The 65524-nt window shown below is 42.2% G+C and overlaps 3 pseudogenes; 2 read left to right on the forward strand and 1 right to left on the reverse strand.

Annotated features, from left to right (window-relative positions):
- The first annotated feature begins 4576 nt into the window (after positions 1-4576).
- On the forward strand, positions 4577-4781 carry LOC137285358 (U2 spliceosomal RNA; annotated as a pseudogene).
- Positions 4782-14637: 9856 nt separating this feature from the next.
- LOC137285359 (U2 spliceosomal RNA) lies at positions 14638-14842 on the forward strand (annotated as a pseudogene).
- Positions 14843-27545: 12703 nt separating this feature from the next.
- Positions 27546-28834, reverse strand: LOC137283359 (lengsin-like; annotated as a pseudogene).
- Between the last annotated feature and the right edge of the window lie 36690 nt (positions 28835-65524).

The raw sequence follows: 65524 nt of genomic DNA on the forward strand, positions 1-65524 counted from the left end.
ATTTGATACCAAGTGCACTAGATCCTGATCTGAATAACGTGAAAAGACGTTTAGATTTATTACTTATGTTCAATGATAGATATTTTTCACAGGTCAGCAGCGATTTATGTGATTTGTAAAACGACAGCGAAGGAGCATCTAGGGAAAGATGCCACTCTTGCATGGAGCAGTTGTTAATTCTTTCGGTAAACATATATAGAAACATTTTTGTATCGCCAACATCTTGGGAAATCCAAGCAGTACCAAAACCATAATGAAATAACAAATCACTGACGTGACGAGCCCATGTTGCACGTTTCCTGAATTCAACAGATAATAGGAATTGATAACATTGATATGGATATCTACTTGGATGCATTCTTAATAATCTCAGCCAGTATTTAATACATTTGACATAATAAACATTGCTTAAGGGTGTCCTCCCACATTCCCCATATGCAACAACATTAGATGATCTGTAACTAATCTGAAGTAAGAATTTGCAAAATTTTCGATGGATAATTTCAATACTTTCTCTCTTTTTAAAACCCCATATCTCGGCACCATATGTTAGAATTGGTACAATTTTTTTATCAAAGATGTACCATTCTTCTGAGGGTGACATGTCGTATCGTCTTATAAATGACTTGATCGGCCACAGTGCCTTATTAGCTTGATCGGATAATGTTTTACATGCCCTAGTCCAAATCAGTTTTGGAGTTATCATAAGTCCTAAATACTTATAAATATTGACAGTTTCCATCTGGGTACCATTATAAAACCATTTTTCATGTTTGGACAATGGGCCACCCATTTTAAAGACAATAATTTTACTTTTATCAGTATTAATATCCATACCCCATTGATGTGAATATATATGTAAGACGTCAAGGCGACGCTGTAATCTTACGACAGTATCGGCAATCAGAACCAGATCATCTGCAAATAAGAGAGCAATGATATTCAACATATTTTCAGAGATAAATATACCATCATCAAACTTGGTTTCTAATATCGATACAAGTTCATTGATATATAAAGAGAATAGTACAGGACTAAGGACACAGCCTTGCCGAACCCCACAGGCGCTACCAAAATATTCAGTTAATTTCTTACCGTACTCACAGATTACAGTGGCCTTGACATTAGTATACATATTTTCAATCAACTTGAAAAATTTACCGTGGATCCCATTGTGCAAAAGAACATACAATAGTTTAAACCTATTCACCATATCAAAGGCCTTACGAAAATCTATGAATGCAACGTATATCTTCCCATTTTTGCGTGTTAAATATTTCTGAATGATTGTCTGGAGAATAAAGATACTGTCCACAGTCGAATGGTCAGTCTTAAATCCACCCTGATATTCTCCAATTATCTCATGAAGTTCCAAGAAGTACTCCAACCGTTTGTTTAGAACCGAAACAAAAATTTTGCTCATTACATTTAGAAGAGAGATTCCCCTATAGTTATTCGGGTCAGATCTACTACCTTTCTTATATAGTGGGATGATAATACCAGCTGACCAGGAATTTGGCCAAACACCGGATGAAAGAATTTTGTTGAACAGTAATACTAAGTAAGGAACAATTATATGTTCAGAATATTTGAAAAACTCTGCGGGTATACCATCATCGCCTGGGGATTTGTTATCTTTCAGATGTCTGATAGCATCTAGTACATCTTGAACTGTAAAGTCACATGATAGAATATCATCGTCATTAATACAGTCAACACATGTATTGAAGTCATGTTTATCAATGTATGATTCGACATCTTCTGAAAAGTTGCCATCTTCTGGCAACGTCGGGTTCAGCAAGTCCTTAAAGTATGCAGCCCATGTTGATGGCGTTACACGTTCTTCCATAGCACGATTTGTGGTATATTTTTTCACAAGTCTCCAAAATGCTGAGCAGTCTCTAGAACAAGCTGCATCATGTATTTTGTTTGTAATCGAACGATTATAGCTATCTTTTTTGGTTTTACAGGTCTGTTTGAACTTGGATCTAATGTCTTTAATTTGTATCTATTCAAATTGTCTAATGTTGTTGTTTTTCTAAACATATTAAGTAATTTGTACTTTTCGCGTTTAAGAGTCTGACACTGTTGATCAAACCATTCTGACTGTTGATTAGAGTCAATGGTTTTGGCATGTCTACATTCCATATCTTGCCCACAGCTTTGCAGAATGCGCAGCAATATGTTAACTGCTTTATCAGTGTTGACATGTAGACTGTTCATAAAGTCCTGGAACAAATTGCTTATATCAGCATTTTGCAGGTTATCAAGATATGATTGTGATTTCTCCATTATTCCATTTAAATTTACATCTATTACTACAAAGAAAATACTTATCATCGGCTGGCCTGCCAACATCGAACAGGGATCAGATTATAGTTGTGAGTGGGAGATGATCTGACTCCGTGCGAGAGATACTCTTGAAGTCCTCCACATAACGGTACAACGATGCTGACACTGCAATGTAGTCTGGTGTGCTACAACCAGTGGGGCCAACATATGTATAGTCCCCCTCGTCTGAGAATCTGCCATTCAACAGGTACCATCCAAACGTTTTGCATAAGTCTAGCAATTCTCTACCATAGTTATTTACAACCAGATCTTTGTTTTTACGATTTGGGTACACAGGTGGGGCATCAAATTCCTCGTATGTGTCTTCGTCCAAGGGTAAAAAGTCCACACTATCATCAACGATATAGTCTAGTTCAGTGCCAGTTCTGCTATTAAAGTCGCCACAAATAATGAGGTCAGTGTCTGGGAATTCGTTTTTTATTACCGCAACATAACTTTCCAATCGCTCAACCCCATCGCTACTGTTGGGTTTTTCAGGAGTTATGTAGACACAGCCCAGTATGAGCTTTTTGCCTGACCTTATACACCGACTAGATACAAGAAACACGGCGTCTACCCACTCCTCGTGTACACGATGGAAAAAGGATGAAATATTGTCACGTATAAATATAGCGACACCACCGCTGAACCGACCGATGTTGTTTACCTTGGGGCGAACTGATTGAAATGCACAGTGACAGGCGATTAAGTTACTGAAGTCATTAGAACATTTAGCCCAGGTTTCGGTCAAACATATGGTGTCATATTTAGAGATAAATTTACAAAAGTCTGGATGAATGACTTTACTATACAAGCCGTTTACGTTCCAACACAACAAGCTTATTAGTTGCAGAGAATGTGATGCATCTGGGGTGCACGTGGAGCACGAGCTTTCTGATCGGGTGTCAATATCAATGTCGATATCAGTCACAGGGTCAAGGCCACTCTGCTATAAAGCACTGTGATTTAGGTCATCATGACCTGGTGAATGTAATCCGTGTATATCTCCGGCAAATCGGACTAGAGCCCCGGAACTATCTGGCATGAACTTGACAGCATCTATAACTAGAAGTTCGCCTCTGATATAGGCTGTTTTGCCCTGGTCCCTGGCTTGTTTAAGGTGGGGTATGAGTTGTTTTCTTCTGAGTCTCGTTTTTTGGAGAGAAGTCTTCAGATACTCTGAAAGTGGTGTTACCTTTCAGTTCTGCCTTAGCTTTGGTAAGGACACTGAGTTTGTCGTCTCTGGAGACGAACTTCATCATGATAGGCGGATTTCCCCCCTGTTCACGCTTTGGGCCCAACCTGTGAACAGTGTCGAAAAGAATATCGTCCCCGTTTTGTAGACACAATGTATCCTTCAAAAATTAATAAACTTTTCTTTTAGATTCACTCGATTCTTCATACCGTCCTTCCATTTCCATTCCAAACAAAATCAAATTATTTCTTCTGGAGTAGTTTTCACTTTTATCAAGTTTAGCCTCTAAAGCAGTGATAGTGTTTGCCTGACACATTACAATCTTCCTAAGATCTTTATTTTCGTTTTGAATTTTTGTTCCAACTGATTATTAAGTTTTGCACTGTTTTGGTCCACTGTATTTTTCAGGGTCGTTAGCATTTCACTCATGGACGCTATTGTCTTATTCAATGCATCAAATTGGCCAGTTAGTGTTTTCATAGACTCACTCATACTGGTCTCCGCCTCGGTGTCCGGCTGGGATCCCCTCCCCCTTGTGCTGGGTCCGGGTCCCGGGTTGGGCTCGATGTCACCCGACAACAGAAGCTGCCATCTTGCGTCAAATGTAAACATTGTAGAATCCGTGCAACTCCTGTCACACGTGCGCACGTTTGAAATTTCTTGACAATAATTAAAATTGTTTGTGCTGAGCAAATGAGAGAAAATATGTCTGAGATTCACACTATGTATCATTATACTGTGACTCATCAACATGATGACAGTTAAAGTGACACCAACTGCGTACAGCCTGTAGGCGACGTCCATACCTGGGGTCCATATTGTCTCCGCCATGTACTTGCTAACATGTTCAATTTGTCTGTGACCCATGGGCATCTTAAAACACCCAATTCTGCACCTCCAACTGTCCACGTCGATCCCCATTCTTCATTTAACGTGTTGTGCCCAAGAAAAAGGCACTACAAAGACTTGACTAAGAAAGAAGAGCGTATTTTCCTCTCCCGCGATGTCGTCGCCGTGTCTACCTTCTCAGGGGCGGGTAACCAGTCCCTAATCGCTTCTCGGCCTTTTGGCTAAGATCAAAGTGTAGTATCTGTTCTAAACATAAACAATACATATTAATCTTTTCTCACTTTCTTTCGTGCCTTCAGGCTATTAAAAACCTATCATGTAAACATCCACTTTTAATAGAAATTATTGAACTTCATAATTATCTTGCAACTGGCCATACGATATCGTCTTCTGTTGGGTACCCAGCCATGTTGGAATCTCTGGTAACACTTTGGCAGACCTTGCTGCTAAGGCAGCGCTCAACAAATCTGTGACACCACTTCTTATTCCCTATACTGATTACAAAGCTACCATTAGATCTTACATCCGTGATTTGATGCAGAAGAAGTGGGACACTCAAATATGTATCAATAAATTACATGCAATAAAACCATATGTTTTATACCTACTTGGGTCGTCGGTCCAGATTTGAAGAGGTCATTATACGACGATGTCGTATTGGCCACACCAGGTATACGCATGAATATCTTTTGAAAGGTGAGGATCCTCCCTTTTGCATCCCTTGTGATGAAATAAACACGGTCAAGCATGTCTTGCTTGACTGTGTTGAATATTCCATCACAAGGGACAATTGTTTCAAAACAAGAACTATGAAGGACCATTTTAGTAAGTTCTCATTTACTTATTGCATTTTTAAAAGATTTGAATTTATTGACTGACATGTAAATAAATAAGTATTTTATGATTGGAAGATGAATTAGTAACTGAGATTGTTAGTGGCTGTATCCTCGAGGGGGTTGAAGTACCGTAAAATTATTGTCCTCCTGAGAGGGTACGTAAGTCCCAAAACATTTGAAGTCAATTTTAGTCTTCCATTTCTTTAGCCGTAGTACTTCTGTCATTTTAATTTGCGGCTAATCTTGCATACAATCGCCATCAGCTGAAGGGATGGTATAAATCCAGCTAGGGACCATGCAGGTAGCAGAAGTTCTATAAGTCCCCATGGCCTCTAGTATGGTGATCTACCTTCAGTTGTTGGTGGTCTATAGCCTGCTTTTATATTGTACTGTCCGAATAGTGAAACTGGTTTTAACTTTTCACGCTAGTTTTAATTTTTATTGTGATACTCTAGTTGTTTTACTGTCCTTCGTTGACAGGTTTTTACCATATGCATAAATTCCTTTTTCCAAGAATGTCCTCGTCACGATATGGCTGCAATATTGCCGATGTTAAATTTTAACTCACTCACTCCTGTTGCTCAACACACCCCTTTGGCCCTGAATTCACCTAGACGTGTGGTAGAACTGGCTCGATACTATCTATCGGCTGGTCAGGCCTGTGCATAGAAACTAGTTTTGCCCATTCATCTTTTTTGGCCTTGGCTATTTGTATTATCAATTTCAATTTATAAATTATTGACATATCTCCTTGCCTAGAGTCCTATGTCAGAGGGCGGTGGCTCATGGGACAATCATGGTGATGTTGACCTCCAAATTCAATATGTGTCCGATTTCTTGTGTTGGAAAGAACCATCCTGACATTTAATTGGTATACAGATATCGCGTCATATTCATTGGAGTATAGCATCCCTGTCCCTTAGAGCCTGTATTTTGGAGATCCGGTGCATAATGGCACTGTCCTTGTTGACGCTCCATGGTGGGTGGTGAGCAGGGGCATCTTCCTTCTATCATGGCACTTCGACTCAATGGTTCATCTAGAAATGAAAAAAGAGACGTCTAGAGGATTTAGATCCCTGAACTAGTAGTATGTCTTCCAGCAGTGACTCCTGGGCTAGATTTTTGGTAATTGAAGCTGCAGACCTTCTTCCAAACAACTTCAATCCGTTCGCCATTTCAAAGGCTATCACCGGCATTTGTGGAGAGGTAAAAACGGTTACTCGTCTCCGTAGTGGCTCGCTTCTTGAGGAGTGTGCACGGAGACAGGAATCTCTCAATCTGCTGTCAGATAACACTTTTGCCAATGCACAGGACACTAAACTCCTGGTGTGGTGTTATCCGAGATAAAGCTCGTTGTCTCTCTGACATGTCAGAGGAGGATATTGCAGCAGAGCTAGAAGATCAAGGAGTGTCAGCTGTGAAACGTTCCATGATATGAAAAATAGAGAATTCTGACGAAAACTTATTTGTTGACTTTTGCTCGCCCGTCTCTCTCGCAGTCACTTAGATCAGGCTATTTTAACATCGGGGTGGATGTGTATGTCCCCAATCCTCTTCGGTGTTATAAATGCCGACAGTTTGGTCATGGTTCCTACTCATGCTGTAATCCTGCAGTATGTCACCTGCAGTATGCCACCTGCAGTATGTCATGGGTTGCTGAAGGCCCATTCTACCCCGGGACTTTCACGGGTCGAACTTTGCGAGGGCTGACTGGTCATTATATAAAACATTGTCTAATGATCGCTTAAAACCCGGTGTTTTTGTGAACAGCGAACATCCGATACAGGTGTTTTTCGATTTATTGAATGACAATGCTGACCTGACTATACCCAAGTCTTCTGCTGTTCCACAAATCCGTAAGCCATGGTTCAACAATGAATGTAAACAGGCCAGGAAGTGTAGGAAGAAAGCTGCAATGTTTTTTCGTCGACACCTTACCGTACATAATCTGGACAAAGTTAAAATTTTAAATGTCAAGACTAGACGTGCTTTTAAACAAAATAAGCGTCGGTCTTGTCGAAATGTATGTTTCTAAAATCAATTCGCGCACGCCTGTGTCAAAGGTGTGGAACATGACTCAAAGAATAAAGAGCAAAGGTTCTAAATTTACTGTTCACCATCTGAAGGATCGTGATAATTTATTAACTAATAAATCTGACATTGCCAATAAACTCTCGCCACACATTCATCTTCGTCAAATTATGTCCCTGACTTTCAAAAGTTTCAGAGTGAGAGAGACCCGTGAAGGTCCCGGGGTAGAATAGACCTTCAGCAACCCATGCTTGCCATAAAAGGCGACTATGCTTGTCGTAAGAGGTGACTAACGGGATCGGGTGGTCAGGCTCGATGGTTCCCACTCAGAGTGAGAGAGTTTAGTTTTACACCGCACTGAGCAATGTTCCAGCTATATGGCGGCCGTCTGTAAATAATCGAGTCTGGATCAGACAATCCAGTGATCAACAACATGAGCATCGATCTGCGCAATTGGGAACCAATGACATGTGTCAACCATTCAGCGATCCTGACCACCCGATCCCGTAAGTCGCCTCTTACGACAAGCACAGTCACCTTTTATGGCAAGCATGGGTTGCTGAAGGCCTATTCTACCCCGGGACCTTCACCTTGTTCATCAGGAATCGCCTCAAATGAGGGTTTTCTGAGGAATAACTCTTGTCATTGAATCATTACTTGTTTTGAAGATTGATAAACCTGTGTCTTGCTATCAAATCATTGAAATCACATTACTGAAAACTTCCAATTCATAGTGCTACTAACTGGTTTCGAACCTGCAGAGAGATGCGGCTGTGAGTCGCATACCAAATATTAACATTAAATCTGAAGCACATTTTCGTTCTGCTCATAAGTTTGATCAAAACCTCAAAATTGGTTTTTTTTGAAAAAGTAATTCCTTGACCTCCGTAAATCACGTCTGCCCTATCGGCATTTCCCAATTTCCCTCTGCCGTGATTTGTCGATTTTGATCTTTTACAAAACAACGTCCTTCCTTCAAAGGGTTAACCGCCAATACGTTGACTGATGGTTCAGTGTTGCCTAGCCAAATTACTTTCAAAAGAAAGGTGGACTTCATGCAAATAGTGTGCTATCTTGGGTGACCAATGCGACTGTACACCAGTGTGAACAACCTGGAACAGTCACCAGTTGAGAAGCTGGTACGACAAACAGGTGCAGTGTTAAGACGTTACGGTGCAATAAATGATCATGAGCAACTGAGGAAAATCACCAGTGCGTTTTCAACCTACATGGACCCTACTTGGACTTATACCATCTCTTCCGCCGCTGGCGGCTGTAGGAGAATTTAGCAATAACCTTGAATAACAAAAATACTACGTTTACAAAATTTGTAGGTTTGAATTTACATTGCAAGTTAGAAGACTCACGTACCCTTTCAGAAGGACAATAATTTTTCTTCAATACCTAACCCCATTGAAGATACAGACACTAACATTCGCAGTTCATGATTTATACTACAACGTATTAAAAATTCTAAATTGTTTCGACAATAAAATTCATACCTGATCTCATCATGGTTGATCCGGAGAGACCATACAGCAAGTCGTGAACCCAAGGCGCTAATGAATATTTTGTTATGCAAGATTTCCACAACCCGCTGGAAACGTCAGTCCTTCAGCACCAAGAATGCTCCACAACAGAATCTCCCATCCAGACCTTCTGATACAAGTATTAGTAGAGATTGGCAAGAAGCAAGTCCCATTTATGCAGTCCTCGAAGGCTACAGGTCCGGCACTTTTACCAACATCACCATTCGTACCAGGAAAGACATCGACACCACAATCAGCGATGTGAAGGTTACAGCCAACAACACCGCAATCCTCAGTGCAATAGCAGAAGTTTCAAGGTCAGGATGCTGAAGAGACAAAGGCTGTTTGTCCTAAATACTTGCACAGTGTGTAAGTGGAAAAAGCATCCTGGTCACGTCAGTGAGTCTTGCACCGGCTGTCAGGATAGGATAAGGCACCTGTGACGTCTGGGTAGCGAAGTACTTAAAGGTATGTTTCTCTTCCCCTAACCCAATTTCATTTGCTAAGTTGTCTTGTTTCCTACTATCTACACTCCAATAATTCGATACGCATTGAATAATGTGCGGCACGGACATGAACAATATTAATATGAGGTGTTTAGTGAGAATATACGAGAGCACCTAAAACTTCAGAGTAATGTATATACCTTTGAAGTGTCTTAATGTGTTTTAGCGTTTTAATGAAGAAGAATGAATCCAAGTGTAATAGTGTTCGTATGCAATATACTACATAACTATAGAAATTCATTAACTCTGATCTTTCGCCGCATTGCAAATTTTACATTTCAAGGTAAGCAGAACGAATGGCTCTAGAATTTAACCTTAAATGATTAGTTAAAATATTTGACTTCTGTCTAATTAAATTTGAAATTGAGCTTCTTCAATGGTATTTTTGCAAACCAACCGATGTGTTTATGACCACCAATCACGAATGTAAGAAAATACGCCATTATAAGAAGAAGAAGGGTTTATTTGTATAAAGGCCATACGACCCATAGAACAAGATGGTACAATAGTGATTTTGGTTACCAGTTTCATGAAACAACGCTAACAGGAGCAGAATAAACATGTTCTAAGTACTTGACAAAGTTATTTATGATATTAATGTCTGATGATGTACATATGCTATGGAGGGAATAATAGTATCCATGGACCGTTTTTGGAATGTAACGCCGACGCATATCCTCATAGCGTTTACAAATATAAACAATATGAATTTCATCTTCGATACTTTTATAGTGTTTACATAACACAATGTCGTCATTGGAAGAGGCAATACTTCGTCTAGTATATTTGATACCAAGTGCACTAGATCCTGATCTGAATAACGTGAAAAGACGTTTAGATTTATTACTTATGTTCAATGATAGATATTTTTCACAGGTCAGCAGCGATTTATGTGATTTGTAAAACGACAGCGAAGGAGCATCTAGGGAAAGATGCCACTCTTGCATGGAGCAGTTGTTAATTCTTTCGGTAAACATATATAGAAACATTTTTGTATCGCCAACATCTTGGGAAATCCAAGCAGTACCAAAACCATAATGAAATAACAAATCACTGACGTGACGAGCCCATGTTGCACGTTTCCTGAATTCAACAGATAATAGGAATTGATAACATTGATATGGATATCTACTTGGATGCATTCTTAATAATCTCAGCCAGTATTTAATACATTTGACATAATAAACATTGCTTAAGGGTGTCCTCCCACATTCCCCATATGCAACAACATTAGATGATCTGTAACTAATCTGAAGTAAGAATTTGCAAAATTTTCGATGGATAATTTCAATACTTTCTCTCTTTTTAAAACCCCATATCTCGGCACCATATGTTAGAATTGGTACAATTTTTTTATCAAAGATGTACCATTCTTCTGAGGGTGACATGTCGTATCGTCTTATAAATGACTTGATCGGCCACAGTGCCTTATTAGCTTGATCGGATAATGTTTTACATGCCCTAGTCCAAATCAGTTTTGGAGTTATCATAAGTCCTAAATACTTATAAATATTGACAGTTTCCATCTGGGTACCATTATAAAACCATTTTTCATGTTTGGACAATGGGCCACCCATTTTAAAGACAATAATTTTACTTTTATCAGTATTAATATCCATACCCCATTGATGTGAATATATATGTAAGACGTCAAGGCGACGCTGTAATCTTACGACAGTATCGGCAATCAGAACCAGATCATCTGCAAATAAGAGAGCAATGATATTCAACATATTTTCAGAGATAAATATACCATCATCAAACTTGGTTTCTAATATCGATACAAGTTCATTGATATATAAAGAGAATAGTACAGGACTAAGGACACAGCCTTGCCGAACCCCACAGGCGCTACCAAAATATTCAGTTAATTTCTTACCGTACTCACAGATTACAGTGGCCTTGACATTAGTATACATATTTTCAATCAACTTGAAAAATTTACCGTGGATCCCATTGTGCAAAAGAACATACAATAGTTTAAACCTATTCACCATATCAAAGGCCTTACGAAAATCTATGAATGCAACGTATATCTTCCCATTTTTGCGTGTTAAATATTTCTGAATGATTGTCTGGAGAATAAAGATACTGTCCACAGTCGAATGGTCAGTCTTAAATCCACCCTGATATTCTCCAATTATCTCATGAAGTTCCAAGAAGTACTCCAACCGTTTGTTTAGAACCGAAACAAAAATTTTGCTCATTACATTTAGAAGAGAGATTCCCCTATAGTTATTCGGGTCAGATCTACTACCTTTCTTATATAGTGGGATGATAATACCAGCTGACCAGGAATTTGGCCAAACACCGGATGAAAGAATTTTGTTGAACAGTAATACTAAGTAAGGAACAATTATATGTTCAGAATATTTGAAAAACTCTGCGGGTATACCATCATCGCCTGGGGATTTGTTATCTTTCAGATGTCTGATAGCATCTAGTACATCTTGAACTGTAAAGTCACATGATAGAATATCATCGTCATTAATACAGTCAACACATGTATTGAAGTCATGTTTATCAATGTATGATTCGACATCTTCTGAAAAGTTGCCATCTTCTGGCAACGTCGGGTTCAGCAAGTCCTTAAAGTATGCAGCCCATGTTGATGGCGTTACACGTTCTTCCATAGCACGATTTGTGGTATATTTTTTCACAAGTCTCCAAAATGCTGAGCAGTCTCTAGAACAAGCTGCATCATGTATTTTGTTTGTAATCGAACGATTATAGCTATCTTTTTTGGTTTTACAGGTCTGTTTGAACTTGGATCTAATGTCTTTAATTTGTATCTATTCAAATTGTCTAATGTTGTTGTTTTTCTAAACATATTAAGTAATTTGTACTTTTCGCGTTTAAGAGTCTGACACTGTTGATCAAACCATTCTGACTGTTGATTAGAGTCAATGGTTTTGGCATGTCTACATTCCATATCTTGCCCACAGCTTTGCAGAATGCGCAGCAATATGTTAACTGCTTTATCAGTGTTGACATGTAGACTGTTCATAAAGTCCTGGAACAAATTGCTTATATCAGCATTTTGCAGGTTATCAAGATATGATTGTGATTTCTCCATTATTCCATTTAAATTTACATCTATTACTACAAAGAAAATACTTATCATCGGCTGGCCTGCCAACATCGAACAGGGATCAGATTATAGTTGTGAGTGGGAGATGATCTGACTCCGTGCGAGAGATACTCTTGAAGTCCTCCACATAACGGTACAACGATGCTGACACTGCAATGTAGTCTGGTGTGCTACAACCAGTGGGGCCAACATATGTATAGTCCCCCTCGTCTGAGAATCTGCCATTCAACAGGTACCATCCAAACGTTTTGCATAAGTCTAGCAATTCTCTACCATAGTTATTTACAACCAGATCTTTGTTTTTACGATTTGGGTACACAGGTGGGGCATCAAATTCCTCGTATGTGTCTTCGTCCAAGGGTAAAAAGTCCACACTATCATCAACGATATAGTCTAGTTCAGTGCCAGTTCTGCTATTAAAGTCGCCACAAATAATGAGGTCAGTGTCTGGGAATTCGTTTTTTATTACCGCAACATAACTTTCCAATCGCTCAACCCCATCGCTACTGTTGGGTTTTTCAGGAGTTATGTAGACACAGCCCAGTATGAGCTTTTTGCCTGACCTTATACACCGACTAGATACAAGAAACACGGCGTCTACCCACTCCTCGTGTACACGATGGAAAAAGGATGAAATATTGTCACGTATAAATATAGCGACACCACCGCTGAACCGACCGATGTTGTTTACCTTGGGGCGAACTGATTGAAATGCACAGTGACAGGCGATTAAGTTACTGAAGTCATTAGAACATTTAGCCCAGGTTTCGGTCAAACATATGGTGTCATATTTAGAGATAAATTTACAAAAGTCTGGATGAATGACTTTACTATACAAGCCGTTTACGTTCCAACACAACAAGCTTATTAGTTGCAGAGAATGTGATGCATCTGGGGTGCACGTGGAGCACGAGCTTTCTGATCGGGTGTCAATATCAATGTCGATATCAGTCACAGGGTCAAGGCCACTCTGCTATAAAGCACTGTGATTTAGGTCATCATGACCTGGTGAATGTAATCCGTGTATATCTCCGGCAAATCGGACTAGAGCCCCGGAACTATCTGGCATGAACTTGACAGCATCTATAACTAGAAGTTCGCCTCTGATATAGGCTGTTTTGCCCTGGTCCCTGGCTTGTTTAAGGTGGGGTATGAGTTGTTTTCTTCTGAGTCTCGTTTTTTGGAGAGAAGTCTTCAGATACTCTGAAAGTGGTGTTACCTTTCAGTTCTGCCTTAGCTTTGGTAAGGACACTGAGTTTGTCGTCTCTGGAGACGAACTTCATCATGATAGGCGGATTTCCCCCCTGTTCACGCTTTGGGCCCAACCTGTGAACAGTGTCGAAAAGAATATCGTCCCCGTTTTGTAGACACAATGTATCCTTCAAAAATTAATAAACTTTTCTTTTAGATTCACTCGATTCTTCATACCGTCCTTCCATTTCCATTCCAAACAAAATCAAATTATTTCTTCTGGAGTAGTTTTCACTTTTATCAAGTTTAGCCTCTAAAGCAGTGATAGTGTTTGCCTGACACATTACAATCTTCCTAAGATCTTTATTTTCGTTTTGAATTTTTGTTCCAACTGATTATTAAGTTTTGCACTGTTTTGGTCCACTGTATTTTTCAGGGTCGTTAGCATTTCACTCATGGACGCTATTGTCTTATTCAATGCATCAAATTGGCCAGTTAGTGTTTTCATAGACTCACTCATACTGGTCTCCGCCTCGGTGTCCGGCTGGGATCCCCTCCCCCTTGTGCTGGGTCCGGGTCCCGGGTTGGGCTCGATGTCACCCGACAACAGAAGCTGCCATCTTGCGTCAAATGTAAACATTGTAGAATCCGTGCAACTCCTGTCACACGTGCGCACGTTTGAAATTTCTTGACAATAATTAAAATTGTTTGTGCTGAGCAAATGAGAGAAAATATGTCTGAGATTCACACTATGTATCATTATACTGTGACTCATCAACATGATGACAGTTAAAGTGACACCAACTGCGTACAGCCTGTAGGCGACGTCCATACCTGGGGTCCATATTGTCTCCGCCATGTACTTGCTAACATGTTCAATTTGTCTGTGACCCATGGGCATCTTAAAACACCCAATTCTGCACCTCCAACTGTCCACGTCGATCCCCATTCTTCATTTAACGTGTTGTGCCCAAGAAAAAGGCACTACAAAGACTTGACTAAGAAAGAAGAGCGTATTTTCCTCTCCCGCGATGTCGTCGCCGTGTCTACCTTCTCAGGGGCGGGTAACCAGTCCCTAATCGCTTCTCGGCCTTTTGGCTAAGATCAAAGTGTAGTATCTGTTCTAAACATAAACAATACATATTAATCTTTTCTCACTTTCTTTCGTGCCTTCAGGCTATTAAAAACCTATCATGTAAACATCCACTTTTAATAGAAATTATTGAACTTCATAATTATCTTGCAACTGGCCATACGATATCGTCTTCTGTTGGGTACCCAGCCATGTTGGAATCTCTGGTAACACTTTGGCAGACCTTGCTGCTAAGGCAGCGCTCAACAAATCTGTGACACCACTTCTTATTCCCTATACTGATTACAAAGCTACCATTAGATCTTACATCCGTGATTTGATGCAGAAGAAGTGGGACACTCAAATATGTATCAATAAATTACATGCAATAAAACCATATGTTTTATACCTACTTGGGTCGTCGGTCCAGATTTGAAGAGGTCATTATACGACGATGTCGTATTGGCCACACCAGGTATACGCATGAATATCTTTTGAAAGGTGAGGATCCTCCCTTTTGCATCCCTTGTGATGAAATAAACACGGTCAAGCATGTCTTGCTTGACTGTGTTGAATATTCCATCACAAGGGACAATTGTTTCAAAACAAGAACTATGAAGGACCATTTTAGTAAGTTCTCATTTACTTATTGCATTTTTAAAAGATTTGAATTTATTGACTGACATGTAAATAAATAAGTATTTTATGATTGGAAGATGAATTAGTAACTGAGATTGTTAGTGGCTGTATCCTCGAGGGGGTTGAAGTACCGTAAAATTATTGTCCTCCTGAGAGGGTACGTAAGTCCCAAAACATTTGAAGTCAATTTTAGTCTTCCATTTCTTTAGCCGTAGTACTTCTGTCATTTTAATTTGCGGCTAATCTTGCATACAATCGCCATCAGCTGAAGGGATGGTATAAATCCAGCTAGGGACCATGCAGGTAGCAGAAGTTCTATAAGTCCCCATGGCCTCTAGTATGGTGATCTACCTTCAGTTGTTGGTGGTCTATAGCCTGCTTTTATATTGTACTGTCCGAATAGTGAAACTGGTTTTAACTTTTCACGCTAGTTTTAATTTTTATTGTGATACTCTAGTTGTTTTACTGTCCTTCGTTGACAGGTTTTTACCATATGCATAAATTCCTTTTTCCAAGAATGTCCTCGTCACGATATGGCTGCAATATTGCCGATGTTAAATTTTAACTCACTCACTCCTGTTGCTCAACACACCCCTTTGGCCCTGAATTCACCTAGACGTGTGGTAGAACTGGCTCGATACTATCTATCGGCTGGTCAGGCCTGTGCATAGAAACTAGTTTTGCCCATTCATCTTTTTTGGCCTTGGCTATTTGTATTATCAATTTCAATTTATAAATTATTGACATATCTCCTTGCCTAGAGTCCTATGTCAGAGGGCGGTGGCTCATGGGACAATCATGGTGATGTTGACCTCCAAATTCAATATGTGTCCGATTTCTTGTGTTGGAAAGAACCATCCTGACATTTAATTGGTATACAGATATCGCGTCATATTCATTGGAGTATAGCATCCCTGTCCCTTAGAGCCTGTATTTTGGAGATCCGGTGCATAATGGCACTGTCCTTGTTGACGCTCCATGGTGGGTGGTGAGCAGGGGCATCTTCCTTCTATCATGGCACTTCGACTCAATGGTTCATCTAGAAATGAAAAAAGAGACGTCTAGAGGATTTAGATCCCTGAACTAGTAGTATGTCTTCCAGCAGTGACTCCTGGGCTAGATTTTTGGTAATTGAAGCTGCAGACCTTCTTCCAAACAACTTCAATCCGTTCGCCATTTCAAAGGCTATCACCGGCATTTGTGGAGAGGTAAAAACGGTTACTCGTCTCCGTAGTGGCTCGCTTCTTGAGGAGTGTGCACGGAGACAGGAATCTCTCAATCTGCTGTCAGATAACACTTTTGCCAATGCACAGGACACTAAACTCCTGGTGTGGTGTTATCCGAGATAAAGCTCGTTGTCTCTCTGACATGTCAGAGGAGGATATTGCAGCAGAGCTAGAAGATCAAGGAGTGTCAGCTGTGAAACGTTCCATGATATGAAAAATAGAGAATTCTGACGAAAACTTATTTGTTGACTTTTGCTCGCCCGTCTCTCTCGCAGTCACTTAGATCAGGCTATTTTAACATCGGGGTGGATGTGTATGTCCCCAATCCTCTTCGGTGTTATAAATGCCGACAGTTTGGTCATGGTTCCTACTCATGCTGTAATCCTGCAGTATGTCACCTGCAGTATGCCACCTGCAGTATGTCATGGGTTGCTGAAGGCCCATTCTACCCCGGGACTTTCACGGGTCGAACTTTGCGAGGGCTGACTGGTCATTATATAAAACATTGTCTAATGATCGCTTAAAACCCGGTGTTTTTGTGAACAGCGAACATCCGATACAGGTGTTTTTCGATTTATTGAATGACAATGCTGACCTGACTATACCCAAGTCTTCTGCTGTTCCACAAATCCGTAAGCCATGGTTCAACAATGAATGTAAACAGGCCAGGAAGTGTAGGAAGAAAGCTGCAATGTTTTTTCGTCGACACCTTACCGTACATAATCTGGACAAAGTTAAAATTTTAAATGTCAAGACTAGACGTGCTTTTAAACAAAATAAGCGTCGGTCTTGTCGAAATGTATGTTTCTAAAATCAATTCGCGCACGCCTGTGTCAAAGGTGTGGAACATGACTCAAAGAATAAAGAGCAAAGGTTCTAAATTTACTGTTCACCATCTGAAGGATCGTGATAATTTATTAACTAATAAATCTGACATTGCCAATAAACTCTCGCCACACATTCATCTTCGTCAAATTATGTCCCTGACTTTCAAAAGTTTCAGAGTGAGAGAGACCCGTGAAGGTCCCGGGGTAGAATAGACCTTCAGCAACCCATGCTTGCCATAAAAGGCGACTATGCTTGTCGTAAGAGGTGACTAACGGGATCGGGTGGTCAGGCTCGATGGTTCCCACTCAGAGTGAGAGAGTTTAGTTTTACACCGCACTGAGCAATGTTCCAGCTATATGGCGGCCGTCTGTAAATAATCGAGTCTGGATCAGACAATCCAGTGATCAACAACATGAGCATCGATCTGCGCAATTGGGAACCAATGACATGTGTCAACCATTCAGCGATCCTGACCACCCGATCCCGTAAGTCGCCTCTTACGACAAGCACAGTCACCTTTTATGGCAAGCATGGGTTGCTGAAGGCCTATTCTACCCCGGGACCTTCACCTTGTTCATCAGGAATCGCCTCAAATGAGGGTTTTCTGAGGAATAACTCTTGTCATTGAATCATTACTTGTTTTGAAGATTGATAAACCTGTGTCTTGCTATCAAATCATTGAAATCACATTACTGAAAACTTCCAATTCATAGTGCTACTAACTGGTTTCGAACCTGCAGAGAGATGCGGCTGTGAGTCGCATACCAAATATTAACATTAAATCTGAAGCACATTTTCGTTCTGCTCATAAGTTTGATCAAAACCTCAAAATTGGTTTTTTTTGAAAAAGTAATTCCTTGACCTCCGTAAATCACGTCTGCCCTATCGGCATTTCCCAATTTCCCTCTGCCGTGATTTGTCGATTTTGATCTTTTACAAAACAACGTCCTTCCTTCAAAGGGTTAACCGCCAATACGTTGACTGATGGTTCAGTGTTGCCTAGCCAAATTACTTTCAAAAGAAAGGTGGACTTCATGCAAATAGTGTGCTATCTTGGGTGACCAATGCGACTGTACACCAGTGTGAACAACCTGGAACAGTCACCAGTTGAGAAGCTGGTACGACAAACAGGTGCAGTGTTAAGACGTTACGGTGCAATAAATGATCATGAGCAACTGAGGAAAATCACCAGTGCGTTTTCAACCTACATGGACCCTACTTGGACTTATACCATCTCTTCCGCCGCTGGCGGCTGTAGGAGAATTTAGCAATAACCTTGAATAACAAAAATACTACGTTTACAAAATTTGTAGGTTTGAATTTACATTGCAAGTTAGAAGACTCACGTACCCTTTCAGAAGGACAATAATTTTTCTTCAATACCTAACCCCATTGAAGATACAGACACTAACATTCGCAGTTCATGATTTATACTACAACGTATTAAAAATTCTAAATTGTTTCGACAATAAAATTCATACCTGATCTCATCATGGTTGATCCGGAGAGACCATACAGCAAGTCGTGAACCCAAGGCGCTAATGAATATTTTGTTATGCAAGATTTCCACAACCCGCTGGAAACGTCAGTCCTTCAGCACCAAGAATGCTCCACAACAGAATCTCCCATCCAGACCTTCTGATACAAGTATTAGTAGAGATTGGCAAGAAGCAAGTCCCATTTATGCAGTCCTCGAAGGCTACAGGTCCGGCACTTTTACCAACATCACCATTCGTACCAGGAAAGACATCGACACCACAATCAGCGATGTGAAGGTTACAGCCAACAACACCGCAATCCTCAGTGCAATAGCAGAAGTTTCAAGGTCAGGATGCTGAAGAGACAAAGGCTGTTTGTCCTAAATACTTGCACAGTGTGTAAGTGGAAAAAGCATCCTGGTCACGTCAGTGAGTCTTGCACCGGCTGTCAGGATAGGATAAGGCACCTGTGACGTCTGGGTAGCGAAGTACTTAAAGGTATGTTTCTCTTCCCCTAACCCAATTTCATTTGCTAAGTTGTCTTGTTTCCTACTATCTACACTCCAATAATTCGATACGCATTGAATAATGTGCGGCACGGACATGAACAATATTAATATGAGGTGTTTAGTGAGAATATACGAGAGCACCTAAAACTTCAGAGTAATGTATATACCTTTGAAGTGTCTTAATGTGTTTTAGCGTTTTAATGAAGAAGAATGAATCCAAGTGTAATAGTGTTCGTATGCAATATACTACATAACTATAGAAATTCATTAACTCTGATCTTTCGCCGCATTGCAAATTTTACATTTCAAGGTAAGCAGAACGAATGGCTCTAGAATTTAACCTTAAATGATTAGTTAAAATATTTGACTTCTGTCTAATTAAATTTGAAATTGAGCTTCTTCAATGGTATTTTTGCAAACCAACCGATGTGTTTATGACCACCAATCACGAATGTAAGAAAATACGCCATTATAAGAAGAAGAAGGGTTTATTTGTATAAAGGCCATACGACCCATAGAACAAGATGGTACAATAGTGATTTTGGTTACCAGTTTCATGAAACAACGCTAACAGGAGCAGAATAAACATGTTCTTAGTACTTGACAAAGTTATTTATGATATTAATGTCTGATGATGTACATATGCTATGGAGGGAATAATAGTATCCATGGACCGTTTTTGGAATGTAACGCCGACGCATATCCTCATAGCGTTTACAAATATAAACAATATGAATTTCATCTTCGATACTTTTACAGTGTTTACATAACACAATGTCGTCATTGGAAGAGGCAATACTTCGTCTAGTATATTTGATACCAAGTGCACTAGATCCTGATCTGAATAACGTGAAAAGACGTTTAGATTTATTACTTATGTTCAATGATAGATATTTTTCACAGGTCAGCAGCGATTTATGTGATTTGTAAAACGACAGCGAAGGAGCATCTAGGGAAAGATGCCACTCTTGCATGGAGCAGTTGTTAATTCTTTCGGTAAACATATACAGAAACATTTTTGTATCGCCAACATCTTGGGAAATCCAAGCAGTACCAAAACCATAATGAAATAACAAATCACTGACGTGACGAGCCCATGTTGCACGTTTCCTGAATTCAACAGATAATAGGAATTGATAACATTGATATGGATATCTACTTGGATGCATTCTTAATAATCTCAGCCAGTATTTAATACATTTGACATAATAAACATTGCTTAAGGGTGTCCTCCCACATTCCCCATATGCAACAACATTAGATGATCTGTAACTAATCTGAAGTAAGAATTTGCAAAATTTTCGATGGATAATTTCAATACTTTCTCTCTTTTTAAAACCCCATATCTCGGCACCATATGTTAGAATTGGTACAAGTTTTTTTTATCAAAGATGTACAATCCTTCTGAGGGTGACATGTCGTATCGTCTTATAAATGACTTGATCGGCCACAGTGCCTTATTAGCTTGATCGGATAATGTTTTACATGCCCTAGTCCAAATCAGTTTTGGAGTTATCATAAGTCCTAAATACTTATAAATATTGACAGTTTCCATCTGGGTACCATTATAAAACCATTTTTCATGTTTGGACAATGGGCCACCCATTTTAAAGACAATAATTTTACTTTTATCAGTATTAATATCCATGCCCCATTGATGTGAATATATATGTAAGGCGTCAAGGCGACGCTGTAATCTTACGACAGTATCGGCAATCAGAACCAGATCATCTGCAAATAAGAGAGCAATGATATTCAACATATTTTCAGAGATAAATATACCATCATCAAACTTGGTTTCTAATATCGATACAAGTTCATTGATATATAAAGAGAATAGTACAGGACTAAGGACACAGCCTTGCCGAACCCCACAGGCGCTACCAAAATATTCAGTTAATTTCTTACCGTACTCACAGATTACAGTGGCCTTGACATTAGTATACATATTTTCAATCAACTTGAAAAATTTACCGTGGATCCCATTGTGCAAAAGAACATACAATAGTTTAAACCTATTCACCATATCAAAGGCCTTACGAAAATCTATGAATGCAACGTATATCTTCCCATTTTTGCGTGTTAAATATTTCTGAATGATTGTCTGGAGAATAAAGATACTGTCCACAGTCGAATGGTCAGTCTTAAATCCACCCTGATATTCTCCAATTATCTCATGAAGTTCCAAGAAATACTCCAACCGTTTGTTTAGAACCGAAACAAAAATTTTGCTCATTACATTTAGAAGAGAAATTCCCCTATAGTTATTCGGGTCAGATCTACTACCTTTCTTATATAGTGGGATGATAATACCAGCTGACCAGGAATTTGGCCAAACACCGGATGAAAGAATTTTGTTGAACAGTAATACTAAGTAAGGAACAATTATATGTTCAGAATATTTGAAAAACTCTGCGGGTATACCATCATCGCCTGGGGATTTGTTATCTTTCAGATGTCTGATAGCATCTAGTACATCTTGAACTGTAAAGTCACATGATAGAATATCATCGTCATTAATACAGTCAACACATGTATTGGAGTCATGTTTATCAATGTATGATTTGACATCTTCTGAAAAGTTGCCATCTTCTGGCAACGTCGGGCATGTCAAAACATTGATTACAGAACAGTCTCGTTTCCTGTTTACTTGGTTCTGTCCTACTGCGCAGCTTAATGCGATAACCAGCCCAGTATTTTTAGACTATGTCATTTAACTGGATGCATAAATATTACTCAGTGTGATTTAAAAAGTCTACACAGTTGTATATTGCAACACTAAGCTCCTTCTAGTCCTAGTAAATACGTCGTACGGCGTGCTGTGTCGTACAGCGAACTCTGATAAACAGAAACCTGGAAATTGTGGAAATATCAAAACGAGGCTCTGCCGCTAGAAAAGTTTAGCCGTCTCTGACGGAACTGATATTACATCAACCTCATTGTTCGTTACAGAACTACTCTCAATAAGCGCAAAACAACATATAACAGGATTAACCAGTAAGCCAGATGCATTGTAAATCGTTTTACGACCTCATCAGACAGGGGCAATCTGTGATTCCATAGTTAAGGTATGCTGCCTCAACCTCGACATAAAGTAGAGAATGACGGTGCAATTAAAGTTTAAAATTGAAATTCATTTGTAAATACCATTTTCTTATGAAACATGGAATTGGAATTCAGTTTAACCAGAGATGTTTGTGGTGTCAATTTACATTTTCACACGAGAAAATTCGGATCATCTGAAAAGTAGGTCATTGTCTGAATAGGTTAATGAGACTTATGTTTCGGTATGTTCAGCAAGTCCTTAAAGTATGCAGCCCATGTTGATGGCGTTACACGTTCTTCCATGGCACAGTTTGTGGTATATTTTTTCACAAGTCTCCAAAATGCTGAGCAGTCTCTAGAACAAGCTGCATCATGTATTTTGTTTGTAATCGAACGATTATAGCTATCTTTTTTGGTTTTACAGGTCTGTTTGAACTTGGATCTAATGTCTTTGTATCTATTCAAATTGTCAAATGTTGTTGTTTTTCTAAACATATTAAGTAATTTGTACTTTTCACGTTTAAGAGTCTGACACTGTTGATCAAACCATTCTGACTGTTGATTAGAGTCAATGGTTTTGGCATGTCTACATTCCATATCTTGCCCACAGCTTTGCAGAATGCGCAGCAATATGTTTACTGCTTTATCAGTGTTGACATGTAGACTGTTCATAAAGTCCTGGAACAAATTACTTATATCAGCATTTTGCAGGTTATCAAGATATGATTGTGATTTTTCCATTATTCCATTTAAATTTACATCTATTACTACAAAGAAAATACTTATCATCGGCTGGCCTGCCAACATCGAACAGGGATCAGATTATAGTTGTGAGTGGGAGATGATCTGACTCCGTGCGAGAGACACTCTTGAAGTCCTCCACATAACGGTACAACGATGCTGACACTGCAATGTAGTCTGGTGTGCTACAACCAGTGGGGCCAACATATGTATAGTCCCCCTCGTCTGAGAATCTGCCATTCAACAGGTACCATCCAAACGTTTTGCATAAGTCTAGCAATTCTCTACTATAGTTATTTACAACCAGATCTTTGTTTTTACGATTTGGGTACACAGGTGGGGCATCAAATTCCTCGTATGTGTCTTCGTCCAAGGGTAAAAGGTCTACACTATCATCAACGATATAGTCTAGTTCAGTGCCAGTTCTGCTATTAAAGTCGCCAGAAATAATGAGGTCAGTGTCTGGGAATTCGTTTTGTATTACCGCAACATAACTTTCCAATCGCTCAACCCCATCGCTACTGTTGGGTTTTTCAGGAGTTATGTAGACACAGCCCAGTATGAGCTTTTTGCCTGACCTTATACACCGACTAGATACAAGAAACACGGCGTCTACCCACTCCTCGTGTACACGATGGAAAAAGGATGAAATATTGTCACGTATAAATATAGCGACACCACCGCTGAACCGACCAATGTTGTTTACCTTGGGGCGAACTGATTGAAATGCACAGTGACAGGCGATTAAGTTACTGAAGTCATTAGAACATTTAGCCCAGGTTTCGGTCAAACATATGATGTCATATTTAGAGATAAATTTACAAAAGTCTGGATGAATGACTTTACTATACAAGCCGTTTACGTTCCAACACAACAAGCTTATTAGTTGCAGAGAATGTGATGCATCTGGGGTGCACGTGGAGCACGAGCTTTCTGATCGGGTGTCAATATCAATGTCGATATCAGTCACAGGGTCAAGGCCACTCTGCTATAAAGCACTGTGATTTAGGTCATCATGACCTGGTGAATGTAATCCGTGTATATCTCCGGCAAATCGGACTAGAGCCCCGGAACTATCTGGCATGAACTTGACAGCATCTATAACTAGAAGTTCGCCTCTGATATAGGCTGTTTTGCCCTGGTCCCTGGCTTGTTTAAGGTGGGGTATGAGTTGTTTTCTTCTGAGTCTCGTTTTTTGGAGAGAAGTCTTCAGATACTCTGAAAGTGGTGTTACCTTTCAGTTCTGCCTTAGCTTTGGTAAGGACACTGAGTTTGTCGTCTCTGGAGACGAACTTCATCATGATAGGCGGATTTCCCCCCTGTTCACGCTTTGGGCCCAACCTGTGAACAGTGTCGAAAAGAATATCGTCCCCGTTTTGTAGACACAATGTATCCTTCAAAAATTAATAAAATACCGTCCTTCCATTTCCATTCCAAACAAAATCAAATTATTTCTTCTGGAGTAGTTTTCACTTTTATCAAGTTTAGCCTCTAAAGCAGTGATAGTGTTTGCCTGACACATTACAATCTTCCTAAGATCTTTATTTTCGTTTTGCACTGTTTTGGTCCACTGTATTTTTCAGGGTCGTTAGCATTTCACTCATGGACGCTATTGTCTTATTCAATGCATCAAATTGGCCAGTTAGTGTTTTCATAGACTCACTCATACTGGTCTCCGCCTCGGTGTCCGGCTGGGATCCCCTCCCCCTTGTGCTGGGTCCGGGTCCCGGGTTGGGCTCGATGTCACCCGACAACAGAAGCTGCCATCTTGCTTCAAATGTAAACATTGTAGAATCCGTGCAACTCCTGTCACACGTGCGCACGTTTGAAATTTCTTGACAATAATTAAAATTGTTTGTGCTGAGCAAATGAGAGAAAATATGTCTGAGATTCACACTATGTATCATTATACTGTGACTCATCAACATAATGACAGTTAAAGTGACACCAACTGCGTACAGCCTGTAGGCGACGTCCATGCCTGGGGTCCATGTTGTCTCCGCCATGTACTTGCTAACATGTTCAATTTGTCTGTGACCCATGGGCATCTTAAAACACCCAATTCTGCATCTCCAACTGTCCACGTCGATCCCCAGTCTTCATTTAACGTGTTGTGCCCAAGACAAAGGCACTGCAAAGACTTGACTAAGAAAGAAGAGCGTATTTTCCTCTCCCGCGATGTCGTCGCCGTGTCTACCTTCTCAGGGGCAGGTAACCACCATTATTATATATCTCTATTTATAAATTCATTATTTAATGGGCATTCTAGGAGTTGTGAGTAATAACAAAGTATACGACTTTATTGATATAAACTTTTTCTTTATTGCATAAAGCGGTTTAGATTCATATGCCAATTTTCAAACTAAAAGTGACAACAAACAAATGTTGAGACGTATTCATGGAAGATAGAAGATACTTAGAATCTTGTGACAAACTGGATTAAGAATGTCATGTAATTTAAAGTTTTACATAATGGGACGAGGCCAGCTGTGGACTAGCCAAGAATCAGTGGGGATTACAAAGTACAAGGCAGTGGAAACACGGCAATATGAGGCTAACTGATAAACAAGGTAGAGGACGCTAACTGATAAACAAGGTAATATGAGGCTAACTGATAAAAAGGTATAGGAGACTAACTGATAAACAAGGTAATAGGAGGCTAACTGATATAGCATATAGCCTGATTAGTTCTTCGAAAACCGAGAGCACATCAGCTCTCTCAGACCTCCCATGAAAATTCTATAAAAAAAATAAAAAGTTATTTAATTCAGTTTGACAATGTTGAAATCCTATCCACCAAGAATAAGGACTTTGGGAAAAGAAATCTTACAACAACATAGAATACATAGTGGTATAACTGCGACAAAGACTAAGGGGAAATAACTCTCTTTCACGTTTACAACAAATCACGTGTGACCGAGCCTATGCGCCGGAACAAGGCCTGTCAAGTTCACTATATACAGATTGGCATATTGCAATTTCCTAAAAAGTTCTAATCTTAGATTCATAAAAAGTAAATCCTTTTCCACATAATGGGATTAAAGCAGTAAAGCTTTTACAAAACTGGACGCCCTGTTTCAGTAAATCTATTATTTCCACCCTATCCTCAGTGTGTAAAATAATGGTTACAAGTTCTGAACATATGTGAGACTCTCCAAAGGTTTTCTTGTGGTGCCGTCAAGTGAAATTAAACATTTATATATACATCCTTTATGATACTGTACAATGTGATGTTTGAGGACTTATCCAACACTGTAAATATCATTAAACGTTGCTCGGACTACATATTTCACATCAGTAGGGTTGGTGAAAATCTGATGTGGTCCCCGTTTTTCGTTGTTTATTCTGCTGACGCTTGTTTACAATGAATTTGGAATTTTTCAAAAAGTAACACCAAGGTATTTATATGTATTTTTTCTAAACATCACGAATAATATTGAAATTATATATATATATATATGTTTATAGATATTTTCTTCCATTTAGTCATTAAGTATCACTATATTAGTTCTGGTAAACATTTGTATTAACCTTTAATGGGAAAAAAGATTATGAACATTATAATTTCGTTAACATAAATCTTCAGTGCGTGACACGTGCCTCACATAATGTGTAAAATCATAACCTTTGGGGGATAAAACTACTACATTACCCTACAAAGTTTACGGGAATATTTGTAATGGTTACAATTGGCTTGACATTGGTGCGAGACAGTAAGGTTAATGAGCAATGAACACTGTTGATTTAATTTGCCTATGTGCAAACCGATATAGCCAGATATATCGTATTAAGCGATATTGTAATAATTAGTAGCATTACATTAAACTGTACAGGTTTTAAATAAACGAGAGACTAACGTGTCAGTGGTTTACACTTTGTAGTTCAATACAAGTGAAGCCTGAAAAAGATCTTGTAAATTTCATCAAGGTGTCTTGTAATGATCATTTGTTTTATTAAAGACAAATTTGAAAATTACATATTTACAAGTCGAGCAGGTTTAAATCTTGTGCCGCTAACAACACTGTATAGTGTGAGAACATCGATTACTGAAATATGCTTTTACTGACCTTTACTTCCAAAGGTCCGTCACAAAATCTTCCACAACCACCACCAAAGACGATTCGATTTTCAGCAATAACACTCGTGTACATGTCATATCTACATTACACATGAGATTCATTATCTGTCAGCATAATACACACAAACCAATCAATAAATTCTTTCCCCAGCCTGTTTACCGTGTCCATATCTTTCTGAAGTTCATTTAAAGCCTCTGACAAAGTGCTTGGGTGGGCGTCAGAGGGTCGTTGGCCACGGGAGGACATTCCATTTTCTGGTCAAACCCATCCAGACCTGCAGCAATGGTGGCTGCCAGAATGGTGTAGGGGTTGCTAATTAAACTCGGGATGCGATTTTCCAGGTATGTACCAGTTTTCGAAGTCTTGACTTTAAAGCAAGCAGCGCCCCCTCAATACCATTTCAATAGAACTTCCTGCATACTCAGAATGAAAAGAATGGATATCAATACCGGGTGGATACATGTGCTTATCAATACAAAGAGGAAATCACGGTGTTCGTTGATAAACCTTTGACTTATATAGTCTTTTTGCACATATAATGGTTTGTCACCCTTTGGTAGTGTGAACTCAAGTTCGAATAAAGAAAGGAGACTAAATCCAGTATTGGCCAACAGTTCTAGCTGCTGTCGAGCAACGTAACGAGGATTGCTAGCTGTTCCGATCCATCCTTTAACCAATAGCTCTCGCAGATGACGTCGACCACCATTATTTTTCCCAGACCAGGACACGCTGTACAATGTACTGAGATCAGGATGCGCACGGACTTTTGGCCTTTCGCCTTCTTTGACCAAGGTTGACGAAGTGATGTCTTAGAAAGCCAGTGATAAAGCACCTGCAACAGGCAAGTTTGTAATCTGAACCCCTGACTAACAGACGGATGTGGAACTGTTGGAGCAACCACCACGCGTGTTCCTTATTTTATTACAGTGAAAGTAAGAATGACTTTGTAACGACATTTAAGGATGACAGGTATGGTGGCAAACTGACAAACGATGACGAACGAAAGGTGCAATTTGGAATGTAGCTGAATTTAGCCGACCCATTGAACTATTTTGCATATTGTAAGCACACTGTCGCTTCTGAATGTCCCAATATCTGGCATCCAATCCCAAAGTGACGCATCATCCAAGATATATTTGTGTTCCTTTTCTATATGAGACATCTTTACATATCAGTAAAGCGGTGGCAGAGAAATTACTGGAAAGCTGGAAAGAACATTCACAAAATTTCAAAAGTTCGCCAAGAGTTGGCAAGGCGTGAACTTCTATAGTAGTGTCACTAGGTGTCCGGCCTGACAGGTATCGCAGTGGACTGGATACCTAATTTTAATGAGATGCATTCATGATGTGTGTAAAATGTCATGTGTCCAAAATCAGTAGACAAGTGATAAAACTCAATAGCATTTACGTTCCAGTGTTAGATCACTTATAATGAGTTGACCTTCACACCAGTTTCATACTTCTTGATAGCCATTTAATCAGCATATGGTCAATGATACCAGCATTTTGTTAAAATAACCATTACTGCCATGCAAAAAAAGTGACCCCCGTCCTCAGGTGCCCGTTAACATATCGTGCAGGAACAGCTCTTCCTCTTGATCTTCCATGTATATCAGCCACAGAGAAGCGGACGTAGTCGTACTTGTTGATGTCAGACATTGTGGTGATCTATTGCTTGTTGGTGACTGTTCGCGTCAGCTGTCGTTTACACATCGATTGTGTATCAAATGCTTGACTGACTGAATGTCACGTGACAGTGCAGGACAATTGTACACTGGCGAATCTAAGCATTTATTTACTCGCTGATATGAACTCAAGTATGTGTGAATGAGTTAAACTTTTGACGTCACATCGACTATATCTCAGCTACATCGTGACACGAATTTGAATAGGAATACTAAATATATACTGCTTTCAAAATGTTAAGCAACACAAACTTTATAGTCTGTAGTAAATGGAATAAAGTGAAATTAAGATTACGATTCCTCATAATTTTACCTTGCCAACTGAACATTTAAATCTCAGAATTTTATTCAGCTTATGATAAAAGTTGTTAAACAAACGACCATAGTTTCAAATCACTTTATGTATTTGTATTACAAGGGGGTATGCACATTAAATGGCGCATCGAGAACAAGTCGGAACAAGTTCAATCGCTCCATGTACTGCACGTTCACTTTGTTCACTGTTCCAACAACTGCGCTTACCCCCTTGTAATACAAGTCAATAATAGCGATTTGAATCTATGATCCTATGTTAATCAACTCTTATCCTAAGTTGAAAAAGTATCTGCGATGTAAATCTTCAATAGGCAAGATAAAATTATAAAGACTAACAACCTTAATTTCACTTTATTTAGTTTAGTTTTTTGTTTAGAGTGATTTTTTTCGCTGCAGACTAAAGTCTCATTACATTTTCATTTACTGAATTTGCAAATCGTTGAACGATGCAGTAGAAACGTAACACACATCCACACACGATTGAAAATATGAAATGAAATGGTATTGAGCAATTATAGGCTTACATATCATCAGAAGCATGTACCCGCGAAACAGTCGTGCAGAAGTACTGCATTGATGCAGCAAAATATTAACATTAAAGTTTAAGTCAGTTTTGGACAGCGAAGCAGTGTTCAGTAACGTAGATGACATCATGAGCACGAATGCAAGCTTCTACACGTCTTTGCATTGACTTCTTCTGCTCTGCCATTCTCTGTCAAGCCTGTTCAAAGTTAGCAAGAGAATGGTTGTGAACACTGAGACCGTAAACATGACTTCCTATAATGTCTCAAGTATCTTCAGTGGGATTATTATCAGGTGATCTTGCCGATCTAAATAACATCATGTACAACTCTTTCTCGTGCATTATCGTCCATGGACGGGCATTTTCACCCTTAAACCTGGACCTTCACGCGTGGTATTGTTCTGAACAGTCACATTTTATGACTTACGTACTTTGATCATCTGCTTATTTCACGGTCCCTTGTTTACGTAAAACTGAACATAACCTTTTCAAGTCACAATATGGCTGAAATACTGCCTTTCTGTAGCTTAAATTAACTTTCTCATTCTTGAAATGTTATTACACAAAGAGACAGCGATCATATTACTCAAAAGCTGTTGGTACTTTCATCTGCATATATAAGACATCATAAATTGCAATCATTTACACATGCATCATACATGACTCAAGGGAGGCTGAGTAAATAGGTGAGGCAACAAGATGCCTTAACAATGAGGTACATTGAATATTTTAGTGCCAAAAAATACGTTCAGAATGTAAAGAATCTTTATCAATATTGGAACAAAATAATCAGCAAATATCAAGGACACTCATCATATGGTGGCTCACTGTATGTTTTGCACGTTTTATTTTTTCAAAAAAAAATGTTCGGAAAAAAGGAATACACTACCAATGTTACCACTCGGAGGAGAAATAGAGCTTTGATATACAGAGGATACTAAACGATCACTCTCCAACAAAATTTGATAGAAATTGCAGCGACATTGCCCATTACTCTTAGCTTTCTGGAAGTCAAGTAAGGTCTAACACCATTGTGAATGAGGTATTAGCACTGTGGCGTCATCGTTGTAAACCAGTATGACGTCATACGTCTAGCGGTATTTCACTAGCTAGTGTAATATTGCCGTAAAATGTTACACTGCAGTATCTTCCACGGGCGAGTAATAAATCAGGTATATATACGGCAATATTACACTAGCGTAATAACCCTAGACCATTATGGCGTAGCGATGCTTATGCCTATATCTCAGAGGCCTGGTTTGACACGCCTGAAGCTGGGTCATCACACTGTAGGCCATTTCGTCCATGTTTCAATTATACTGGAGAGTAATGAAGAGAATACAAAACTCGCTTCCGTGAAATACTATTTTTATTAAACTCGTGAAAGATTTAGTATCAATCTCGCTTTCACTCGTTTGATACCGAATCATTAACCCGTATAATAAAACTGATATTACACGGAAGGTTACTATCCTCTATTTATCTCTGTTTTTGGAGGTGATCCCATTCTAGATGTTGATAGCCAATTTCGTCGCAGAAACAATTACACTATCTTCATCAATATTGTTCTAACTGGTGTATGGACACTAATACTGAAAAGTCAATATAATTTTGTTTCGAAACGAAGGACCTGTATTCAGATTTGAGAAATAGAACTGATACTCAAGTAGTTGACAAATACCTTGGATCAATGACAGCACAAAACCTGGTTTCCAATAAAACATCTACAGTTCTGAATCATAAGAAAATAAATCTTTATGTCGTTACTTCTATTTATAACAAATTGTAATCGTCTAAAAGAACAAAATGTTAGAAAAGTTTTCTGAAATGCTGAAAACAATGATGCTAAATCTCCCTTATGTAAATGTATTGGAAGATGAGAAACATGTATTCATCAATGTCCTTTATATAATGGTTACCGTATGAGATTAACTGTTGTCTCTTAACAATGTAATATGCGTCCGGATAACTTTAAACATTTGCTGAATTCAACTGATACAAATATTTTGTTTATATTAGGTAAATACTTATATAATATCTTTAAGATCCACAATTGCAACACGCATATATGTATGTCTTTCTGTATGTATTTGTATGAATGCTGGATCATTTGGCCTTGGAAACAAGAAAGATGATGATGATGTGAGGTGGTTTAGCAATTTGAGCATGACGTAACATCTGCGTAGAACTGATGGTGTTCTCAAGGAACACAAGCTCAAGAGAAACTTTATGACTTGAATAAAAGCTCATTGATAGGAAGACATCAGACATTTTGTTGCAAATGCACCAACATTTCAATGACTCCACATGACTAGCATGAACATTTCGTTGTGAAATGTAAACGCCAAGAACTGGAGCTGTTGGGCGTAAATATTGTCATACAGTCGTATTGAGAGTTTGTAACCCTGAACTTCATGCGTAGATCTAAATATGAAACAGTTGAGGCGGTCTCACTTGATTCCTTATATTTCAAGTTCAAGTGGAAAATTTGCATAGAAACGCATAGATGATGCATGTAGAAACATGTATAACTCGTCCACAAATAGACTTAAGTACATGAACCTTTCCACAAATTTAGAAGACGGTAATGTTTATACAAACTAGTTTATACTTTTAGATAACGGAGACACTGAGCGCGATGGTGACGACATAGCACGACCCCGACGTCGGTATCCCTGGCTCTCACACCAATATCCTTCAACCTGTTCCGTAGAGTGTGAAGTCCAGGCACCCTGGCTGCTTTGCTCTCACCCGTGGCAATACGATCAAGCAACTGTAACATGTACCGATCTTGGGCTGCATTGGTAACTCGAGGTCTGCCTATACCAGGGCGGTCATTTGCTATACCTGTTTGGTTACGAATAGTTGCAAGCCACGATACGTTGCTAAGACTAACATTCAGACGTCTGGCAACAGAAGATTGGTAATCCCCAGCATGCATTCGTTCAATGGCGATATCCCTGTCTCAGAGTCAAGTGATTTGACCATGAAAGTCCTTCAAAATGTCAATTTCCGAAAGTAATCTGGATTCTTATTGGCAGACAATTGCAATGAATGTCTTCGCTGCACAATTTCAACTGGAAGGTGAGTTTTGTTGCGTTGTGGTGATGACTTTCTAATCCTTGTGAGAAATGTCATCAAAATCAACATTTTCAGGTAAAATCGAGTTTTTTGGTGCAGTTGTGTAAAATGATGTTACAACACCTTTGTTACATATTTGACGATTGTGTGAACACAATAGGTGATTAATAGATTTTAATACAATTTTGGGGGTGTTATATATATACCCAAACAGATCAACGAGGAGGGGACAACAGTTAGTGTCCACGTGAATGTCTACTTCATGTCTGATGTTTTGTGTCCGCATTCATATATTGTACCCGTAGAGTGAGTGGGGGCAGTGATTAGCTATGTTTAGACTACGGGTGTATTGCCGATTGCTGAAATGTACAAGAACCCTCCTCCCATGCAGAGAATAGAAAAACTAATGATTTTCTATGAAAATTACGCCCATGAAATTAAGTACACACTTGCTGACAAGAATGACTCAAGACAATGTCTTCCCTTTCGATAACCCTTTAATCATGCTCTATATATGTCATTATCACAGACCCGTGAAGGTCCCGTAGTAGAACAGGCCATCAGCAACCCATGCTTACCATATAGGCGACTGTGCTTGTCGTAAGAGGCGACTAACGGGATCGGGTGGTCAGAGTCGCTGACTTGGTTGACACATGTTCATGCTCATGTTGTTGATCACATGATTGTTTGGTCCGATGAACGGCATGATCTCAGTGCTTTAGGGAGACTTTGGTTTAGGGGACTAATGAAACATGCCAAAGCACTGACTGCCCTCTGCTGCCCAACCACTAACTGTTACAGTCGTCCAGGGCTTATCTACTGAACCACTGACAGAGGCGCAGCTTGCGATAAAGTCAAGACTTCGAAAACTGGTAGATATCCGGAACATCGCATCCAAAGTTCGTTTAACAAGCCCTACATCACTTTGGCAGCCATCATTGCTGCAGGTCTGAACGGTATTGAAACTGAAATGCCCAGCAGTAGATCAAGGGAGGAGAGGAATTTTGTTCTACGTCACACTCAGCAATATTCGAGCTATATGGCGGCGGTCTGTATATAATCGAGTATGGACAAGACAATCCTGTGATCAACAACATGAGCATCAATCTGAACGATTGGGAACCGATGACATGTGTCAACCAAGTCAGCGAGTCTGACCACCCGATCCCGTTAGTCGTCTCTTACGACAAGCACAGTCGCCTTTTATGGCAAGCATGGGTTGCTGATGGCCTATACAGAAGTCTGTTTGAATACCGTATGTCAGCAAGATTGAATCCCTCAACCTGCAAAAGGAAGCAGAACAGTTATAAAGGTATTGGGGATTTTTTTCGAGGAAAAGAACATCATCAAATATAGCATTTACAATCTTTTTAAGGCTCTAGAATTGTATATGTACACTAACAGGATGTATGAAAGGCATATTTTCATAAATTTGTCTGACAACAGTGTGTGTGTGTGTGTGGTGTGTGTGTGTGTCTGTGTGTGTCTGTGTGTGTCTGTGTGTGTCCATTTGTTCCTTAATGAAGCGGACGTACAAATTCATTATTTCCACACCACCTTCAAGGAAAAGTACCTAAGCGTATACAGGGCTATATTTCGTAAGGAGATTTTATGTCAACTACAGAATGGACTCCTAGACTCTGTGGTCGTCACTGTCGCTTTGAATTTTAACAGGAGTTTACCAGAATTATTTATTGTTCTTCGAAGCATAGTATCATCTCTATGTTATCTAAAGTAAGTCAACACTTTCGACATGCCACCGGCCAGTCGTCCACGTCAATATGAAAACTTTATGCATCCACGAAATCGATGCCAAATTCCCACATGAACACATGGGAAAACTAGAAACAACATAAGACCCATATCGCGCCTGTCCCTCTGAACATTCGACCCTGATGTTAAGTGACACGCCCAAATATATTTCCAAATCAGCGCCAGGCACGCCTAGCGTACGATTCACAGGACGCGACATGGTATATGATGATGGTCGCTCAACGGTTAATAGGCGTCCAAGAAAATGTTTTCAGAGAATGTCACCGACATTAGGTGCATGGTGCTTTGTATACAGCTCAGGTCAGAAACCAGTTGAAATTAAACAACGTTTGGCGTAGAGTCGTTGGACTGGGGACCATGCCGCTTCACAACGACGTACACGTAACACAAAAAGTCTCACCTCAGGCAAGTAAGGTTGTTAAAAATGCCTCTGGGTAAACGGGAAAAGAAATCGTGAAACTATTAATCTTCTAGCGCCTAACAGGCAGATTGGGTTGCAGATTATGGGTAGTAATGATCACATTGTTCGCTTTGAGTAAGATATCTAGCCTTAAAAAAGCTCGTTATTAATATCCTCATTAACATACTATCTATAAACGAAAACTATGGGAACAAAGTTAGGGATTGGGGTGGAAGGTCAGGGGATTAAAGCTCTATCCTCACCCCTTGAAAATTCCGTCCTGGATCAGCCTACCGTTTCTATCTAGTTATGAAGTGTGTAGATCTGCTCTCTTTTGCATGGCAGTTCATTAAAATACATACTGAATTATGTGTGAAATGCTGCAGAATTGACATGTTCCATGATACATGTCATTAGGCTGGGATTTCTACATGTTGAATAAATAAATTAGTGGAATGAAGATATTCTGCATGTTTAAACAGGGTGCCTCCGTCATCCGCATTCATTCTCTGTCTTCGTATGTCATGGTGGCAGTTACTGGATTGTTTGGACCACACTCGTCTGTTTACAAACAACATCGTACAGTTATAATACTGCATACTCTTGATATAGCCATTTACTGGACATTTCTTATGGATGTGGTAACGGTTTTCTCGCTTCTGTTTCACCTTTGTCCGTGTTCTTGAAAAGGAACCTATAAATTCAGGAAAACCACCCCCTAAAATGTAGTTAGACAAACAATCTGTACCATCTCTAATACTGATGTTATATATGTCCTACAGATACCATAATGCTGCTGTTGAAGATAAAGTGCACTTGGCTCAGAACCCAGGTGTTGAGTTTCTTGAACATGACGAAGGCATTTTCTCATATTGCAAATCACAAGCTTCGATGCAAGTTTGAAGCTTGTATGAAACGGCACAGGTGCATGTGTCATGAGGAGATAAAGAGAAAAAACTCACTGCATGTAGATAATCCCAATTAAAAGACGTTTATTTGTTTGTGTGTTTTAAAATTATTATAATTATACTTTCCATCAAAAGTTTAGATGCACTAGAGTAAATGTAGCCACTTACTTCAGGCAAATGTTCCAAACTATATTTTGCATAATATTCCATATTGTTTAAAGGTACGTATATACATGAACTCACGTTTGGTAAAAAAAATTAAAACGTTGAAAAGATTACTGTCATGAGATCAATAAATGATAAAATTAAGTGGGAATTGGCGAATTCTTAAACAGCTTTACAGCAAAACGCTGCTGTTCACATGCACGATATTGTCACATGTCTTTCAGCAATCCGATGCCTGGTCGTCGTGCGATAACAAACCGAGGCACCAAACCAAGAACAGCGGGGAGCGTGACGACAGCGTACTTGTGATTCAAACATGATATTTCAAAGGCGAGGTCCGCATATTTAGCATGCTTTTATTGGATTTTGCCAATGAGGTCGCTTATGATGTCTTACTGTGAGTTGTTGTAATGTTGATGTCTTTTCTGTTTATGCCATACACTGCAAAATGCCATGTCTATCGTGACGGTGGGGTGGTGGGTGGGGTATTTGTAGTGGTGGGGTGGCCTTGCGGTTAAAGTGTTTGCTCGTCCCTCCGAAGATCCGGGTTCGAGTTCCCTCTTGGGTACAATGTGTGCAGTCCATTTCTGGCCTATATCAGGGAGCAAGAGACGTAGGGTGCCGTCACTTAACGGCCGCCTGGGCGCTGACCATGCACGGCCCATTCCTATGTTGCACATCGACGTAAAGCTGGTTTCCAGGGCTATCTGGCGGTGTCATCAGAAATGACCTGCCGTCGACAGGTTCGACGTCGGGACGCTTTAAAGTCCGATGTAACTCGATTTTTGGCAGCTTTTCACGCTGCGGGTACTTGTCACGTTTCGTACATCGACCCCAGGGTTTTGATTTGACTCTGGATCGGAAGCCCTGTGTCTTGGCTTTCACGTCATGTGCGACACATGCGGGTGCAGTCATGTTTTCCCACCCTTAAAGCCACCCAAAGCTAAGCCCCGTGCGCGTAACGGAGGCCAAAACAGCTCAGATTTGATATCACCAGGGTTTGATCTATGCATCCTGCGTTCACTAATTGTCCCATCCCGGTAGAAAGAGACATACTGCACACATATCATACATGAAAATTCGGCCACGTGCATGAAGCACCTGGGGTTATCACGGGGTCGACATGGGGTGCCTGGTTGGGCGTCCACGCCCATTTTCCCATCTGTTATAGACCTGTAATTTTACCAAGACAAAAGCCTTACTCGGAGAGCATCTTTTAAACGTCACTCGAACGTTGAATATTCACATCCTATTGACAGGTTTCACATCGACGTGAAGCTGGTCCCCAGGGCTATCTGGTGGTAACATCAGAAGTGACAAATCTTTACCGGGTTCGACGCCGGGCCGCTTTTAAGCCCGATTTATGGCAATTTTTTCACGCTGTAGGTACTTGTCATGTTTCGTACATCGACCCCAGGGTTTTGTCTTCGACATGGGTCGGAAGCCCTGTGTCTTGACTTTCGCGTTATGTGCGACACGTGTGGCTGCCGTTATGTTTTCCCACCCTTAAAGCCACCCAAAGCCAAAGCCTGTGCGTGCGGCGGGATGCAAAACAGCTTATTTGATATCACGCGAGTGAGTGAGTGAGTGAGTGAGTGAGTGAGTGAGTGAGTGAGTGAGTGAGTGAGTGAGTGAGTGAGTGAGTGAGTGAGTGAGTGAGTGAGTGAGTGAGTGAGTGAGTGATTAAACATACCTACACATACACTTACGAATTGAAAGCCAGAACTGCCCATTAGCTTTTGGTGTCAGGTGTACGCCGTCCTTGGCTAGCAGCGCAGGTCCCATCCTCATGTGCTGGCTGTGTTCCCAAAGGGTGGCATCCAGACGGCGTCGCAACATCTTCTTCAAGCGCCGGTTCGCCTCCTCCACCTTCCGCTTGTAGGCAGAGACCGTCATGTTCCTTGGTTTTACCCTCGGAAACAGACTCCCTATCACCGCCCTGGAGCCTGGCCGTTTCCACCGAAGGTAGTCCAGAAGATCCAGCAGGTCTTCGACCAGGTCCCGAGGATCAGTAGAGGCCGACACGTCGTTCTCTCCCACTTGAAAGAACACAATGCCCTGAAAAGCTGCATCAAGGGCATCCACCTCAGCTTTCATCCGAGCGACGGTCGCCCCTCCGATCCCACGCACGGTAGTGAGGATGCCATGTGGAGGGGGACAGACTTGAACAAGTCGCCGCACGAAACTATGCCCCAGGATGGCAAAGTGCAGTGGCTTTGAAACAGGAGCTTCAAAAAGTGCGCAGGCCATGACTTGAATGAAGTTAGTCTTCAAAAACGATTTCTGACAATGAGTTGTGTCAAATAATATCAGCACAAGTGCCGTGATGCTCGTATCTGACTGCTAAGTATATATAGCCTGGGTCATTGATACGTATTTGTACTGAGCTCTGCATTGAACTCACGGGATCAATCGTTCATGGATTAAGACCTGTTGTTAGCTTAAGCCTGACACGACTCACTCATCTCGTTCAGTTATGGGATAAAACAACGAGTCAATGATTGGTGTTTTCAGTCGTAATTGCCGCCACTTTGGTTGACTTCTCACTCAGAAACTCACGGATTAGGCATTACCATCAAAGCATCAGAGCCAAGCTTGTGTGTCCCACCCCGACAAGTGCTTCTGCAAACATGACACCAGTCACGGCACAATTCCAGACAATGTAGTGATGTGATGTGATTGTGTTTGTCTTGTGTGAGGGTGACCTGTAGTAACGCTAAGAATCACAAAGGCAGTGTCTTCGCTTTCTCTCCAGCTGGAATTAAAGACAATACCAAGGCTACATTTCCATACAGCATCAAACAACTTCCATACAACATCAAACTATCGGGAGTACGGATCACACCAGCTGGAACTAAAGACAATACCAAGGCTACATTTCCATGCAACATCAAACTATCGGCAAACATGGAAACCCGGTACTATGCATCACACCAGCTGGAATTAAAGACAATGCCAAGGCTACATTTCCATACAACATCAAACAACTTCCATGCAACATCAAACTATCGGGAGTACGGATCACACCAGCTGGAACTAAAGACAATACCAAGGCTACATTTCCATGCAACATCAAACTATCGGCAAACATGGAAACCCGGCATTAAGCATCACACCAGCTGGAATTAAAGACAATGCCAAGGCTACATTTCCATACAACATCAAACAACTTCCATGCAACATCAAACTATCGGGAGTACGGATCACACCAGCTGGAACTAAAGACAATACCAAGGCTACATTTCCATGCAACATCAAACTATCGGCAAACATGGAAACCCGGCATTAAGCATCACACCACCTGGAATTAAAGACAATGCCAAGGCTACATTTCCATACAACATCAAACAACTTCCATGCAACATCAAACTATCGGGAGTACGGATCACACCAGCTGGAACTAAAGACAATACCAAGGCTACATTTCCATGCAACATCAAACTATCGGCAAACATGGAAACCCGGCATTAAGCATCACACCACCTGGAATTAAAGACAATGCCAAGGCTACATTTCCATGCAACATCAAACTATCGGCAAACATGGAAACCCGGTATTAAGCATCACACCAGCTGGAATTAAAGACAATTTTTCCGGGCCAGTTTGTAGGCATTGAAAATATGGCACCTTCACTCGGTAACATATTATCAATGCCTCGGCCGAACGACTGACTTTGTAGACCTTGATGCAAGTATACCATTTCACTTGGGTCAAGGGTTACATCATCTACCCTTTTCCACCTACTTTGTTTATTTCGCGCTTTTAGTTTTTTATTAGTGGTGTTAGGTGTTTTTGTTTTGAGTTGGTAATGTTTGAGTTTCGTAGTCACCTTCTCTCTCTCTCTTGGTAATTTTTTCACGTTAATTTAATGTTTTTGGTTTGGGGTTAAGTGGTTTAGGCGGTGTTACTTTTGTCCTTTTAGTCTGGCATTTATCTCCAGTTTTACGTTCTGTCATTGTCAGTGTTTATTATTCAGTTATACGCACCGCGGTATTCATGGTTTTAGCTTTAAATTTATGTCATTTAGGTTTGGGTTAGCGGATTAGTTTTAACATTGTCGGTATTGATGATTTTAGCTTTAAGGTTATGTCATTTAGGTTAATATATGGGTTAGTGATTTGGTGTAGAGAGAAGGACGTGGACTTTCCGTTTTAATTTTATGTTACTTTGATTGGAGGTTAATGGTTTGGATTAGAAGGGAACAGCGTTAGGTTGTTCTTTTAATTTAGCATGCACCATGATAACCATAGCTCACGAATTATTGAATACCCATACAATTGCCGTACATAATGGACAGATACCTCAAATATGTTAACACAAATGTATCATACAAATCATGAAACCTGGAAGGATACAACTTTCATTCCAAAGTCTGATTGCTGTGAAGGCACACTTGAGTCGACGTAGGAAGGAGGTCGTGGTTCTTCAAGTACTGTTGGCAGTTGAGCTGCTACACGTGAACAACACACACTACGCTTTACATCAACATGCATAACAAAACGTCAATGTCCGTCTGGCATGTCATGCCGTCGCATCTACCCATCAAGTAGATGTCTCACGTAGCTGTAGACACTACAGCAATAAACCGCTCATTTCCCATATGCCACACCTTAGGGAATCGCAAAGATTTGACACGGCAAATCATGAACAATTACCACCAAATCGACCTAGAGTCTCCTGTCAAGACTCGAACGGGTTTGCCTGCGCCAGCTACCGTTTCACCATCATCGACTCTCCTCTCGGGATCGTCCCCTCGCCTGCTATGCAACACCAGCATGTCGATCTGCTTCCGACACTATCACCCATCTCTAGGCAAAAGTCAGCAGAGTCTACACTTGCTCACGGGCAAATCAAGACTCGAACGGGTTTGCCTGCGCCAGCTACCGTTTTACCATCATCGCCTCTCGTCTCGAGGTCGCCCCCTCAACCTCTGTGCAACACCAGTGTTTTGCCTGCTTCGTGGCTGAGACATCGCCTGCTTCTAGGTAAAATCACCGGCGTATGCACTTGCTTGCGGGCGAATCAAGACTCGAACCGGTTCGCTGCGCCAGCTACCTTGTCACCATCATCGCTCATCCTCTCGGGATCATTCCTTCGCCTCCTATGCAACACCAGCATGTCGATCTGCTTCCGACACTATCACCCATCTCTAGGCAAAAGTCAGCAGAGTCTACACTTGCTCACGGGCAAATCAAGACTCGAACGGGTTTGCCTGCGCCAGCTACCGTTTCACCATCATCGACTCTCCTCTCGGGATCGTCCCCTCGCCTGCTATGCAACACCAGCATGTCGATCTGCTTCCGACACTATCACCCATCTCTAGGCAAAAGTCAGCAGAGTCTACACTTGCTCACGGGCAAATCAAGACTCGAACGGGTTTGCCTGCGCCAGCTACCGTTTTACCATCATCGCCTCTCGTCTCGAGGTCGCCCCCTCAACCTCTGTGCAACACCAGTGTTTTGCCTGCTTCGTGGCTGAGACATCGCCTGCTTCTAGGTAAAATCACCGGCGTATGCACTTGCTCGCGGGCGAATCAAGACTCGAACGGGTTTGCCTGCGCCAGCTACCGTTTCACCATCATCGACTCTCCTCTCGGGATCGTCCCCTCGCCTGCTATGCAACACCAGCATGTCGATCTGCTTCCGACACTATCACCCATCTCTAGGCAAAAGTCAGCAGAGTCTACACTTGCTCACGGGCAAATCAAGACTCGAACGGGTTTGCCTGCGCCAGCTACCGTTTCACCATCATCGACTCTCCTCTCGGGATCGTCCCCTCGCCTGCTATGCAACACCAGCCTGTCGATCTGCTTCCGACACTATCACCCATCTCTAGGCAAAAGTCAGCAGAGTCTACACTTGCTCACGGGCAAATCAAGACTCGAACGGGTTTGCCTGCGCCAGCTACCGTTTCACCATCATCGCCTCTCCTCTCGGGATCGTCCCCTCGCCTGCTATGCAACACCAGCATGTCGATCTGCTTCCGACACTATCACCCATCTCTAGGCAAAAGTCAGCAGAGTCTACACTTGCTCACGGGCAAATCAAGACTCGAACGGGTTTGCCTGCGCCAGCTACCGTTTTACCATCATCGCCTCTCGTCTCGAGGTCGCCCCCTCAACCTCTGTGCAACACCAGTGTTTTGCCTGCTTCGTGGCTGAGACATCGCCTGCTTCTAGGTAAAATCACCGGCGTATGCACTTGCTTGCGGGCGAATCAAGACTCGAACCGGTTCGCTGCGCCAGCTACCTTGTCACCATCATCGCTCATCCTCTCGGGATCATTCCCTCGCCTCCTATGCAACACCAGCATGTCGATCTGCTTCCGACACTATCACCCATCTCTAGGCAAAAGTCAGCAGAGTCTACACTTGCTCACGGGCAAATCAAGACTCGAACGGGTTTGCCTGCGCCAGCTACCGTTTTACCATCATCGCCTCTCGTCTCGAGGTCGCCCCCTCAACCTCTGTGCAACACCAGTGTTTTGCCTGCTTCGTGGCTGAGACATCGCCTGCTTCTAGGTAAAATCACCGGCGTATGCACTTGCTTGCGGGCGAATCAAGACTCGAACCGGTTCGCTGCGCCAGCTACCTTGTCACCATCATCGCTCATCCTCTCGGGATCATTCCTTCGCCTCCTATGCAACACCAGCATGTCGATCTGCTTCCGACACTATCACCCATCTCTAGGCAAAAGTCAGCAGAGTCTACACTTGCTCACGGGCAAATCAAGACTCGAACGGGTTTGCCTGCGCCAGCTACCGTTTCACCATCATCGACTCTCCTCTCGGGATCGTCCCCTCGCCTGCTATGCAACACCAGCATGTCGATCTGCTTCCGACACTATCACCCATCTCTAGGCAAAAGTCAGCAGAGTCTACACTTGCTCACGGGCAAATCAAGACTCGAACGGGTTTGCCTGCGCCAGCTACCGTTTTACCATCATCGCCTCTCGTCTCGAGGTCGCCCCCTCAACCTCTGTGCAACACCAGTGTTTTGCCTGCTTCGTGGCTGAGACATCGCCTGCTTCTAGGTAAAATCACCGGCGTATGCACTTGCTCGCGGGCGAATCAAGACTCGAACGGGTTTGCCTGCGCCAGCTACCGTTTCACCATCATCGACTCTCCTCTCGGGATCGTCCCCTCGCCTGCTATGCAACACCAGCATGTCGATCTGCTTCCGACACTATCACCCATCTCTAGGCAAAAGTCAGCAGAGTCTACACTTGCTCACGGGCAAATCAAGACTCGAACGGGTTTGCCTGCGCCAGCTACCGTTTCACCATCATCGACTCTCCTCTCGGGATCGTCCCCTCGCCTGCTATGCAACACCAGCCTGTCGATCTGCTTCCGACACTATCACCCATCTCTAGGCAAAAGTCAGCAGAGTCTACACTTGCTCACGGGCAAATCAAGACTCGAACGGGTTTGCCTGCGCCAGCTACCGTTTCACCATCATCGCCTCTCCTCTCGGGATCGTCCCCTCGCCTGCTATGCAACACCAGCATGTCGATCTGCTTCCGACACTATCACCCATCTCTAGGCAAAAGTCAGCAGAGTCTACACTTGCTCACGGGCAAATCAAGACTCGAACGGGTTTGCCTGCGCCAGCTACCGTTTTACCATCATCGCCTCTCGTCTCGAGGTCGCCCCCTCAACCTCTGTGCAACACCAGTGTTTTGCCTGCTTCGTGGCTGAGACATCGCCTGCTTCTAGGTAAAATCACCGGCGTATGCACTTGCTTGCGGGCGAATCAAGACTCGAACCGGTTCGCTGCGCCAGCTACCTTGTCACCATCATCGCTCATCCTCTCGGGATCATTCCCTCGCCTCCTATGCAACACCAGCATGTCGATCTGCTTCCGACACTATCACCCATCTCTAGGCAAAAGTCAGCAGAGTCTACACTTGCTCACGGGCAAATCAAGACTCGAACGGGTTTGCCTGCGCCAGCTACCGTTTCACCATCATCGACTCTCCTCTCGGGATCGTCCCCTCGCCTGCTATGCAACACCAGCATGTCGATCTGCTTCCGACACTATCACCCATCTCTAGGCAAAAGTCAGCAGAGTCTACACTTGCTCACGGGCAAATCAAGACTCGAACGGGTTTGCCTGCGCCAGCTACCGTTTTACCATCATCGCCTCTCGTCTCGAGGTCGCCCCCTCAACCTCTGTGCAACACCAGTGTTTTGCCTGCTTCGTGGCTGAGACATCGCCTGCTTCTAGGTAAAATCACCGGCGTATGCACTTGCTCGCGGGCGAATCAAGACTCGAACGGGTTTGCCTGCGCCAGCTACCGTTTCACCATCATCGACTCTCCTCTCGGGATCGTCCCCTCGCCTGCTATGCAACACCAGCATGTCGATCTGCTTCCGACACTATCACCCATCTCTAGGCAAAAGTCAGCAGAGTCTACACTTGCTCACGGGCAAATCAAGACTCGAACGGGTTTGCCTGCGCCAGCTACCGTTTCACCATCATCGACTCTCCTCTCGGGATCGTCCCCTCGCCTGCTATGCAACACCAGCATGTCGATCTGCTTCCGACACTATCACCCATCTCTAGGCAAAAGTCAGCAGAGTCTACACTTGCTCACGGGCAAATCAAGACCGAACGGGTTTGCCTGCGCCAGCTACCGTTTCACCATCATCGCCTCTCCTCTCGGGATCGTCCCCTCGCCTGCTATGCAACACCAGCCTGTCGATCTGCTTCCGACACTATCACCCATCTCTAGGCAAAAGTCAGCAGAGTCTACACTTGCTCACGGGCAAATCAAGACTCGAACGGGTTTGCCTGCGCCAGCTACCGTTTCACCATCATCGACTCTCCTCTCGGGATCGTCCCCTCGCCTGCTATGCAACACCAGCATGTCGATCTGCTTCCGACACTATCACCCATCTCTAGGCAAAAGTCAGCAGAGTCTACACTTGCTCACGGGCAAATCAAGACTCGAACGGGTTTGCCTGCGCCAGCTACCGTTTCACCATCATCGCCTCTCGTCTCGAGGTCGCCCCCTCAACCTCTGTGCAACACCAGTGTTTTGCCTGCTTCGTGGCTGAGACATCGCCTGCTTCTAGGTAAAATCACCGGCGTATGCACTTGCTTGCGGGCGAATCAAGACTCGAACCGGTTCGCTGCGCCAGCTACCCTGTCACCATCATCGCTCATCCTCTCGGGATCATTCCCTCGCCTCCTATGCAACACCAGCATGTCGATCTGCTTCCGACACTATCACCCATCTCTAGGCAAAAGTCAGCAGAGTCTACACTTGCTCACGGGCAAATCAAGACTCGAACGGGTTTGCCTGCGCCAGCTACCGTTTCACCATCATCGACTCTCCTCTCGGGATCGTCCCCTCGCCTGCTATGCAACACCAGCCTGTCGATCTGCTTCCGACACTATCACCCATCTCTAGGCAAAAGTCAGCAGAGTCTACACTTGCTCACGGGCAAATCAAGACTCGAACGGGTTTGCCTGCGCCAGCTACCGTTTTACCATCATCGCCTCTCGTCTCGAGGTCGCCCCCTCAACCTCTGTGCAACACCAGTGTTTTGCCTGCTTCGTGGCTGAGACATCGCCTGCTTCTAGGTAAAATCACCGGCGTATGCACTTGCTCGTGGGCGAATCAAGACTCGAACGGGTTTGCCTGCGCCAGCTACCGTTTCACCATCATCGACTCTCCTCTCGGGATCGTCCCCTCGCCTGCTATGCAACACCAGCATGTCGATCTGCTTCCGACACTATCACCCATCTCTAGGCAAAAGTCAGCAGAGTCTACACTTGCTCACGGGCAAATCAAGACTCGAACGGGTTTGCCTGCGCCAGCTACCGTTTCACCATCATCGACTCTCCTCTCGGGAGCGTCCCCTCGCCTGCTATGCAACACCAGCATGTCGATCTGCTTCCGACACTATCACCCATCTCTAGGCAAAAGTCAGCAGAGTCTACACTTGCTCACGGGCAAATCAAGACTCGAACGGGTTTGCCTGCGCCAGCTACCGTTTCACCATCATCGACTCTCCTCTCGGGATCGTCCCCTCGCCTGCTATGCAACACCAGCATATCGTTCTGCTTCTCGCAAACTCGCCATTGAGCCCCCTGTCAAGACTCGATAGTTTTCCGTTTTGCTACACCATGGCCGCTTATGGATCGAGCGTCTTCGGCAGAACGAATGATGAATAGTATGAACAACGTCGCGCGCCGTTGCTCACGCTACCCACCACGTCAACCAAGTGCTTGATCATGGTGGAGGTCGGAATTATCCCCCTATGCACAACCTTGATACTTTCCAACCTCCGTGGGCAGATGTAGAGGGCAGCGTCGCAATTTCCGCATCGCCGTTCCGTTCCCGTCCCGTCTACGTTCGTGCCCGGGGAACGTAGGCATTTTCCGAGCAGTGGCCAAGCTGGCTCGGGTTCCCCTTGTGTAGAAAAGTACGTAAATACGTTGGATAGTTAAACTTTCACCTGACGATAGTACACATTTTAAAAAGTTTAGATTTACTTTATTTGAAAAGATAGAGCAACGAAATTTTGCATGTACCTCCGCATGAAAAGAAGTTACATAGTATTTTTTAAAAAAGTACAGTAAAAAACGACTATTTTTTCGAACAAATTGTGCAATATACTTTACAATTTTCAGAATAGATGAAATCTGCTTACACCATTGTTGCCGTCACCAGAAGAGCTTTCTAATGATACCAAAAAATGTATGCTACAGACTAGAGTGCTGCAGTTAGAAGCAAAAAAGACGCAATAAGGCAACACGAGAGCAAATGCGCCATTGAAAGGCCGTAGACGCGAAAAGCGGCGGTATATACGGACGTGTGTAGCCTCTCCAAAAACCATTGTATATGTACATGTGATACGTCGTTAGAAGCAGATTTGAAAGGGCATTCATACGCATTATGGACATTTAGGAACGAGAAAACGATATAAAAACGAAATTAACTTCCGATTACCGATCCGTTGACACGGAAATAGCATGCGGCAGTACATGTGGACAGCTATACACAACATTGCAGACGTGCATGTTATACATCGCTAGAAACCCCATGGAAAGACCTTTCAAATGAATCATAGATATAAGAAATCCAATGAGGGATAACGAAATTAGGACGAAAGCCTACTTCCGCTACCGGCGCCGTTGGGACGGAACTAACATGCGGCATTACATACGGACAGCTATACACAACATTGCAGACGTACATGTTATACATCGCTAGAAACCCCATGGAAAGACCTTTCAAATGAATCATAGATATAAGAAATCCAATGAGGGATAACGAAATTAGAACGAAAGTCTACTTCCGCTACCGGCGCCTTTGCGACGGAACTAACATGCGGCATCAAATCTGGACAGCCTACTTCCGCTAACGGCGCCGTTGGGACGGAACTAACATGCGGCATTACATACGGACAGCTATACACAACATTGCAGACGTGCATGTCATACATCGCCAGAAACCCCATGAAGAGACCTTTCAAATGAATCATAGATATTAGAAATCCAATGAGGGATAACGAAATTAGAACGAAAGTCTACTTCCGCTACCGGCGCCGTTGCGACGGAACGGACAAGCGGCATTACCTACGGACATGCCTAGCATCTTTGCTCAACGTCGCACATGCACATGCCATACACCACCAGAAGCGAATTGAAATGCTCTTTCTAATGAATATAAGATACTGAAAGTCGCATCAGACATGTACACATGATTAACCAAGAAATAACGCACTGATGGTGTTGGCGACGCACGGGACACGCGGCATGACACGCAGACGTATGTAGCTTGCCATGCCAGTGCACATGGGCTTGCCGTACATCGTCTTGAAGCCCATTTGCATGGGCTTTCACATGCACTATAGATGTTAGGGATCTTCGAAAGGAGAGAGATATTATAAGGGGTTATTGGTGGGGTCGACATGAGTCGGCGGCGGAAGTCAAGCCGGATAGAAAAGCGGCACTATATGCAGACGGTTGCAGCTGTGCACAGCATTGCAGACGTGCATGTTATGCATCGCCAGAAACCCCATGAAGAGACCTTTCAAATGAATCATAGATATTAGAAATCCAATGAGGGATAACGAAATTAGAACGAAAGTCTACTTCCGCTACCGTCGCCGTTGCGACGGAACGGACAAGCGGCATTACCTACGGACATGCCTAGCATCTTTGCTCAACGTCGCACATGCACATGCCATACACCACCAGAAGCGAATTGAAATGCTCTTTCTAATGAATATAAGATACTGAAAGTCGCATCAGACATGTACACATGATTAACCAAGAAATAACGCACTGATGGTGTTGGCGACGCACGGGACACGCGGCATGACACGCAGACGTATGTAGCTTGCCATGCCAGTGCACATGGGCTTGTCGTACATCGTCTTGAAGCCCATTTGCATGGGCTTTCACATGCACTATAGATGTTAGGGATCTTCGAAAGGAGAGAGATATTATAAGGGGTTATTGGTGGGGTCGACATGAGTCGGCGGCGGAAGTCAAGCCGGATAGAAAAGCGGCACTATATGCAGACGGTTGCAGCTGTGCACAGCATTGCAGACGTGCATGTTATGCATCGCCAGAAACCCCATGAAGAGACCTTTCAAATGAATCATAGATATTAGAAATCCAATGAGGGATAACGAAATTAGAACGAAAGTCTACTTCCGCTACCGGCGCCGTTGCGACGGAACGGACAAGCGGCATTACCTACGGACATGCCTAGCATCTTTGCTCAACGTCGCACATGCACATGCCATACACCACCAGAAGCGAATTGAAATGCTCTTTCTAATGAATATAAGATACTGAAAGTCGCATCAGACATGTACACATGATTAACCAAGAAATAACGCACTGATGGTGTTGGCGACGCACGGGACACGCGGCATGACACGCAGGCGTATGTAGCTTGACATGCCAGTGCACATGGGCTTGTCGTACATCGTCTTGAAGCCCATTTGCATGGGCTTTCACATGCACTGTAGATGTTAGGGATCTTCGAAAGGAGAGAGATATTATAAGGGGTTACTGGTGGGGTCGACATGAGTCGGCGGCGGAAGTCAAGCCGGATAGAAAAGCGGCACTATATGCAGACGGTTGCAGCTGTGCACAGCATTGCAGACGTGCATGTTATGCATCGCCAGAAACCCCATGAAGAGACCTTTCAAATGAATCATAGATATTAGAAATCCAATGAGGGATAACGAAATTAGAACGAAAGTCTACTTCCGCTACCGTCGCCGTTGCGACGGAACGGACAAGCGGCATCACCTACGGACATGCCTAGCATCTTTGGTAGAAAGAAAATATAGCTGAAAAAGATATAGTATGTTAGATATATAAAGAATTGTATGTTTGAACCAAATATATCATGAAATAGACTTTTGCGAAACCACATGAACGAAACATTGCATTGCATTTGAAATTTGACTTATGTAGCGCAGAATGGATATAGAAAAATATATCTGAAAAAGACATAACACATTAGATACATAAAGAATTGTATAACTGAACCAAATACATTATGAGCTATTTGTGTTAACCAGCACTCACCACGTGGAGGTTGCTCATTTAAGAGTGCCATTTTTCTTGTCCTGCACCATTCCCACAACAGCAAGTTCGAACAGCGAACCCCTTTACTACTGCTGTATAAACCTAATGGGTCGAAACTGACATTAGGTTATGGAATTACAGGCTATAACCTACTACTTCTATCCTACGGTTTTGGTTTGATCTACTCTCTGGTCTAGTGTCATGTAGCTTTTCCTGCACCATTCCCACAACAGCAAGTTCGAACAGCGAACCCCTTTACTACTGCTGTATAAACCTAATGGGTCGAAACTGACATAAGGTTATGGAATTACAGGCTATAAGCTACTACTTCTATCCTACGGGTTTGGCTTTATCAACTTTCCGGTCTACTTTCACTTTCATCTACTTCTTTCTCACCTTTTGGGCTTTATGAGCTTGCCTTTTCCTTTGCTTTTCCCTTTTCCCTTCCCCCTACCTTCAAGGGGTTGGGTCTGGGGCTGGAGCTGGCTGGAGGAATCTGTTGGAACTGACGCCGATGCAGATTCCTCAGCGTTTGATGTACCCGCTGCTTGTTGGATAACATCTTGCACAAAAGCACACTCACTAGCAGCCTGTAAGGGAGTCTTCTTAGCGTAGTACCTACTGACAGTCTTTTGGCCATGTGCAAGATAGTCACTGGCCATCTTACGTTTTGCAGCGTCATCGGGATGCTGCCTTGCCACTTCAGTCTCCAAAGCTTTCCGAACATCCGTGGCCGTAAATGTCCTCCGTTCGTTTTCGAAGTTGGGTTTAAGGAAACCTCTTGTCGTCTGATAGCGGGCCAACTCGAGACACATATTCCCCACTTCAGTGCCGTCCACTCTCCTGAAGAAAGGCGATTTGTCCGGTAGAGCATCTTCAGGCATGTCACCACGTACATATTGACGGTAATCCCTGAACATGTCGTAATCCTCTTTGGACAAGCTTAGGGTGACCAGGAAGCTCATGGACGTCTTGTGGTCCATGAAAGAAAGTTGGTACCTCCCGGCAACACACCGTGCCTTATTGAAATCTGCCAACTTCATACACGACGGCACTGAAGGTCTTTGGGCATGTCCAAGTTGAATTATCCCACAAGACAAGTACCGCATCACCAGGCGCTGATCGTCCTCAGATGGAAGTTGATCTGCCTTGGCCCGGTCCAGGATGTCCCTCACCTCTTGTCTGGTTGCAGGATCGGTGTACCCCTTTTGAACAACGGAAATGGGCGGCGGTTGTTTGGTTTCATCTCTGAATTCTGTAACAGATTTACGGACCTCTTCGCGTTTATACTGGCTAGAGACACCTGTATATGAACAATGCGTAGCACTTGTAAACCTACGCAAATTATCGAAAACCCTTGGGGACATTTGAACGTACGTTTGGCAGTAGCTGAGAAAGGATTTGACAGCTGACATGTAATTTTTAATGCCACCTGCAGATACCCCATTTTGTGAAAGGACCGTGTTAAAATAATGAATTTCATCTACATGCTCAAATATATCAAAGTTGATACAAGCCATATTACTATTTGGGAAAACATGTTTTTGGATATAATAGAAAAACTTAGAAACGCGGCGACACGTGTCACCAGCATTACGCCCTGCTTTTTTAAGAATATTGGTTAAATATTGATAAAACCCTGAAAGTGTCGGCTCACTTTCAGGGAACCTATCGTATAAGCCAGTGTTTGTAAGATTAGCCCTGACTGTGTTTTGTTTGTAATTATACCGAGTACCACTTCTGGTAGACCCAGTTAAACCAGCACTGGTACTCGGCATTGGATTACTAGTTGAAGGAGAGGCTGCAGATGCGTCCTCTCCTTGAATTGTGTGGCCAAAGTGTTTAAGTACCCTGATGTAATCAGGGATTTGATTTTTGTTGACACTGTATGTGCCACAAAATGCCAGTAGAGCCGACATTGACACCAGCTGTGTAGCAGTATAGGACTCGCTACGGCGGCGATTTTGGGCGTGTATGGCGTGTAGACCAGGAGTAGAGCTACCAGGATAACATTGCTTTAAATGCGCGATGCCTTTGTAATATGTTTTACACTTTTGACAAACGACCGAAATGTTTGTGGAAGGCATACTTGATGATAGTGCTGGGACACTTACTTTCTGGGAATGATTGGTCTGGATGTCACAGTCTTGAACAAATTAAGAAATAAACTGCTTATACGATATGTCTATTTAGGGAATAAACCTAGTAATGTTGAGTATCAGTTTGATAAAGTGAGCAACGTAAATGACTGAAAAATGCAGAAATTAAGAACAAACGAGAAGAAATAAAAGTAAAGTTCCCTTGCCAATGGTGATTGCCAGCGCTGACTGGTAGTGATCCACTAAGACACTTGGTCTGTGATGATGAAATTGCAGTGACATGCATTCCCTTATATTACCATGTCGCGGTCAGACAACCAATGGGATGGTTTAGATGAAGTTCACGTGGCCAAGCCGGATGTTTCTACGGGGGAGGAGGAAACTGGAAATTGTCCATCTCCATTCCATGCGTGATGTCCATTTGGAGGGGCAAGAGCATGCCAAAAGGTGTGAATTGCACATGCCAAAGGAATTTTATACGCAAAGTTGAAGTCAGTGGGGCGACGAGGTTTAAAATCACAAAGTAGCGGCATGTCAAAAGGAAGTGACCCAAGCTGAGTGATTATAACCATAAGAGAGCAAGGCAGGTGACGAAATTACAATTGCTGATAAATAGCATCTCCAGGGTACGAAGATGTGAACACAGACGAGTGATATGCAGCTAATCACGTAGTAATTAAGTTTACAGGAAGGTAGAGAAGAACGTGTACTCGTAGTATATACAATCAGTCCATGCGGACAGATCTGAAAGAAGTTATGAAAATAATGATGATAAGGAGTTGCGAACGCAACTCAGTAACTAAGTGGCCAGACAGAGGCGGCCTTTGTGATAAGTTACAGTTGTCAGAGCATGGCGCCATCTTGTCTGTTTGATGCGCGTCGTTACATAAGGGAACGTTTATTCGAATGCACAGTATACCTTGGCACATCCACATTGTCAAGGTATTACCGACCCCTTTTACACCATTGGTTTCTGATGCTGAAGTAACAGCTGAGGAAAGATGCGCGCCAGATCCCCAATTCTACCAGCCACACGCACAAGTACAGTTACATAATGCCGCGCATTCCTTGATTAAAAGACGTTCCTTGAATGCATATTATAACCTGGCATAGACGCACTTTCAAGGGCTTTCAGGTGCGTTGAAACATTAAATGTTGGATGATTGATCGTGAAATTATAGGTGCCGTAACACTGACGGGAGACGTGCGCCAGACCCCCGACTTTATCCGCCATCAGCAGTTGCATAATGACGCGCATGGCTTGACTGTCTGAGGTGACACGAATATACGTCACACCTTGGCACAACCGCACTTTCAAGGGCATTCCGATGCATTTTAAATCTTTCATTTTGGATGAAGGATAATGAAATAATAGCTGGCGGAAGGTACGCGCCAGATCTCCGTTTTTACCTACCAGTCGCACAAGAACAGTTACGTAATGACGCGCATTGCCTGATTATCTAATGTTGCTCGAACGCCCGTTATAATTTGGCAGAGCCGCACTTTCAAGGGCTTTCAGATGCATGTTAAACATTACATTTTGGATGGTGGATCGTGAAATTATAGCTGCCGTAACACTGACGGGAGACGAGCGCCGGATCCCCGACTACTTTACCCGCCATTGGCGCAAATGCATTTACATAATGGCGCGCATTGCTTGACTCTCAGACGCGACTCGAATGCACATTACACCTTGGCAGAACCGCACTTTCAAGGGCTTTCCACCACCGTAAAAGTTTATATATTAAGACCACAGGCGTTGCTTCTATGGCTTTATTCCAGTTCGTTGCAACTTTAGCTCTGTCACGTATATTGATTCCTGTGTAGAGCGAATGTCTAATGTTGCACACCAGCATGTTGCACATTTCCAGAATCCCACATGAATCCCCTTGCAAATGCTTTGTAGTTGTAAATATTAACGACGCCGGTATAGCCGGTGAACAGATTTATGTAAATTCCGCCAATCTATATCACCTGCGGTATTTGTTGCATTTCGCACATGAATACCCATGTAGCTCCACCACTAAATGCGCAACGTGTGCGTTTTATACACTGTCTGACACACGCTTTAACTGGCTTTCAAACGCAGTATAGAAATGCATTTTCTAAGGTGAATCGTAAGAGTGGTTGCCATTAGATCATGACCGGACTATGGTGGCATGATGACTACTGTGATATAGAAGAATTGAAGTTCAACAAAATTACACAAACCATCATGTCGGAGATTCAATCTGGACTGGTTACCAGGGGCACCATTAGAATCACGTTTGCATTTTTGGAGAGAGCGTTGGATCGGGTTTCCAACCATGTATAACATGCATAGATATCACAAAGTAAAAGGCTTCCAAAATACAATGGCGCGAGCGACTTCCACCGGAGGCTGGGTGGAAGAAAAGTCTTCCACCGAGACTCCTGTGGAAGAAATTCAGAAGGCCTAAAATCACGGAAACCTTAATTGCTGGGCTATAAATTTGCCAAAAAAGAAACGGAAAAATTCTACGTGACGCGCAAGGGTCCCGCTATCCAATGACGTGCAGGATGCGCGTGTAAGGCGGCGAATGCAGCTCCCAAGGGAGCCGTGCTGCAATAGGTGATACAATCTGGGTGGTGTCTTTCCATCGTGTTATTGCTGAAATGAAACTCACTCACTCTTCTATAGACTGTGCAAGGAAAACCAGTGTTAGAGACGCGATGGTACATTTTTAATTGTACGAGGACACAATTAGTATTGATTTTTGAATGAAACACCACAGGACTGAACCAGTGAAATAACACCAGGGATTGGCGAATTTTTTATGAGCGTTCTGCCCTATCGCGCACTGGTCACAAAACTTGTCTAGGAATTTGAGACAGTGGGCTTTCCAAACGCCAAAGAGCAATACACCTTCCAGGTGACGCCGCTCCCACAGAAAGAGATAACATGAGGGTAGGCTTGGGCCAGTAGTACCAGAACACATGGCTAATGGCAAAGCTATCTCATGTGGCAACTGACAACGACTACAGTCTTAACAGGGATTGGCCCCATGTGCAAAAAACACATACAGTTTGTGGCATGTAAATTAGATTTAAACAAGAGCTCATCTTGGAATTATAACAGCTAAACGGTATCTGGTATGCTGGTTGCTAAACCTTGGTTTATCACGTTAAGATAAACCAAAACGGATTTTGAAAGCAAAGCAGTTTACCCTGAATTACATATCTGGGTCCCGATCCACAATGCATTCGTACGTTACGACCTCCATAGTTTATCATTGTTTGTGTAGCAGGGCATGGAGTCATCCCACAGATGACATCCTTACCTTGTCAGCTTGCTGACAGCTTTAACCTCTATGGTCATGTGGACAAGGCGTCCGACTCCGGAATAGAAGGTCTGTGGTTCGAATACCAGCACTCTGAAATTTTGTTGCCGCTACACGTAGGACTGTCGTAGCACTACGAACGTTTTGTGGATCAGGGTCCTGATGTGACTGTTTACAACATATATTGATTGATGGATAGATAGATACGAGTTTCCCTTTATTTGCATATCTGATGGTACATACATATATAGGCAGACAGACAAATAGATAGATGCTATTTTCCCCTTAATTACATACCTGACCTTACACTGGATATATAGATACATAGCAGTGTGACACCCACTTTCGGAGAGCGCAGCATGTAGTGAGAATTATTTGGTGGCGTGTGGTCCTGCACACAGAGCTCAGGTCACGAATCATTTGATGTAAAGCTCGGACAATCCGTGTTTGACAGCTTGGCTCCTTCGAGTTTCTAACTTTGTTCAAAATAACCTCTGTTCAACCAGCAAATAATGTGCACCCGGTTGAATAAAGGCATAACCTTCAAGCGTAGCTTGGGTTATCTGCGGGTAATAATAGTCTGTTAGCGCTTTATGCATGCTTTGTTGCGTGGAGATTAGTGCATTTTAAGACTTCTCAGATTAGAAATAGTATGCAGGAGAGAGGGTTCGAGTGATCCTTGTAGCGTCAGGCTGGTAAGGCCTATCATCAGCTCAGGGCCCTTGCCCTTTCTAGACGCAGCCCAGACAGCGAATGGGACTTCTCTCAGGCAGTGCTGCCAAGTCGGACCCAGCCAGAACATTCCAGAGAATATGTCCCCAACATTCCAGGCTTCTGCATTATCCAGAGTGTCAGAACCGTGTTCCCCTATAGGGAACCCAGGCTCACTCAAGAGATCAGGGCGTACCAAACCAAGGGCTCCGTGAACAATGGGGAGCCTGACGACAGTGCACTTGGGATGCAAGCGAGACGTTTCAAAGGCAAGGTACATAGCATGCTTTTGAATGCCCGAATCTTGCGAACCATGTTGTTGTCAAAAGGGACAAAAAATTCAAAGACATAAAAAAATTCATTGGCTTTATCAAAAAGGAAAAGATCAGGTTTGTTGACTACAATTCTTCTGAGACTGCATACGGGCCTATTCCAGAGACGTTTGAAAGCATCATTTTCCATGACTCCCAGGACACATTCAGGGTCGTAACATGGATGGACCTTGGAGTCAAAGTCATAGGCATGTGGGAAAAGCAGTCAGTCATGCCGCCATGTCTTTTAAGAGATGCGCTTTGCATGCACTAAGAAGGTTTTGGACAGTCTCTGTAAATTCATTGCATAGTCGAAATTTCATGGAAATCACATTTCTTGAGAATCACATTCAGGCGACTGCGAGTGGGAAGTGACTGGCCCTGAGCAGCAAAGCATCAGTTTCACATTTGAGACCAGCCGACTTCATCCAGGTAATGGATTGGTTGGATTGCTCTTCAATTCCACACACTACATGTACACACGATGCAGTGGCTTCACAGACGGCTTCTCCAAAAAGGACTGAGTCTGGACTTCACCTGGTTTACTCCCATCGTTGCATCGCCCAGCATAACATCACCGTCAACAAAATCCACCTCAAATTTCAAGTTCTGTCCAACAACCATGGTACACTTGAAGTAGCTATGGAATTCCTTACTTTCATCATGAGTCTTGACGTGCATTACCAGAGGATCATCCGATAAAGAAATATCTGCAAAAGTACACAATAAAATCCATCCATCATTAGTTACCTTGCCACGTTTAAAATGAAGTGTATTACATTTTACGAGTCCAAAAGTCATGCGAATATCATTAGAAAATGACTCGACAAGGAGACCCTGTTCTTTCAAATTGGTATCTCCTTTGGCAAGGAGCTCGATATCATGTTCACTAGATGAGTAAGAGGTGTTGGGAATCTGTGGTGAGTAGGCCCGGAGTGGTAACCGTCCTCCCTACTGAGCAGAAACCTCAAAGGATTTAAGAAGATAAAAAAAAGCGAAGGACTGATTAAACTTGTTTCGCCCTGTGTTGGCATAGCTCCAAGGAGTAGAGTTAAACACAGATCTTCCCATAGGTCTGTGAACATCCACTTGATCACAATGTCTGTTAAAAGGAGATCACGTTCATGTAACCTGATACATATGACTTAAAAACCTGTTTAACAATAACACTGGCACATGTGCCTCACTGGCATTCTAAGATGCTGTGGAAGATGATCCTATGTGTACGGGCCAAGAAACGTCAGCAAAGTCTCCATGAACTCTGTGCACACATCTAGACACACAACAGACCTTGGCAATAATAATCTGCTATGCAGTTGTCTTTCTGTTGTTAAAGCATCATGGTGGCATACACACTGCTTCTCCAGTGGGGTCCAAGATTTTTTATTAGCAATACGAGAAGAAAATACACTGCTATTTCGTTTCTGATTCTATGTTGTTTTGACAACTATTTCAGTAGAAGTAGATGACTAAAACTTAAAAATGATTGCACAGAAAAACAAAAATTCTGGTTATTTCAATTTTATGTCTATATTTGTAATATTCCCAGCGCTTTAAGATTAGAATTTTGTAGATCGGCAAAGATGATGTTTTAAACTTAACCTGACATATACTTCATTTTCATTACCGGCGACCTTTCAGTGTTGACACACACTAAAACAGGAATGTAAACAGGATAACATGTGTTTTGAATAACGATGCTTTTATGTCTGTTCAATATTTCTACACTTTGAAAAATTATCCCATGCCTTGTCATTCTCCTGCAAAACGCAGGTGCGTGTTGGGTTATTTGCTTTGAACAGTAGATTTAAAGCCTCTTTATATGACCACAACCTTAACAATTTATTAACGGAATAAGCAACCCATATTACCGTTTTATCTTTTCTTTTGAACATGACCTAGCGTACACCGCACCTAAGTCTGTAATCTGCCTGAACCATATGGTAATACTTTGACTTAGTTCTCTTGGATTTATAAAGAGGCCCATAAACACTGTCCACGTGATCAAGACACGCTCACTCCATATGACTTGCGTCCCTTCGTCTCCAAGATTCAACCCGATTATGTCCGTTCGTTTCAAAACACTACAGGAATGTTTGTTGGTTGTCAAAATCAACACACTGCATTTATTTGCTTCATTTCATGGATCTGTAAATTACGGCCATTGTCAAGGGAAGTTAAAATCCATTAGTTGTCAAAATCAACACACTGCATTTATTTGTTTCATTTCATGGATCTGTAAATTACGGCCATTGTCAAGGGAAGTTAAAATCCATTAGTTAAAACACACAGAATATTTCCACATTGACACTGAAAGACTGTTGCGCCTAGACTTCATTTAACTTAGGGAAGAAAGCAATCTCAAAACAGCCACTGAGCTATTGCTAAATTGATTGTGGTAATAGCCCTTGATACCAAAAGCACAATAAACAATGTAGCCCCATTGATAGTTCATAAATATGCTGTACAAATGTCAAGTGCGTAAAATATCGATTTTGACGAATTTAAATCAGGTGTATCTTAAGGCGCAGAATGTTATCGTAATAATCAGGTTCACAAAATAGGAAATGCCCACAGAATAAATTAGGACTGATCAGAGTTGATTAGATTCGCCCCTTTCCGTAACCTCCAAGAGGACTCACCCTCCTCTCTATGCTTGTTATGTGCGAACACATGTCAGAACCTGCGAAATGACAGCAAAAACATATTCCGACTACTCAAATCGTTAATGGCATTTTGTTATTGTTAAAAATCATGAAATATATATCTGGTCATATTGAAAGTACTGAGAACAGAATTGTGCTGTCTAATGTGATATGAATCATGCGAGTGGCGGTGAGAGAGGCCTCTTTCCACAGTGGATATTTGTTATATCTTTCATAGCAAGATACGAAAGATATGACAAGTAACTTCTGTGAAAAGAGAATGTGTGAGAGATTCAGATACACGAACGTGTGGTGTTGACATAACGACTCTGATATATTTCTGGACGATCTTGCAGGGTTGTGGTGGTGATGTACGGGTGATGAATCGAACAGAGTTATTGTTCCTGTTTGAAGTAGTTCTGGTGTTCCTACGCCAATATGAAATCCGTTCAGAGGGGCACGAGTAGCCATTCGGCTTGTCCCGGAATAACACGAGTTGGTCACGAATGGATTCATCTAAACCGACTTTCTGTCAAGGTGAACACATGCCTTGCGCAGTGTGGTATACACAGGAATAAAATACTTGATGTTAATTATTTTCCCTTTGACCAAACATTGATCTGCATTATTTTCGGCTTCACCCATCACCAATGGTCTCTAATTAGAGAATTTGATACAAACATTCCGTGACAACACGCCAGACCGAGTAGATATCTCTACTCTCATCCAAAGAACACCAGGACTGCTTACCACTGTGCTCCGTGAACCAATATAAAGCAACAGATGTGTCATCCTCGTCGTATATCATTGCAGGTGAATTGCGACAGGTCTCGTACCAAACTCAAGGCCAAAGTTTATCTTTAAGAACTTTGCTTGACGTTGGATGTGACTAACGAGATCAAGTTGTTAGGTCTGATACGGTGTCATCGTTATCCAAACTGCTTATAGCGATCTCTGGATCAATGTAGTTGATCACTGGATTGTCTTGTCCAAACACGACCATTTACAGACCGCGGTGACATAGCTGAAATATTACTAAATAGGGCGTTTAACTAACTCACATCACTCACTCACTTACTCACTCCTACAGTCCCTTCACTATTACCTATGGCATTCCCCTCACAAATTAAATCAAACCCAATAGAGATTGACTCGAGTGTAGCAAGGTAGGCAATATGATCTCGGGGAGGATGCCTTCATAAGTGGCTAGGCTCCTTCTTTGGAGGAATGGACCTGTTAACAGGAAATGCACATACATGAAGCCCATTCATACCTTTCCATCATATCTTTCACAAGGAATTAAAGGTTTCCAGTACTAAACTGACTAAAGGAACTTTCTGTTAATTACAATGCGGATCGTCTATTTATAGCCAAACGAGTACATTCTGGAAGTAACTGAATACTACAGGAAGTAACTTACAAAGTATCAGACTATAGACATTTCAATGTATACACATTTATATTAATTAAATAACACCTACTTCACACTGACACTTTAGTGAATTAAGAAAACGGAGCATTTTTGTATTGTAAGTGCTCTGTAGCAAAGCTTTTACTAACATTTTGCTTCCTGCTGTTTAGCATGATTTTTGTGGATACACACTGAACCGCAAAAAACACGTTGGTCACTTTTTGAAATCTGTAATCAGTTTAATTCAGACACATGTAAATAACATACTAATTGTCAAAAAGATTTCAAAAGTGACATGTTTCATCATCAATACGAATCAAACGAATTTCAGGCAATTACAACGACAGGTGGCGCCACAGTGCGATCCGAAAGTAAATAACCTGTATTGCCTCCTTGAGCGTTGACAACAGCGTTGCATCGTCTGTTCATGGAGTGGATGAGACGGCTGATGATGGTCATAAGAACTTGCGCCCAGACACGTTAATACGCCGGAAAGGTTAGCTGTAGTCGTCGGCCATGGTCACACAACATTGAGCCTCTCTGAATCTCGTCCCACAAGTGCTCTGTCGGGTTTAAGTCTAGACAGAGGCCAGGCCACTGAAGTGTTTGTATGCCGTGTTGAGGGAGAAAGTCTCTAGTTGCTCTAGCAGTATGCGGGCGCTCGTTGTCCTGCTGGAACACGTGGTTGCCATTGCTACCAAAATGTGGTACGAAGAAGACTCTCCGCGGGAAGAGGTAGAGGGCAGATGCTACTCATATAAATATATTTATCTAGCCTCATGTAAGAATGTCGAGTTTTGATTGGTCCACGTGACTCTGATAAAATACCATGCACATCCATCACGATCCGCCAGCGGGAGTATAAAAGTTGTGCACTCCCGCTGCGAAAGTCATACCACCCCGCTAAGCCTCGGTGTCGAGGGAAATACGGGGTTTTATCAGTCCCGAGTAAGGCTGTATACAACCTTTCGAGTCGGAGTCGAAGGGAATACAACCTAACGAGGGACTGATAAAACCCCGTGATAACTTATAACACACACACACACACACACACACACACACACTCTCTCTCTCTCTCTCTCTCTCTCTCTCTCTCTCTCACTCTCTCTCTCTCTCATATATATATATACACACACACATACACACACATATTTATATATATGCATACATATATACATATATATACACATATATACATACATATACACAACATGTTATATGTTGTGTTATAATTTCGGAAACTATTTCTACATGTTTCAATCCTGTATCTTCAGGGAGAAGTGATTTCAGTTTAACAGACTGTTATGACGTCAATTTTGTCTTGACAAACTGACTAACAACTGTATACAAATGTTGTGACGCGGCGTTGCCATGACGTCCCATTAGCGGCTTTTAACATTGACAGTAATACAATAGAAGCATAAGAAAAACAAGTATAATTCCATTACATTGCGTTACTGATTTAACGATGGACACAGTTCTTTATGAAAAAGTTCTCTTTAGCTTTACGCAGCATGGCATCAGCAGTATTCATCTTATAAGAAGGGGATATTTTAAATTTCATTTCCTTTCCTGCTGCGCATTTGTAGATGTGAGCGCTTAAGGGGATGCACCTGGTTTTGGAGTCCTTAATCTGCTGTTTATAGACGCGCATTCTGTCCCTCAAGCACTCCGTTTGTCCAATGTATTCTTCATGACATCCTTGGCATATAATAACATAAATAATATGTTTTGTGCGAAGCAGTCCATGTTAGAGCGTACCTGAAACATTTGTTTCCTGTTTTTGAATTTAATACATGAGCTTTCAAGTATATACTCACAAGTTCCACGATTTCCCCGTTTACATTTTGAGACAATGAAATCTGTAGGTTTAATACATGAGTCTTTTATGTTTACTTTTTTTCATAGTTACATTTGCCATAATTCGATTTATTTTAATATCAGCATTTAAGATTTGAACATTTTGTCTTATGATATGAAAAAGTTCCGGATTCCTGGGGTTTTGTGTTGACACATAGGCCAGCTTGTCAGCGTTATTTATTTGTTTATCACGAACTTTCAACAGTGATTTTCTATCTATGTTCGTTGCTTTCTTTATTCCATCTTCCACAAGTACAACTGGGTACCAACAGGACTGTAGGTGTGATTTTAATTCTTCAAGTCGTATATTCCTAATCGGTATTTGAGACACAATCATGCAGATACGTCTTGCTAAATTATATGGAATGCTTTTCTTTATATGACTAGGATGGCCAGATGAAAAATGTAGATATTGTTTAGTATCTTGAGGTTTATAATATATATCTGTTTCTAGGTCACGTCCACATACCTTTACCATGGTGTCTAAAATGGAATTTCAGAGTAATGTGAGATAGACATCTCACGAAGTCTGTCTATCCAGGTTTTGCTCAAGCACAGGCAAACTGTAGCGCAGATGGGGTTTCGCAGCATAGAGAATATGACAAGTTTTCTTATTGGCAACGTACTTCCCTCGCTTCGGGAAAAAAAATGTTTTTTGTGTCAAATATAAAAAATGGTAGCTGGGAGTAACTGATAATCAGAGGATCTTAGTGTTTGGCACCTATGAAAATTTGGTGAGACTGTGTAAAAGCGAAACTGTTTGCATGGATGGAACATTCAAGATCTGCCCGAGAATATTTTATCAGCTGTATATTATCCACTCCTTTGCATCCCATCACTTCCGGAGCTATTCTGCTTCTATTCTGCACGTATCATCGCCTTATTCTGCTGATCAAAAGAATGTGTGAAGAGTTGGGACTCAGCTTTTTACCCAAGACGATTACAGTGGACTTGGCAGTTGGCAGTTCACAACGTTGTTCGTACCCTTTTACCGTCATCTGAACTCAAAGCATGCCTTTTCCACTTTGGACAGGCACTTTGGAGAAAGCTGCAGGAATTGGGACTTTCATCAGAATACAAGAAATCAGAAGATGTTAAAAAATGGTTTCGAATGTATGTTGGACTTGCATTTCACAGGTTGCAATTGGGTTTGAAGCTGTATCATCATACATCCCAAGTAACCCACAGTGTGAACTGTTCCATTCCTACTTCAGAGACACCTGGATCTATGGCCATTTCCCGGCCCACATACGGAACCACTTCAGAAGTGTTGTACCCAGAACTAACAACTGTGAGGGGTACAACTCAAGACTGGCCAAGAGATCAGTTAAGTCACACCTAAGCTTTTTTGAATTATTGCTACTTTTTAAAGAAGAGCCCAACAAGGTGGCATACATACTGCAACTAGACAACGACCACCTTCCGTGTGGAAGATGAAAATTCTCAGCTGTACAAACTGGGACTTCAGTACATGTTATGCGACAGAGATATGATTTCGTATATCAATGGTTGTGGGTCAGTGTTGGCTGACGATGGCCCACTCAGTTACTCATTTAACAGACGATGGCCCACACAAGCACGAGCTTGTAAAAGGTGTGAACATTCGTGGCCCAGTCAGCCACGGCCCACTCCGGGCATAAACCAAAAGAAATACTGTATTGCCTAATTTTATCATGAACGTGTTGGAGTGTATTTGACTTATCTGTCGTTAGTATTGTTGGAATTTTTGTAACATTTATTCCGCATAAAAACACGTCTGGCGTGAATGGCGAATGAAGCAGGGGAGGTAACTGTACGTATTTCATATGGAATAATACCCTCCAGTTTCTTCACACCGTTGAACCGGAAGCTTGAAGAGGGAATGGAGGCGAAGAACGGTATGATATACCACGAGTGGCGCTTAAAATGTTCAATAAAAAACAATATTTCACGTGAGTAACTGTTCAGCATGGAGTTGGAAATGTGAGAGCACAATCCAGAGAAGAAATGCTTTGATGGTGGTGATATTTTATTTTGACATGAAAAATATTTTTCAAACCTAAGCGAGGAAAGTACATATCCAACCGTTGCTCGCTTCACTCGCACGTAACAAGACTGGTCATTTTCTCTATGCTGCGCAACCCATTACCGCTACAGTTTGCCTGTGGGTAGATCCTGGATCTGGGGACAGCTGCAAAGAGTTGCACTTGCCTCCGTGCCAAGGGGTTTGTTGGTTAGTTTCTTCATGGCGATCACAAATCATAGATGTTTGGGTGATGCTTTCTAACCAGTTTCTTGAATCCGTTGTGGAATCCATCCGTTGTGGAATCCCTCCAAGTGATTATTCGTTCTGGGGCCAGTATTTTCATGTTGGTCCCATGGACGAGGGAATCTTGCGTCGTTGTCTACCTATGTTGTGGTCATGTGGTCCTTGGAGGCAGCAGTACCCTCAACATCTGGAGACTCATTCATGGCATCCGTCCACGCATCCTGGACTTGATCCACACTGAGGAGGGGAAGAGAAGCAGCTCATCGGGCACGGGTGTTGAAGGCTGGGGTGTTCTTGTAGTCGTTGACAAGACCTTTCTCTGAAATCTGACGCCACATCGCTTGCGTGATATGTCACGGCCTTAATAAGGATTTCCAGCATCTCTGTGGTAGTGAAGATTAATATCCTGTTGTCCTCTGTGCCGTCTACCATCTGGAACTGTCGGCCACCAGTGGTCTCAGTCCAGAAACTTAAATATCAAACTGCATGTATGACTTTGATATGCTATGTGTATTTCAAGTAATCCCATTCTTTTTTCTCCATTCTTATATATTTCATTGAAATAATGCAGGGTAAGGTGTTTATATACCTGTGAGGTTGACGTCTGCACGTGTCTTCGGGATAAGATAACTTTAGCATGCTGACGATAGAGGCCAGAGCGAACCATGTAGAAGGAAGCGATAGCAAAGGCAGAAGTGTCTTCATCAAGGTTCAGGATCTCTTCATTGTAGATCTGTTGGACGGGCTGTATCTCCTCTCGGACACGCTGTCTCTGTCAAGTTGTGCTCTTTGACAGAAGATATGTGGTCGCCTATGGTACTGCATTTCGCCTTGCCTCTATCTGTGACCCACTTCCAGTGTGTGGCTGCTTGTCTCACAACATTCACACGATTCTTGTGTCCGTTATTACAGAACCCGGATTTTTCCTCTCTGCGACACAATGAACTATGTACGTTAGCCATTGCGACTATCGATGTTTTTCAAAAACTCCATATTTAGGGTTATAGAGTTACGTTTGTTTGAAAGAAACTAAACATATCAGTTGCAGAGAAGCGAGTATACCATGATAATTTAATCCGTTTCATTTTATTTGATCCCTGGTGTGACTTCATATATCTTCGTACTCCACTAAATATTCCTATAACAAGCCCTGATCAGGCGGTTTCATTATAACCGTGCGAGTGCATTTCTTCATCCCGATTGTAGGCGATTGCAGACCAAACCGTTTCCGTAGCCCTAAAGAAACAATTTTGCAGGTAATGACGGACAGTCTGCCGATTTCGCCTCAACGTTGACACAAGCAGTCTTCCACTGCAGTCGGATGTGCTCCCAGTGACTTGGACTCCTTGCTACAG

The sequence above is a fragment of the Haliotis asinina genome, chromosome 5, assembly GCF_037392515.1.
Source record: "Haliotis asinina isolate JCU_RB_2024 chromosome 5, JCU_Hal_asi_v2, whole genome shotgun sequence".
Classification (NCBI taxonomy): Eukaryota; Metazoa; Mollusca; class Gastropoda; order Lepetellida; family Haliotidae; genus Haliotis; species Haliotis asinina.